Here is a 70,073-nt window from a genome sequence, read left to right on the forward strand (position 1 = left end):
TAATCATGCATTGTGGGCTATTAAAAATATGCAAATCACAAATAGGAAATAATCATAAATAGTAATTGGACATTTACGCTACCAAATTAAACGTACTGTATACTGCCAAAGAAAAAACATCACATAGGGTAGACTGGGGCACCTCTATATCTCAGTACTTATTCAACAGATATAAAAACTTTTTGGCTGATTATTGTCCTCTGATACTTAATTATAAAAACTAGTACCAAAAACATATCATAAATTTTTATTAGTTAAACATTTTTGCAGTTTTGTAAAAAAGTCAAATTCGCCGAAGGTGCCCCTACCCAGGGTAGCTTCGGCATTTGATGGGGCACATTCGGCACCACAGTCAAAGCCTGGTTATTATCATCGCTATCAGTCTGGTTGAAATTCAGATCCTTTAAAGGTTCCATTTTGTTTTAATGTGCGACTCAAACTTTGACTTTTAAGGCTATATTTTCTAACGGCGGACGTTGACGTCTCAAGGTCACACACACTATAAGTAATAGCTTTATTTGATCGCATTTTCGTCAATAAAAGCACGTTTCGTCTTATAATAACGGACCTAATTATACGATTATTTTTAAAGGCAAACACATTTAAAGGAGATAATATTGCACTGTATATGTATATGGCCGAATGAGCCCCATTTCAAAATGCCGAATCTACCCCGAATGTACTTTTTATTGTTTTATCATATTGTAAAAAAATTATATTTTTAAATATTTTTATAATAATACACATCGTAATTAACCACTTTTAAATAATATTGTCTTAAAATTTTAAAAGTTTTATACACAAAATACTTACAAAATGGAATGGAAATATTACAAAAACATCTGTAAAAATACACAAATCCGTGCATCTGAATAAGTTTATTAGCTAGAAATTTCAAACTTTGTGAAAATTATTTATTTCGATATTCGAAACTAGTGATGTACGGTGAGAGCTTCATATCGAAAACGCGATTGCCGAAGGTACCCCGATGCCGAAGGTGACCCAGTCTCCCCCACTGAGATACATATAGAGCTCTAAACAAAAAGTGCAGAAGGTGCCCCAGTCTCCCCTACATATTTTTCATTTGGACGTATATATGTATGTTATAGAAGTCTCTATGTTATCAAATTTTCTAAAAAACACGTGTTAAAAGTTAATTAATTTACGATGACTCATTTATGTATACGGTATTTTATAACTTACCTGCACAAAAAACCTTGGAACCATTTCAGTGCAAGCTAAAAGTGTAGATATATTAAATAAGATACCTACCCCAAATACGCGATCAACGCTAAGTATCTTATAATGTTTTTAAGCATATATTTATATAACATTCAAAGCATCTCAATTAAAATAAAAATAAAGATTAATCATGTATTCAGAGATCCTATTGAAGTAGTGTTAAGTTAAATTTATAAAAATACAAGTGAAAAAGCACTGGATACCCTCCACCATAGTTACACTGACAGGTACTTGAAATGAAAATATAGGAAAAATACCAAAAAGTGGGTCTATACCGACATTTATATAAACCGATTATGTAAACCATAATACAAATTTCAGATTTTTTAATGGATAATTATACTTTTATGGCTAATGAGGTGTATAAACTTTGATACGGCGAAAATGAGCCTCATCGTAATATTGGTTCTAGACCCCATGTTTCATTGGACCAAATTTCTTTCAAAAAAATTTGTTTCATCTAAACTTTGCCCATCTTATTATTTCTTCCAAACTTAGTCCAAGTTCGAAGATGGGGAATATCGGTCCTCTCCTTCTGGTACCTCCAACACAGGGGCTAGGCCTAAATACGGGTTATAGTTCATATATAGTTCTTTATGGAGCCTTATCTTTACTATTTTAATATAAAAAAGGGGGTATATAGGGACTACCCCAAAAAAGGGGGCGAATATTAATAATTTTTGGTGGGGAGACTACAAAATACCAAATTGCAACGCATTCGGTAGAAAAACGCGCTCATGAACCCCAAAATACCGAAAAATTGAGATACGCTTATATGGTGGCTATCCAACAAAATTGACCTATATTCATATTTTTTGTGGAGATATTTGATACCTATTAAGAACTCAAAATACTAAATTCGGTGGAAAAAATACGATCAAAACCCCCAAAATACTGAAAATTAGGAGGTATCGGGGCTACCAGAAAAAGTGGACCTATATTTATAATTTTTTGTGGAGACATTTAGTACCCAATAGGAACCCAATGTACCAAATTTCGGCGAATTTGGATTAAAAACGCGCTAAAGAAACGCCAAATACCGAAAATAGGGGGTGCCGTTATATGAGAGCTATGCCTAAAACTAATATACACTCCATACCATGGTGGAGGGTATACAAATGGGGTTATATGGGGACAACCCCAAACAGGGGCGATAATTAATATATATAAAATATTGCAGCGAATTCGGTTGAAAAACGCGCTCAAGAAACACAAATTACAAATTATAGGGTCGGAAATTCATATTTTGATGAGTTACAAACGGAATGACAAAATTAATATACATACTATGGTGGAGGGTATAAAAACGCTAGTGCTTGTGCTACAAAGCAAACATACATATAGAAAACAAATTAAAGTGTTGAAACAACAAACAAGTGAAAAAGCGTTAAGTTCGACCGGGCCAAACTTTGGATACCCTCCACCATAGATATACTGACAGGTAGGGGAGACTGGGGCACCTTCGGCATCGGGGCACCTTCGGCAATCGCGTTTTCAATATGAAGCTCTCACCGTACATCACTAGTTTCGATACATAGGTATCGAATATCGAAATAAATAACTGACACAAAGTTCGAAATTTCTAGCTAATAAGCTTATTTAGATACATAGGTTTTTGTATTTTTATAGATGTTTCTGTAATATTTCAATTCCAATTCGTAAGTATTTCGTGTATAAAACTTTTACAATTTTTAAGACAATATTATTAAAAAGTGGTTAACTACGATGTGTATTATTATAAAAATATTTAAAAATATAATGTTTTTACAAATCTGATCGAAAAAATGAAAAAAAATATAAAAAGTACATTCAGGGTACATTCGGCATTTTAAAGTGGGGCACATTCGGCCATATACAGATTGTGCAATATTATTTCCTTAAAATGTTTTTGAGTTTGTCTTTAAAACTAATCCTTTAATATAGCTCGAAATTGCATATATAAGGTCAAACGTGCTTGTATTGTCGAAAATGCGATAGAAACCCCATATTTCTGATGGTGTGTGCGACCTTGAGATGTAAACGTCCGCCGCTAGAAAATAAAGCCCTATAATTCAAACATTGTGTGGCGTATTAAAACCAAATAGAGCCTTTAGAGGATCAGAATTTCAACCAGACTGATAGCGATGACAATTACCCGGCTATGACTATGTTGCCGAATGTGCCCCATCAAATGCCGAAGCTACTTTTATTACAAAACTGTAAAATTTTTTAACTAATACTATTTTTATATATCTTTTTGGTACTATTTTTTATAATTAAGTGTCAGAGGACAATAATCAGCCATAAAGTTGTTATATATGTTGAATAAGTACTGAGATATAGAGCTCTAAAAAAAGTGCCGAAGGTGCCCCAGTCTCCCCTACTAGAAATGAAAATAAAGGGAACGTACCAAAAAGTGGACATGTACAGACATGTATAAAAACGGATTATGTAAACCATAATGTAAACCATTATACAAATTTCTGAAATTTTTAATTGATAATTCAAATTCGAAGATGGGGAATATCGGTCCACTCCTTCTGAAACCTCCACACAGGGGCTAGGTCTAAATGCGGCTATAGTTAATTATCGAACCTTACGTTCTAATTCTTTTATCTCGCTATCCTCCGCAGATGAAATGATTACAATAGTGTATTAGAACCAAACTCAAAACGCGGAACAAATAAGATAACTATTTTAATATAAAAAAGGAGGTTATATGGGGACTACCCCAAAAAGGGGGCGAATATTAATAATTTTTGGTAGAGAGATTTGTTACCATATACGACTACAAAACAACAAATTGTAGCAAATTCCGTTGAAAAACGCGTTCAAGAACCCCAAAGTACCGAAAATTTGGGGTACCCTTATATGGGGCTATCCGAAGAACTGGGCCTATATTCATATTTTTTTGTGGAGAAATTTGGTACCTATAAAGAACTTAAAATACTAAATTACAGCTAATTCGGCGGAAAAATACGATCAAAACCCCCCAAATTACTGAAAATTGGGAGGTACCGTTATATGGGGGCTACCAAAAAAAGTGGACCTATATTTATAATTTTTGTGGAGACATTTAGGACCCATTAAGAACCCAATGTAGCAAATTTCAGCGAGTTCGGTTGCAAAAACGCGCTCAAGAACCCCAAAATACCGAAAATTGGGGGGTATCCTTATATGGGGGCTACCCGAAAAAATGGACCTATATACATAATTTTTTGTAGAGAGATTTGGTACCTATTAAGAACTCAAAATACTAAATTACAGCCAATTCGGTGGAAAAATACGACCAAAACCCCCAAAATACTGAAAAATAGGTTATAAGGGGGCTACCAGAAAATATGGTCCTATACTTTGTGTGGAGACATTTAGTATCCAATAAGAACCCAATGTACCAAATTTCAGCTGAAAAACGCGCTCAAGAACCCCAAAATACCGAAATTTGGCGGGTACCCTTATATGGGAGCTATGCCTAAACGTAGACCGATATATCCCATCTTCCAACTTGACCTGCCTGCAGACAAAAGACAACCCTATGCAAAATTTCAGCATCCTATCTCAATTCCTTCAGAAGATAGCGTGATTACAACAGACGGACGGACGGACATGGCTAGATCGTCTTAGAATTTTACCCTGATCAAGAATATATATACTTTATAGGGTCGGACATGAATATTTCGATGAGTTACAAACGGAATGACAACATTAATATACCCTCCATACTATGGTGGAGGGTATAAAAAAACAACAATATTATTTTTGATATTTTTTCTGTTTTTGTTATTTATCATAATTATGTGCTGCACTTAATACAGTTGATACAACCACCAGGTGGGAAAAAAGTCTGATCAAGTTGTCGGAAATGTTTTCAGTTACACTAAAGGAAACAATGTATTAAAAATTGAACCAAATTTGGTACAAATATTTACCTTCTCAAAATTAAAAGTAAAATTTTTTATAGTTCAAAACTAAAAAAAGTTGTTATTTATTCAATGTATGTTACACCCAAATCATACGATTATGGTTCACACATAGAATAATTACAATCATGCGATAAATAGTTTCATAACTTCATATTACTTCATGTGGAGCAATGGAGGGGGAGGAAAATATGATTGCATTAGTTTTTACTATTTTTGGTTTTCTCCCAATTGCCTTGGTAATTGGTGATGGTGACAGAGCCATTTGTACTTAGACGTTGCATGGTAAACGAAAGTGAACTGAAGGCAATCCGCACCCTATTCTTTCTGAAGAGGGAATTATAGAGGAGATGTCAGTAATGTCAATCAGCATTCGTGATAGACTGAGCTCGATTGGTTGATAGACAAAATATCTAGTTTATAAAACCATAAACATGCGATTATGGATCGCAATCATTAATCAATGAGAATCCAAAATATAAAATTCCAGCTGATTATGTTGAAAACGTGCCCAAATGCTCCAAAACACCAAAACACTAAATTTGGGATGTAACGTTATGTTTCTATCCTATAATGATCATTTTAGGAAGATTTTCAGAAAAACATAACCAAAAGCTTGAATCCGGCAAATATTGCGGGTAACGTCGTATAGGGGTTACCCTAAAAAGTGATTTAAATTTTTCCTGAAAATATTGTTGTTTTAAATATATTTTCATACTTCTCAATTCAAATGTCACATATAAAGAATTGGAAAATTTTTGTTTGGGTTTCCCCATATTTGTTTCTCGTTTTGTACGTTAATTAGAACCAAAGAGAAAGAAATGCATATTGCATTATGTAGATTACAAAATTTACAGTCTTCTGCATAAATAAAACCTAGATAAGTTTTTACTTTTCATTCATAATTTTTACTGAAAAAGTTTGAACATTTTATAAATATTTTCATGCTGTCAAAATTAATTTATTTTCGATAAATTCTCTCAATTGTTAGGGATGGGACAAAATTCTTGGTTATTCAGAGAGTGATTCGAATTGAACAATGTGCAAAAGTATGGGGAACTAAGTAATTACTTCATAATTAAGGGTCGAACGACGAATGAGAGAGCGAACAACGCTCGTCTGTACATGGCATTAGGTGGAACATTTTCTAATCATTCATAAACCAAAATACCAATTTACATCTGATTAGGTAATGGGTATACCGTTATATGGGAGCGACACGAAGAAATGGACCAATATGGAATATTTTTAGTAGGAACATTCCCTACACAATTGTTATAAAAATTACAGCTTTTTATATCCTTCACCACATGCATTCAAAATTCATTAAGTCGATCGTGACATTTATATGGGGACTATGCTATGGTGTTGTGTGATAGTAGGTTGTTCATGCCTCAAAAAAAATATTGTTCCCAATTAGAGACATTTTGCTTTGAAAACTTAAATGGGATCTTTTGTTATTTCTATTTTATTCACCATGAATCCGATTACAAATTAATTTATTCTACACTGGCTTAAAAATTCATAAAAACGTAGGAGAGAAGTTGCATTGTATTTTGTACATATGTAATGGTGATAGATGGATACAGTTAGATTGATTGGCGCCCTTCGTATGCCTTGGCTTATCATTATTTTGCAGGGGAAGTTTTCTATTTAGGAATTGTTGAACTGAGTTCACCATACTCTCACCTCACTTTTGCATGTGTTTAGAAACATAATAAAAGAAACAGCACAAAGCTTTCGTCCGAATTTCTATCGGCCGAAAAATTTGTATATCCAGCATTGGAGTACTGTCACAAAAAGACCAAAGCTGGGTGTCATTTTTTTGCCGGCCGCTATATAGACATATGCGGCATTGTGAAAATACACACATAAACAATGTAATTTTCGAACACCAACACATATATGTTTATATCGCCACCGGTAAATTCCAATGCTGGATTCCAATAAATAGGCATTGTTACAGCTCAAACTGGTTTGTTGTGACAATGCAAATTTGGTGAGTTTCAGTTTCGTTTCGGGTTTTCAAGTCCTCGAAAATAAAAGTGATCCCTCCCCCCATACCAAGTGTTAAAGTGAAACAATATTTTCCAGACACACAACACTAATTGCTTACAAGCCACAGTGACATCAAAAAATAAGGTGACAAAGAGAAACACAAAACACAAAGGAATTTACAGTGCACTACAAGAATACAAACAGTGAAACACAAACACAAAATCATCATTTTATATCCTTGCCCAGAAAAAAGTGCCTAATTTAAAACATAACCTACATTAAACTAATTAAATCCTGAAATTAAAATAAATAATGAATTTTAAATTACTACAACAACAACTAATTTAAAACTAATACCTAAAATTTTTCTAATCAAAATTGAATTGAAATAAAAACAAATGCTGTGAAACTTATACCGAGAATTTCGCTAATTAAAGTGAAATACAAAAACAAATACTTTAAAACTTAAGCCTAAAATTATCTAACTAAAACTGAAATGAAATGTATAAATTTAAAAATTTTTTTTGTTGAAATTTTCTTCTCTCACGACATAAAGGGAGTATACGGCGATCAAACAGATTTTTGATATTTGCACTGTCCCATATACTCCAGTCGTACAGTAGACTACAACAATTCTGGCCTATTTTTGTCGCCACCACGGTTCAACCGGTTGAGAATAGACCTTTTTCTATATACTCCTTTTCTATATACTCCTTTGGAATTATTGTAAATAAACGCCATATTTTTTGTGCAAATAGATATGACTGAATACATAGATACATATTGCAGTTCAAAATTAGCACAAATTTTTGTTCAATTAACCGAGGAACCAATTATCCGATACCCGCTTAATTGAATAGTTTGTTCAATTACAGAAATCACGTATAATTGGAACTACAAATGAATAAAAAGAAATCCAGTGTAAAATACAAAATACGCTTTCTCGCAGTTTTTCCTTAACAAAAGACATATGTTTTCAATTAGTAGAGATGCCACCTAGTCTTTTTCAGAAATTATGTCAAATATGTATGTAAAAAAGTTCGTATTATTTTTCAATTATTACTTTGCAATTAACTCGTGAAAAGTAAAAGGAAATTTATTATTGAGACATGAATTTTGAACCAATTAAGCGGGAAAATCAATTAACAGGGTTTAATTATCCGAGGAAATTTACATGTATTTTCCTATGCAATATTTTTTTACCCCATCATGTGGTTCAATTAAGCGTGGAAACCAATTAACAGTAGGGTCAATTAAGCGAAAAATACTGTATATCTATACATATGTAACGCAGGTACGACGCCATATTGACCTGAGATATCCAATGGTTATTTGGCAACCGACTACATAACCTCGCGTCCGTCCAGGCAACCGACTACATAACCATGAAGTTCGTAACCTCAAAACGCACATGAGCTGGAATTTATAACCCTAAAATTTTAATATAATTTTTTAGAAAAAGTTTTTTGTCTGGTGGACAGACACATACATCTAACTTTAAAATTTTGAAATCATTTTTTGGAAAAAGGTTTTTTTTGTTGAAAAACTAGTCTGGTGGACAGACACGTGCCAATTTATAACCCCAACATTTTGAAACTATTTTTTTGGAAAAAGTTATTTTTTTGAACAAATCTAGTGGCCAGACACACTCACATGCAAATTTATAACCCTAAAATTTTGACTCAAGTTTGAGAAAAATTTTCGAAAAAACAACTAAATAAATACAATTTTTATTGAACATATTTATAACCCGGACATCGAACTGATGTCCTTCTTGCATAACCAATAATCATTATTTTTCAGCTTTTTTAAATTCCTTTGCATCTGTCAAAGCCTCCGTAGCTTAGAAGATCTCGAAATAATTTTTTCTGTGACCCAAAATAATTTCTAGCTTTTATTTCATTAAAATTTTAACTTCTTTACGAATTTAGTCCTTTCATTTTTGACATAAATCTAAAAATTTTTTTAAAAGACTCAAGCCTAAACGTTAAAATGGACAAAACTTTATGCGATAAATTCTCCAATTGCGTCAATGACCTTCAGGATTATATTTCTATATTTTCAATTACGAACCCGGATGACACCATACATACCCTGGAAACTACTCGGATGGAATTAAACTCCACATGGGACCAGGTCAAGAGGTCTTACGTAGATTCGACAAGATCAAATTAAGGAATATTTTAATGGAGGCAATGGACGCTTACAAAAAGGCACTGAGCGCAATAAATTAGCAGATCCAAACAGCACTGGATAACCAAACGTTGGAAAAAACAAACAGGGAGTCAGAGAGGTAACACCAGGGGAAGTAGATGGATTTTACGCCAGTATCTCGTCTGCCACCATGCGACACAGACATATTCAAAGGAGGTTACAGTGAATGGCCCACTTTTAGGGATTTATTTTCCCCCATTTACATAAGGAATTCAAAATTAGGCAAGGTTGAAAAATTATTCCATCTGACACAGAAAACTTCTGGAGAAGCAAGAGATATCATTAGTAACGTTCCACTCACCAACGATGGACTTCAATTGGCATGGAAAAATCTCATTCATCGCTATGAGAATAAAAGGATGCAAGTCAATGAATTAATCAAGACTCTTTTTAACATGTCAAATGTTTCAACTGACTCAAGTCAGACTATACAAAAGCTGCAGCGCATTGTGAACAGCAGCATTCAAACTTTGGAGACCCTTGACGTCGATGCTAAAGGATGGCATCCTACATTTGTTCTACTAAATTACCCAGAAATTTCCTGGAGGAGTTCGAGCATTCACTAACGGATTGCAAACTCCTTCCAAAATGGGAACAATTTGATGCGTTTTTGACAAATAAATTCAAAACAATGGAATCAGTCCGGAATATAAAGCCAACAAATTCTAAAATCAGCCAATCAAAACCAGATGGCAACAATAAAACGAGATTTTTTAACTCGTTTCAAACGAATGTTTCCAAAGATGGTCGCAAATCTGGAGGAAAAGAAACACCATACAATCAGAATCAAAAAAGCAGAATATCTAGTCCCCAACAATGTCCATTATGTAAAGCCAATCACTTCATAAGAGATTGCAACGAGTTTTTGAGAAGTAATGTGAATGAAAGAATACACTTGGTGAAAACTTCACACCTTTGCTACAACTGTTTGTCATCCAATCATGGAGTAAAGGATTGCAAAAGTCGCTTTGGTTGTCGAACTTCTACAATGAGGCACCACACTTTGTTACTCAAGGGAGGCACTACCTAGTAACAGAGCTGCCACTCTTACAAATCAAATACAGTCCACAACAAATGAAGAACCAACTACTGTCACTACCTTGAACCTTCAGGATACCCACGTTGACACTCAACAATCTGGAGACACTCTACTTTTTACAGCAATAGTACAAATTGAAGCTAAAGAACAACTCTACGATGCCAGAGCACTCATTGACTTTGGATCACAGTCAACATTTATTTCGGAAAAAATGAAGAACCTTTTGAAACTGTCAAATCGAAGTAACTTGATTCATGTAACGGGACTTAGTCAATTTGTATCTGATTCACAATGAGATCCATATACGACCCTAGTTTAAAATTGGAGGTATGGACTCCAGTTTTACGAACGAAATCTACCACCACAAAACTTAGATAAATCACAAATTAGAGACATTACATCAATGGAATTGGCTGACCCGAAATTCTACATCAGCCAACCCATTGACTTACTTATTGGAATGGACATAGTACCATTAATATTCACAATTGGAACAACAATGAAAACATTTGGATCAATTTTAACACAACAAACCAAATTTGGATGGATCGTTGGATGACCCATATCACAAATTAGAGACATTACATCAATGGAATTGGCTGACCCGAAATTCTACACCAGCCAACCCATTGACTTACTTATTGGAATGGACATAGTACCATTAATATTCACAATTGGAACAACAATGAAAATATTTGGATCAATTTTAACACAACAAACCAAATTTGGATGGATCGTCGGAGGACCCATACCAGAAAATACTATTGAGAAAGTACTTCCACGTTTTTGGGAGGTGGGAGGGACCCCTAAAAAAGTTTTACGGTCAGAGGAAGACCAAACGAAATTTTACTGAACAACTATACGGAATAAGTATGGAAGATATGTGGTGACTCTCACATTCAAAAAATGCGAGGAATTAGGAATTAGGAAATTCCATCGCCTTGGCTCAATTCTACCGAATGGAGAAAAAACTTATGAAAACACCCGAGATAAAAGAACAATATCATAAATCGATACTCGAATACTTAGAACTTGGACACATGCGAAAAATTCAGAAAAATTAAATTAAGAACAGGCCAAACTATTATCTGCCACATCATGCTGTAATAAAACCAGATCGACTCACTACGAAGTGTGAGTGATGTTCAACGCTTCTTGTCCGTCAGCAAACAAAACAAGCCTCAATGACACATTATTTCCAGGAAACATTTTACAACAAGATCTGGTATTACAAATATTAAAGTGGAGATTTTTTAAATACGTTTTTAACGCGGACATCACAAAGATGTATCGGCAGATACTTTTGGATCCGAACCAAACCAAATTTCAAAGAATTCTCTTCAGACAGTCACATGATGACCCTATCGATGACTATGAACTACTTACAGTTACATTTGGAATTAACTGCGCGCCATATTTAGCATTGAGGACCTTTCTAAAACTGGCAGAGGACATAAAGGATGTGTATCCAAGACCCGCAAATATAATTTTAAATAATCTGTATGTGGATGATGTATTAGCAGATGGTCACACGGATGAAAAATCCATCAAAGCTCTTAAGGAATTAACTGCCGCTTTAGCCTCGGCTGGATTTCAACTCATGAAGTGGGCATCAAACGACCACAAGACTATCGGAAATATTCCACAAGAAAAATTACTACCGCTTAATTGGTTAGACATTTTGGAATATGCATCCACAAAGACATTGGGAATTAGATGGAATATTTCTGGCGATTTTGTCTCGTTCATACCACCGGCAATGGAAATTCACAATACCTCAACAAAACGGGAAGTCCTATCAACAATCCCCAAATTATTTGACCCTTGCGGTTGGCTGGCGCCAGTCGTGGTTGTAGCCAAGTTAATAATGCAACAAATCTGGCTAGATAAAATAGACTGGGATGACCTGTTGAAGCCAATGACCCAAATGAACGGGAATAATTCTGTGAAAAACTGCAAAGAAATCGAATATCTGAAGGTTGCAATGGATAAGATTCACTGTAGATGTTTCCGTGGAAATATATGAATTTTGCGATGCTTAAGAAAACGCATACGGAGCTACATTATATATTCAAATCGAAAAGACCCATCCCAAAAATAGTCAAATTGTTCTCCGACTGACTAGTCGGTGTTCACTAGGAAGAAGAACTTTGTATTCGCATTTTGTTGTTTCTTTCAGATATGGCCGCCTACTTACCGAACCAGGACAAGTGATTGGCAGAACGCAGGCCCAGCCAAGCCCGTAGGCAGCCCAACCAACCCCATTCCACCGATCGACGACCACGGAGGAGGTCCAACGCAACTGCCTCGCGCAACATTCTTGCGATTATGCCAAGAGACCACACCCCCTTCCAACGATATGAAACGCCGGGGTTATTGTCGCAACTGTCTCGCGCGGAGCCACCTGACGCCTGACTGCCCATCATCAACTAGTTACCGTAGATGTCAGAATCGGCACCACTCTCTGCTGCACGGGGCATCTTAACTCGAAGAGAGGCCGCTAAACATCGAGGTTGCCACCGAACCCGCCTTCGCCTGGGACCTGGTGTTTGCGCCAACAGCAATTGTGCGTCTACGGGTTGACGGGATCTTGGGGTTCAATATTGTAAGAGCCATCATCAGTCACTCTGCGACGATGTCCAAGGTCTCCTACGCCGCTTTCCGTCGCATGGGCCTGCAGGCACGGACGTACAAAGGGGAGCGCTTCGCCAGCTTCACTGTACTGCCCTGACGACCCACTAGTACCTGGTCCCTCAAGGTCAACGCTCTTATCATCGACAACCTCCGCAGAAGAATATATTCAGATCCGATTTTGGAGGATCCGACAGTAAACTATACCAACGGTGAGCTGGCTGATACCGACCTGAGGGCCAACACACAGATTGACGTTGAGCTGGGCCGACACTTACTCGGCAATACGGAAGGAGGGGTGTTCAGACACAGGCTTTGCCGACGTTTTGGCATACCACACTAAGCTGGGATACGTGTTCGCTGGACCCATAAAAAACATGCCCCGGACTTAAGTATAATATTTTTTAATTTTATCCTAATTACACTTGTTACGCGGGGTCCAGAAACGTTTAGAAACATAATAAAAGAAACAGCACAAAGCTGTCGTCCGAATTTCTATCGGCGGAAAAATGTTTATATCCAGCATTGGAGTACTGTCACAAAAAGACCAAAGCTGGGGATCATTTTTTTTTTTTTTGGGGCGGCTATATAAACATGTGCGGCATTGTGAAAATACACACATAAACAATGTAATTTTCGCACATCAACACACATATGTTTATATCGCCACCGGTAAGTTCCAAAGCTGGATTCCAGTAAATAGGCATTGTTACAGCTCAAACTGGTTTGCTGTGAAAATGCAAATTTGGTGAGTTTCAGTTTCGTTTCGTTTTTTCAAGTGCTCGCAAATAAAAGTGATCCCTCCCCCGTACCAAGTGTAGCAAATGTTAAAGTGATAATCACTAAAATTTGACAATCTTTTCCAGACACAGAACACAAATTGCTTACAAGCCACAGTGACATCAAAACATAAGGTGACAACGAGAAACACAAAACACAAAGGAATTTACAGTGCACTACAAGAATACAAACAGAGAAACACAAACACTACATTTAAATCCTCGTGTACCCATATCTGGCGATACATTTTTTGTATGTCGCCGTTAAACACAAACTGATAGAATCACCAAATAAGACCTTAATAATGCCTTGCTATAACTCCGGTCCGGAATGTAAAATATCATTCAAGGAGAACCCTCTCATTGATTAAAGACTATTAAAGACCACTCGAACTTTGGTTGTCGTACTTTCAGGGCGGATTACCGCATAATGTGGCAAAAAGAAGCTCGATTGCCTGGAGTTTTCATTCCAAACTTGAGTCATGTCTCCTAGTTGAATGTGAGATTGGCCGAGCCCAATATCGTCCAGAACACCTCTCTGGTTTAGGCATGGGAGATAGTCGCTGCCGATGATCATGTCTATGGGCACATGTCGTTTGAAATACGGATCGACCAATTTCAAATGTATTTTATAGAGTGGTTTAATTCAAGGGGCAATACAAAAAAATGTGTTGTTCCGCGATGAAAATAACTCGCTTTGTTTATTGGATATATTTTCCTTTGTCGATGCTGCAGCTACGTCATCGAAATTCTTTTCCTAGTTTTTCGTAAAAATATGAACATGTCATTTGTGGTATTAGTTTAGGATTTTTGAAACATGTCATAAATAATATTTAAGTTTCAGAACTAATATGTAATCAATCCTAGAATCTATTTGTGTGTGTATGTATACGCATAAGGGATGATAACACTCCATGCTGCTGAAGACGCATAGCTAATAAAGGATATCCTCAGCGGGTGAGTAAATAGAGATCACTACAATGCGGTTTTATGTGTGTGTGAGCTGATAATGAAGAATTAATAGCAGCCCACACACAAAGATATTGGTGCGCTCATTTGGTAATGTAAACAAATGAACACACTTGTCATAGGGACAATAGTTATCTCTTATGTGCATAATATTAGGATATGTTATATTAGGATAGGTAGTTCTTAAGGAAAAACCAGAGACGAGTTGTTTTGATTCTCCTGCTCCACTAGTAGAGGTACTTTCCATAGAAAATGTAATTATTTGATCACAAAAACAAAAATGAATCTCAATTCAGGTAGACAGACTTAATTTATTGGTCGTTTTTCCGTTCCCGGCAATTAAATATTCTCAATATGTGGCAACCCTGTATTACTTTGTTCATCCAAAACACACAAGAAGACCAAATTATAACGAGACTCAATCAGCCACATGTAAATATATTTCAAAGATACCGCTTGAGTTCGCAAAGCAAAAACCAAAAGTATTCCTCCTTGAATTTTGTTGTTGTTGTCTTCCGCAATTACACTGTTGTTGTGTGTTGTCTTTCACAATTACACTGTTGTTGTTGGTATTTATTAATATGGGCTCGCACAATGTTCTTTGCTCGCGAAGAGAACAGCGACACTTCCTAATTACTTCGGTAAAACCATTAACATACAATATTTACTGTTTACTTTTCGCGACATCCATTTGTGTGGTTGACTGCCCATTTGCCGTTGAGGTTTATATACGAACGCTGGGGGTTGTGCATACCAGTGTACATTTGCCAAAGGTGGTTACTGAAACGATGATTCTTTAAGGGAAAGTCCGTTAAATTTGGAAAATTATTAGTTGGGAACGTATTTTTGTGTTTTTTTTTTCGTTCCGGAATATATCTAAGTTTGTATTTGATATATTAATTCCTAACCAAGAAGGTACATTTTCTTCGCTGCTACCTTCTTCCATAATAAGAAATTTATATGGATGTTCATTCTTTCGTGGAGATTATTGCTGGTGGTTTTGTTGATATGATCAATCGTTGCCTTCTTCCAGCATGGGTTGATTTTGTACTTTTAGGTATTTGATGGATTTTTGCCTTTCCTTGGGACAAAAAATGGACAAAATTGTTGCTCCGTCTGTAGAAAATCAACAGCCATATAGATATGGAGAAACTTTTGAAAGAGGTTTCCCCTATTAGGTTTTAGGCAAATGAGTTTTTTTACATTAGTAAATGTAGAAGTTATAAGTAGCTTAATTAAACCCAAGTAAATTGTCGAAATTTTCACTTTTTCTCTGGACTGTTTAGGAATAGTCAGAAATAAGTAGGATTTTATGTACTATTAAAAACTACATATTGCATTTTTTTAATCAAATGATATCTACATTACATACAGCTATATTTCGTTTTTGAATTTCACATAATTCATAAAGGGACCATCCCTGGTGATGAGTATTGGAATTTAATATGATGGTATATATATTCTACAAGGAATGAACGGGCGATTCAAAAGAAGATTTATTTTTTGAGAATTAAACCACATATAAGCTACTTACCCATGTCTGCATTTATGACTTGACATATTTCATTACAATAGAAATTAATGAAGACAATGAATAAAGGAGTCTACTTTTATAAGAAATAATGTTTTTATTAATATATACATATTTGTTGTTAAGCAGAATCAACATGGAGTATACATATATGTCCTTGCCATTACTTTATATTCTAACCACTTTTACATTTCAGAGTGAGCAAAAATGTATGGGCAATACGTAGCAAGGCATATACATAAACTTTGGTAAAAAGTCTCATCTGTGATCATTTGTCCCCTCTACATATATGCATATATACTTCTTTGTACGTATCACAGTAACAACTGAAGGAAGAATAATTATTTATTTCAGAAGTTGGTGCGCTCTTTGATTTGCTACAGCTATTCTTGCCTCATTGGATTCCGCCTAAAAAGAAACATATTATCACCGATCATATATATATATATATATATATACAATATGTAATTATTTTTACCTTTCTATTAATTCTGTCAATTTGACGGTTTTGGTTTTCTAATTCTGATCCCATATCGAGTGCCATATTTCGAAGATTTCCAATCATTGTGTTGACTTGACCCATATTCTCCTCCATTTCATCCTCTCTCGCATCATTAGTTATCCTGTGTTTTGATGAAAAAGTTTGGTTAAGTTTAATAAAAACTACAATAAAAATCATTCAAATAATTTGTAGTTTTATGCTAATACATAATATAATAAATGGATCATACCACAAAAAAAAAAAAAAAAAACTTTATGGAAAGTAGTAAAGTTGGACAGGGCCGACTATATGAGATTTTTCTCCACTTTGAGTATATTGTACAACTGTATCCCAACACTTTCATGTCAATATTCCATCGAAGGAATATTGAGATGAAATTGAACGAAGTTAAATGTGTGATCTTTATCTATAAGTGAATGTAAATGGCTCCCCAAATTCACTATATATCTTTGTATTTCCACGAAATCTGACATAGCGTACTGACTTGAGTCTAGAATGATATGTGTAATTTTTTTTGAAAATCAGTTCAGATTTAGATATAGCTCACATATATATTTTCACCCGATTTAAATGGTGTACCATAGCGTACTGAATTAAGTCTAGAATGATCTGTGTTAAGTTTCGTGAAAATCGGTTCAGATCAGATAAAGCTCCCATATATTTTCGCCTGATTTAATTTTAATTTTGCACGAAATTTGACAAAGCGTACTGAATCTAATCTAGAATGATGTGTGTAAATTTTCCTGAAAATTATCCGATTTTAAGGCCTAAAGTTTGTATAACATAACATGTCAAGTTTTGCTGAAATCAGTTCGGATTTAGATATAGCTCCCATATATATTTTCTTGCGATTTTAAATAAATGGTGCACCAAAGACGTTATACCGATTGACACAAAATTTGGCACAACGTACTTCATAGTAGGAATCCGTCTAGATATAGCTCCAATATAGTTTCGTCCAATTTTAAGTAGGACCGAAAATGTGTCCATTAGGAACAAAATGTGTTGAAATTAATCATGTTTCGTTGAAATCGGTTCATATTTGGATATAGGTTCCTTTTCTATTTTCATCCGATTTTAAGTGAATGGTGCAACTCTTCATTTTTTTCAGAATAGAATGACGTAATCGCGTGTAGATGTACTTCTACACGAAAGACATGTTTATGGATTGATCTAAGTCGGTTGACAATTAGATAAAGATCAACTATTTTAGTTCATTCAATTTAATGTTAATGGCCCTTCTGTTAGGATGCATCTTTTAAATATACCCATAGTGGTGAAGCGTATCATATAATCGGCCCTATCCGACTTTACTACTTTCTTTAGGTTGTTTATATATTTTTGACGCTATAAAATCTAGCATCTTATGTTATGCTTAAGACGCTTAATTGTGAAATAATATTGTTTATACAAGGACTGTAATATTATTTTAGCAACCAAACAGAAAGGCGTGTTTGTCGTGTAAAAACATGCTTAGGTGTAAAGGGTAGCAACTTTGATATAATTACAAAAAAATGGAATTTTCTGGACAAGTATCGCTTGTAGACCTTTAGAAAGTGATTTTATCGTCATTTTAAAGAATCCAAAGCAGAGATAGTTGCTATGAAGAACAAAATCGAATCAATATATTCACGTATTAAAGATTTTAAGTATTTGAACTTTGAGTATGCAAATGGATCTCCGAAACGAAGAAACGAATTATCACCATGAGCGACAGCCTAAACACATCAATTGTGGTTCAGCCACGCCACAACCCTAATAAATCTTCAAGATGAAAAATCCATCTTGCCCTTTCGGCGTCTTTTTTACCGTTGCTACGCAGCGAAAATGTTAACGTAATTGAAAATAGCTGTTGTTGCTGAAAATGAAATTAAGATTTATAAGTCGTTTAAAATTGTTCTAAAATGTTAATAAATCCTTTTGGGCCAAAACCAAACTAGTAAAAGAATTCGTTTACAGAGTAAAAATTAATATTGTCAGGCCTGTTAGTATTCCATTTTTACAAAACTAAAAACTTCCTTACATTCTCACCCTAATAATTTTATTGAGTGTAGCAATAAACCACAGAAACGTATGTTCTCTTACTAACAAAATGTACGAAGTCTAATTCGAAATTACAACGTATTGTTACGAATATAACTTTAGATTTAAGTTAATTTAGATGAATTCCGTTAATTTAAGAATTTGAATTGTAACGTAAATTTCTACTACGCAGTTTATTCGAATAACTTCACAACAACAACTACTGTATAGATTTTTCTACATCCTTCCATTTCCTCTTTCGTTTTCTATTTTGTTATTGACGTACAATTCTTGTTAAACGTCATCATTGATGATCGCTTAATTCCTCTTTCTTTGTTACCCCCTCGCCTGTATATGTGTTGTTGTTATTGTTCACCCAATGTAAGTTTGTATGTGTTTGTTGCATTGGTAGATTGTTCATAATCTAGGTGTTACCAGATCATCTAGAAACTTCTGTAGCGACAGGCAAGGCTCATATAAATAGAGGAAATGGCAAGGCAGTTAGTCAGTTGTGAATAAGATCGCGAATTGAAACCGTCAAGTAAAGTAAAGTGCAAAGTAAAGTTGTGTCAATAAAATCATTGTAATAATCGTAATCAGTAAGAACCCGCGTTTTATTTAGTACGAACTGTATTGGGAAATAAAACAACGTCTATACGGGATTAAGTAAAATCCAAGAACGTAACAGTATATTTAGTGATAGCTTTGACATCGAAATTGGTTTTATAGCATTCACAGAAACGTGATTGAAGAATACAACCCTGAACACAGAAATTCTCCGTCCTACATTTTATATATTTCGAAAATATCGCTACAATAAGAAAGGTGGTGGCGTTCCCATTGCTGATTCGAGTAAATTTCTCGCAAATTTCGTAACACTTAATGCCTGCGATGAAATTGAATTTGTAGCAGTGTGCATAAGTTAAAGTACCTCTAAATACTTTACTACTTGCTCTTATATTCCTCCTGCATCTGATGCAGTATTATACGAAATGGCTAATACCGACCATTGTGTGGTTTTAGGTGATTTCAATCTATCTTATACAGTAGTGGACATTCGTTTGAACGCATACACAGAAAAAACATTTTAATGAATATTTTCATAATTTCATTCATAGATTATTTTTTCCATATTGTACATGTACCAAGCTTTGAATACAAGTAAAAATTCTTAAAATGTATTGCTCCCAAGAAAAAACACAGCAACCATTCCTTGTTCGGCTGTGTTTTGTTTTGGTATTGTCCTCCCCCCTCACCACACTTGCTGTATGTTAGTTTTGCAACGTCTCGCCTATCTCTAGATTGTGGTTAGTTTTGTATTCCATTGTTTCCTTATTTCACTCACTGCTACCGAACGCTGCATTGGTGTTATAAAATTCACATATGCATTTTCCTAATTATGTTTGTATATATGCAAAATACAATATGCCAATCAAGTGTTGATTTGTTAAACAAGTGCGTTGAGCAACAAGCCGAGTGTTTACATTTGTAATAATTGGTTCCACTGACGTAAAAAAAGAACACGTAAGTAAATAAATAAAAAGAACAAGACGAGAAAAGAAAGACATAACAAGAAATGAAAGAGTTAGAGTTTCTCTCTCTCCCTGTGTCATTCAAAAAACGCGCCAACACCAAACGCTCAAAAAAGGTTTTTTTTCTTTCTCAATCTCCTTGAAAAGAAACCAGTATTTAAAGTTTTATGGATTGCGTTCATAAAATGCAGGAATCTCGACATTGGCAACACTTTCTGAACACTATTCATTTAATATACAAATTATTTTTTTCTGTGTATGATGTTTTTGAGATTTTGCCATGAAAACACATTATTATATCTTTTTTTTAAACAAAATAATGAATTTCAGTAGTGTTGGCGGTTTATTTGGGATACCATTTGTATTTTGTTTTTGCAAAATAGTCAGGCTGAATCCCAGTTTGTTGTTTTTATAAAAAAACAACTATTTATTAGTGGGGAATGTATGACATTGTTTGCCGAGGGGTAAGGCAGGGAAGACTATAGTTTCGGATCACGCCACTGATCCTCATCAGTTCCCTTAGTTTTTTGTTGGGATATTCTCCCCAGAAGCTATTGCTTCTATACAAAAAACCTTTCATACCCAAATGTCTCTTGTAACAAAGCGAAGTACTTAGCTGACCAACGACATAAACTGCATGAGAATTTCGTTGGAGCCTCACTTCGAGGTTAACAAGGCATTTACAAACAATACCACACCTTTCCCACTGTTGTGTGTTGTCACATCGCGACAAATGCACACAACGACTTTGTTGGTGTTGCTAGTATACAGCAACAAACCAAACAGTTCAACCGTGCCTGCGTCTACAACTTCAGTAGTGTTGGCGGTTTATTTGGGATACCATTTGTATTTTGTTTTTGCAAAATAGTCAGGCTGAATCCCAGTTTGTTGTTTTTATAAAAAAACAACTATTTATTAGTGGGGAATGTATGGCATTGTTTGCCGAGGGGTAAGGCAGGGAAGACTATAGTTTCGGATCACGCCACTGATCCTCATCAGTTCCCTTAGTTTTTTGTTGGGATATTCTCCCCAGAAGCTATTGCTTCTATACAAAAAACCTTTCATACCCAAATGTCTCTTGTAACAAAGCGAAGTACTTAGCTGACCAACGACATAAACTGCATGAGAATTTCGTTGGAGCCTCACTTCGAGGTTAACAAGGCATTTACAAACAATACCACACCTTTCCCACTGTTGTGTGTTGTCACATCGCGACAAATGCACACAACGACTTTGTTGGTGTTGCTAGTATACAGCAACAAACCAAACAGTTCAACCGTGCCTGCGTCTACAACTTCAGTAGTGTTGGCGGTTTATTTGGGATACCATTTGTATTTTGTTTTTGCAAAATAGTCAGGCTGAATCCCAGTTTGTTGTTTTTATAAAAAAACAACTATTTATTAGTGGGGAATGTATGGCATTGTTTGCCGAGGGGTAAGGCAGGGAAGACTATAGTTTCGGATCACGCCACTGATCCTCATCAGTTCCCTTAGTTTTTTGTTGGGATATTCTCCCCAGAAGCTATTGCTTCTATACCAAATGTCTCTTGTAACAAAGCGAAGCACTACTGAAGTTGTAGACGCAGGCACGGTTGAACTGTTTGGTTTGTTGCTGTATACTAGCAACACCAACAAAGTCGTTGTGTGCATTTGTCGCGATGTGACAACACACAACAGTGGGAAAGGTGTGGTATTGTTTGTAAGTACTTCGCTTTGTTACAAGAGACATTTGGGTATGAAAGGTTTTTTGTATAGAAGCAATAGCTTCTGGGGAGAATATCCCAACAAAAAACTAAGGGAACTGATGAGGATCAGTGGCGTGATCCGAAACTATAGTCTTCCCTGCCTTACCCCTCGGCAAACAATGCCATACATTCCCCACTAATAAATAGTTGTTTTTTTATAAAAACAACAAACTGGGATTCAGCCTGACTATTTTGCAAAAACAAAATACAAATGGTATCCCAAATAAACCGCCAACACTACTGAAGTTGTAGACGCAGGCACGGTTGAACTGTTTGGTTTGTTGCTGTATAGTAGCAACACCAACAAAGTCGTTGTGTGCATTTGTCGCGATGTGACAACACACAACAGTGGGAAAGGTGTGGTATTGTTTGTAAATGCCTTGTTAACCTCGAAGTGAGGCTCCAACGAAATTCTCATGCAGTTTATGTCGTTGGTCAGCTAAGTACTTCGCTTTGTTACAAGAGACATTTGGGTATGAAAGGTTTTTTGTATAGAAGCAATAGCTTCTGGGGAGAATATCCCAACAAAAAACTAAGGGAACTGATGAGGATCAGTGGCGTGATCCGAAACTATAGTCTTCCCTGCCTTACCCCTCGGCAAACAATGCCATACATTCCCCACTAATAAATAGTTGTTTTTTTATAAAAACAACAAACTGGGATTCAGCCTGACTATTTTGCAAAAACAAAATACAAATGGTATCCCAAATAAACCGCCAACACTACTGAAGTTGTAGACGCAGGCACGGTTGAACTGTTTGGTTTGTTGCTGTATACTAGCAACACCAACAAAGTCGTTGTGTGCATTTGTCGCGATGTGACAACACACAACAGTGGGAAAGGTGTGGTATTGTTTGTAAATGCTTTGTTAACCTCGAAGTGAGGCTCCAACGAAATTCTCATGCAGTTTATGTCGTTGGTCAGCTAAGTACTTCGCTTTGTTACAAGAGACATTTGGGTATGAAAGGTTTTTTGTATAGAAGCAATAGCTTCTGGGGAGAATATCCCAACAAAAAACTAAGGGAACTGATGAGGATCAGTGGCGTGATCCGAAACTATAGTCTTCCCTGCCTTACCCCTCGGCAAACAATGCCATACATTCCCCACTAATAAATAGTTGTTTTTTTATAAAAACAACAAACTGGGATTCAGCCTGACTATTTTGCAAAAACAAAATAATGAATTTATTTAAGGTATCGAATATTAAATACAAACCAAAAATGTTTGTTATTTGAATTTGTACGGCCTTAGATCATTAAGCTCGACTCGAAAGAGTATAAATAATCCCTTAAAAACATACCAAAAACATTTCTCATACACATTATGAAATAAGTAAAATAAGATATATTTTGCCTTTTTTTGCCAGGACATTTGTTTGAGCGCAGTTCATTTTGAAATAAAAATATGGCGTAATAAAACAAACTTAGACTTGAGAATGGATAAAAATATTAGTAAGCCGCTTGTCAGGGAGTAATTCAAAAAAGAAAAATAAAAAAGTAATAAAATATTCACATTTTTGACGTAAATGGGTTCGGTTAAGCTTTTATATGGTACGGAGATAAATATCATCAATTCTATGAGGAAATGTGGATATTATAATACAAAAATTAATAAATCATTCAGAGCTTGTGATTAGGTTAAGGTTCTAAAAAACCATCAACAAAGGACAATTCCAATTATACTTTAAGAGATAAAGGACGAATTCGAAAGAAACCAGCTAATCGATATTTCAACAAGGAAGGATTTTTTTAGGTATCTGTTACAATACGTACCATTTCACGGTAGTTAAAGTTTACTTTTTAAATAAGTTAATATACCGAGCTACGTTTAACGAACGATTACAAGTGAAATTAGTGGCTTGGACAAATAAATTGTAAATGATCATATTTTCTGACGAGAATATGTTGTTTTTGTATGGACCAAACTATGTAGTTGTAACATACACGAAAATGTAAAAAAAACATGTGCAAGGTTCCACGTTGTTATGTGTCTACTAAAATGGATTCTGAAATGTATAATGAATTACTAGCAGTCGTTTTAATAATAGATTTTGATTAAAAAGAGGACAAGGATATAATTTTTCACCAGGATAACGCTTCCATCCAGCCTCGAAGCCAACAAAAACTTGGTTTTCTGACAAAAATTTAAATATTTTACCACGGACGGCTTGCATTCCAGACTGTAATCCTATTGAAAACGCATATGAGATTCCTGTGGCAAAGCTTGTTTTCTTTTGTAAATTACCTTAAATATGCTGTGAAAGAATGCTGGTTAGATAGTAGCATAAATACTGTCCAAAATTTAGAATACTCTATGTCAAACCGTATTCTATCTGTTACCTAAAATAGCGGTGGACATGCTAAAAATTAATTTAATAATAACAATATTTTGAAGTTTGTTTTTAACATCATTGTGTATTTTAAAACGAGCTGCGTATAAAATACAATTCCTTATTTTTAGTTATTTCAAAAAAGTGAAAAATGTTTTGGGTTTGTATTTGATATTCGATACCTTAAATAAATTCACCATTTTAAAATGGTTCGGATCTTGATTTTTTTGTTGGAAACCGCCCTTAAAATTTGTGTTATCCATTCAATTGCAATGAAAAACTCCAGATCTAGGTTTACTCTTCTATCTCGTGACGCATATAGCTCCTATTTAGAAAAGGTGAAAATTGGACTCAAATCCAATCCGAAATACATTTATGATTATGTTAACATAAAACGAAAATGTTCAACAAAACCGATGTTACTTAAAGTTGAGGGATTAAAATTTAGGAAAAACCAAAAGATTGCTCATTGCTTTGCAACATTCCTTCCTTCTACGTATTCCAATAAACCATCCAATTTAAACTCATAATATACTTCATTTATTGACACTACTGACCCAACCTTACTTTGATACTACTCAATAGTTTACGACGTATAAAGACAACATACAGTCCTGGTCCTGACGGCATACCTAGTAATATCCTAGAATCATGTTCAAATTCCTTATTCATTCCATTAACCACTTTGGAAAAAATCATTTGTATCAAACTATAGAGGAATAGCTAAATAAAGTAGGGGAGACTGGGGCACCTTCGTACTTATTTAAACGTACTTATTCAAACAGTACTTATTCAAACTTTATGGCTGACTATTGTCCTCTGGCACATAATTATAAAAATTAGTACCAAAAGGATATAAAAAATTAGTATTAATTAAATTTTTTTACAATTTTGTAAAAAAAAGTCCAATTTGCCGAATGTGCCCCAACCCGGGGTAGCTTCGTCATTTGATGGGACACATTCGGCACAATAGTCATAGCCTGGTAATTATCATCGCTATCAGTCTGGTTGAAATTCAGATCCTCTAAAGGCTCAATTTGGTTTTAATACGCGACCCAATGTTTGAATTTTAGGGCTATGTTTTCTAGCAGCGGACGTTGAAATCTCAAGGTCGCACACACCCTTAAAAATATTGTTTCGTCTTATACATATTCCGTCTTATATATATAATTTCGAACCATATTAAAGGATTATTTTTAAAAACAGATTCAAAAACATTTTTAGGAAATAATATTGCACTATCTGTATATGCCCGAATGTGCCCCACTTTAAAATGCCGAATCTACCCCGAATGTAATTGTTATAGTTTTTTTCATTTTTTTCTACCAGTCTTGAAAAACATTATATTTTTAAATATTTCTGTAATAATAATTAACCACTTTTTAATAATATTGTCTTAAAATGTGAAAAGTTTTATACACGAAATACTTAGGAAATGGAATGGAAATATTACAAAAACATCTGGAAAAATACAAAAAAAACGTGCATCTAAATAAGTTTATTAGCTAGAAATTTCAATCTTTGTGACAGTTATTTATTTCGATATTCGATACCCATGTATCGAAACTAGTGATGTACGGTGAGAGCTTCCTATTTATGAGTGATCTGCCATATTCAATTAAATTTTCTTCTCACATAGATCTAAATGTTTGTCAACTTAACTTCAAGATGATTTAGACTCCTTCTCATTGGTGTTCCTGTAATAACATGGAACTAAATTAAAAAAATGTAAACATAGTACAGTTCACGAACGAACTCGTTCAAATGAACGATTCGGTGGTGGTTCCTTAATTGTCTTGGGAGCATTTTATAGCCACGGAGAGCTTTATTTGACATTTCCTAGTTGTCAGATGAATTCAATGGAGCACGTTCAAGTCTTGGAAGACAAATTATTGCCATTTTGGGAAAGCAGCACCAATGAAGGACTCGGTTTTCAGCAGGACAACGCGCCAGTTCATAAAGGTCGACGTATTCAAGTATGGTTAAAATAAAAAAAAATATTAAAATTTCCGACCAGAATCCGATTGAGAATATGTGTGGAATCTTGACTCGTCGTGTGTATGCGGAAAACCGCCAATTCCAAACTGTTTCTAACCTAAGTTACTTCTTTGAGGTTAAAAACAATGAATGGCGGTCAATCGATGAAAATTTCCGAAAAAAATTGATAGGCAGTATGATTGATAGAATTTTTTAACATATTTAAAAAAAATGGGGCTCTACCCATTACTGATTAAAATTATTGTATTTAAGTTTAAAAAAATAAATTTATACAACTTTGTAAAAGTGCGTCTATAGTTATGCAACACCAGTAATTTTGAAAGTGCAGAATTCGGCGAAACAATAAGGAACAAATTAATTATTTTTATTGAATAATATGTGTTTTTGGTCGTTTTATTGTGAACTATAACTTAATGGATCCATTTTATTTGTCAACTAACATACCAATTGAATTAAAGGTGTTTCTATAGTGATGACACGCAGTGTATTACACTTATAGCCTGTTTATGTATTTCGAAAGAAAGGTTTCTTTTGCTTTCAATGCGAATGACAATCAATTTTGGTTCATATAAAAACTTTTTACAGGCAAAAGAAGTGAAACGATAAACAATTCGAAAGAAAACGTAAACGTATATTTTTTCTTTACAAATTGGGTTTATGTATGACGAAAAAGCTGGCATCATGGAAACGAGAACGTCAAATTCACTCACTTGCTTTATAGCTTTCGAATGAATTGCAAAATCGCAAACTATGTACCCAAATTTGAAGCACAACACAATCTCTATACAAAATAAAAATTTTTGGAACAGGTTTTATAGGTATCGCTAGGATTTTTCATTCATATTTTTAGAAAATAAAATTGTACTGAAAATTTTCATTTGACAATTTTGTTTTGTTCAAATATGTTATTGTATTTGTGTAGTTTGTTCTTATTTCCCATTTGACCCTCATTTATTGAACGATAGCTTTCGAAATACATGAACGCTTTTTTAAACGAAAGTGAGTAAGTTACTTTCGCATTGATTTTCGTTCGAAATAGAAAAACAGGCTGTTAATGTTCTTTTAATAATGTATTATTCTAATAGCTTACTTTAACAGCCTGTTTTTGTAAAATTCGAAACAAAACAATTCGAACGAATTACTATCAACCCTTTATTGATTCAAAACAAAAATAAATGACATATTTTTCAAAACCAAGGAGTTTGGTCGTAAGTCACTCGAATTCGTTCGTTTAGACTTTTACAAAAACAGGCTGTAAAGCAGTTCATGATAAACAAAACATAAACATAACACACAAAATTCTTACCTTCCGATGTATCCCGCTTGTGCCATCATTCCATTTCTATCATCCATTACCCGTTGTGGCTGATTATTTACGACTTTTCCATCATCGTTTCCCTTCCATGTTCCGTCGTCCTCCTTGAATGACTGGCTTCTGTAAAGATAAGTGGGATGAAAATAAAATTAACAAAGTTCAAAATAATTACAATCGAACTTATCTATAACAGTGCAATAGAAACTATGCAGTTTCTTAAATAAATATTGTTCTAACGTAATTGTTGTTGGATTCCAAAACATTTAATGGTTTTTTGTGTTTTTACATGCAGCACTCTTGCATATACTGGAATGTGGAATAATGAAGTTACCTGGATCTCAAGGAAGAAATTTTCATCACAGCCTGTCACGGCTTTCCATGAAATATCCAAATAGCGGTTCTCCAAGACTACACATCTGATGTGTATACATATGACACCAATACAACACCGATAGTCCACCACTTCTGGTACCTCCCACACAAAATGGTCAAAATTGTGCAAAAAATTAATTAACTTTGTACAACCTATTATCTTAACCAATCCTAGGTCAAATAGGAAGATGGGACCCATTAGACCAATCCTTTTGGTACCTCACGGCTTTCCATGAAATATCCAAATAGCGGTTCTCCAAAACTACACATCTGATGTGTATACATATGACACCAATACAACACCGATAGTCCACTACTTCTGGTACCTCCCACACAAAATGGTCAAAATTGTGCAAAAAATTAATTAACTTTGTACAACCTATTATCTTAACCAATCCTAGGTCAAATATGAAGATGGGACCCATTGGACCAATCCTTTTGGTACCTCCCCTACAAAAGGTCAAAATGTTCAACATTTATAAATCCAATAGTATGCGAATGAAATGTCTGATTCGAACCTAGTTTGAAGGTGGGACCTATTCATCCACTAATTCAGGTACCTGTCCTCAAAGTGTGAACATTTTTAATATTTATAAATCCAATATCATGCGAATGGATCAATTAATATATCAAGTCCGAAGTAGGGACACATTTGCTCTCTCCTCCGGTAGCTCCAGATATATACCTATAGCGGAACCAATGTTGATTATATCGTGTAGGATTTACCGAACATTTGTAGTTATCATAATATGTGGTGCTATGTCTAATTGAAGGCTTATATAGGTCTATTTCAAGTTCAGCAGGTCAAGTTCAAAGATGGGCTATATCGGTCCACGTTTAGGCATAGCCCCCATATAAGGGCAATTGTACCCGAGCTGGTTGACATCCAATGTATATGGTCCGAATGGAATTGTTCATACGAACATCGTACTGCTGATCCCCAACGCAGTAAAAAGAATAAGAAGGTACTTAACATAAAAAAGAAATTTGATCATGAGAGCTATGTTAGATGTATGAATATTCTGGGGGACTGAAAAGGCACAATTAAGGTTGTACCAAGCTCCTTTAATCAAAAGTCAGCTTAGCTCTTTTGAAAAGTTTTACCATCTATTTCAAATGACGGGCAGTGAAGCTAGAGAAATCAGTCCTCACATTCCCTAACTGCTGAAGGTTTTGTGATTGCCTAAGACAGCAATACGAAAATAAGAGAATATTGGTAAATACGCTGTTAAAAAATGTATTCAATTTGACTCATTACGGGCAAGAATCGGCTAGTAGCTAAAAAAAATTACAACAAGAATACAGAATCGTTTTTGTATGCATAGTATGCATCTATTGAACTGTAAGCATTCTAATGAGTATTGTTTTTGCGTCAATGTCACTTTTGAGCATTGATATTTTATTTTTATGTTTCATTTTATATTCAATACATTCTGGAATCAGAAATTAAAACTTTCGTGTTTTATTTTTATACCCTTTTTCGAAACGCAATTTCGGCTCCTTTACATTTTGGTCCATTCGAACCATTGTTGCCAAAACTTGATTGAGAAAAAGTGCTAGATTTTGTTGAAAAATATGCTAAAAAGTGCTAAAAATTTTAGAAAAGTGCCAGAAAATAGTGCTAAAAATGAATATAAAGAAATTTGATTATATTTTATATTTGGTGGGGATGTTATGAGTGTTTGTGTTACAACAGCTTGTAACGTCACGAAATATTGGTCCTGGACGCTCATTTTAGTGTACGGATCGTCATGTTTTTATACCCTACAAGAGTTTGTAACGCCGCGAAATATTGGTCCTAGACCCACCTTTAATTATACCGATCGTCATATTTCGACTAGCTGTCCCTCCGCCTGTCCATTATAATTTGTAAACACCATACAGGCCACAGTTATGGACCAATCTTCACGAAATTTTGCATGTAGGATGGGTTCGGCCCAATGAATACCCCTATTGTTTTTGATCGGTCGGTTTAAAAAAAATGAAAAAAATTGTATTGTATGACGTATATATTTACTCCTGAATGACATAGAGCCGATGAGTTGATAGTATATCCAAGAAGAGTGGTTGGCCTTTAAATTGATACCAATTAAATATTTTCAGCTGCTTACATATTCAGATATTATTTAGTAAACCATTACCACACTAGAGGGCGGAAATATAGCGCTGATCGCTTTGAAATGTTCCATGAGGTCCCAGTTATGGCCAAGGACAATGCCTATAATTTTCGGTGACGACCCGATAATAATTTTGGGATGAAGTGGACCGAAAACTAAACTTTTTCGGATTTTTTCGAACATTACACACAACCCAGGTTGAAGAGAATATAGACAAGTAATTAGAAGGACTGTATTGAATATTAGTAATATTCGGAAAATATGTCAGTGTAAGGAAGAGGTGCTGTATACCTCTAATCGAGCAAGAGGGTGCAACTATCACGAAATGTTGCCTAGGCTCGGAATAAAAATCCGCAGAATGTTAGAGTTCCGTGGTAGGTGTGTAGGTCGGCCCCGTCCGACTATACTGCTCCGCTCACTGTTTTTTTTTTTTTTTTTTGATGCCGCCTTTGTATCCCGAGCACCAATAACACAACAAATACGGGAAATAAAATTAAAATAAAATTCTATATCGATTAAGGCATACCCGGCTTTATATTGTACCTGCCAATATGGGGATTTTTACACGTTTTTCGATTAAATTGGATGTAATTTTGTATTTTGGGTTCTCATAACGGTATCACCGCACTAAAACTTTTTAATATTGACCCAAGTTTATATTTTGAGAATTTTAGACAAGTTTTTCAGCCGAATTGGCTGTAATTTGGTACTTTGTATTCTCATTGGCTGCCAAATCTTACTACCAAAACTATCAATATTGATCTCTTTTTTATTATAGCCCCACTATTTAATGTTTTGAGAATTTCAGTATATGTTTACCACGTATTTTCGGTATGTTCAGGGTTCTATCATAACATGAGTTTTCTCCTAGGAGGCCCCATTAATTTTAGACATTTTGATTTTCATCCTCATGGTGGAGGATATAAAAAGTTCGGACGGGCCAAACTTAAAATCATGTTTACTTGTTATGTTCTGATATTGTAGTATAATTATAACCCAGGAGGTGGATAACTCGCAGAATTTTTCACCGACATGGTAGTTGTGGTAGTTTCATATCATCATATGGATAGCCCCGTCCGACTATATTGCTCCAATCACTGGAAAAAACATTGGAAAATCAAATCCACTATATAAAACATACAGAAACGTCAATGTGAAGTCGAAAAACTACAATTTTTTGAAGTGATACTAAAAAATTTGAAAAAATCTTGGAACAAATTAAAAATGCTAAAAAAAGTGCTAGGTGCTAGAGCGATTTTTTTGGTGCTAAACGAGTTTAAAAAGTGCTAAATCTAGCACTAAAAGTGCTAAATTGGCAACACTGATTCGAACCGAACGCGAGCTTTTTGGGGATTGGATGCTTTTTTGGGAGGAAATTAATTTTTCGCAGCGATCAAGTTTTGTCGTCGGTTTTTTTTAATGCAAAAACTTTAGGTTTCAATCAGTTTGAAATAGTTTAATAGAAACAAATAGTTTTTTTTCTTGACCAACAGTTATTTTGAATATTTTCTCGTGTTTGTGCGATTTATAGAAAATTTGTGATCATGCCTTCCACTCCTCTAAACACTTACATTAGACTTTCGGATATTATATTTGAAAATGTGTTATAAGCTTTGGGCTTCGAAGGAAGATGTATATATCTTTATCTTAGGAGTAGCTTTATGTAAAATTTTTATTAAGAAAAAACAATTGAATTTGTTATGCTATGTTACTTTATTCTAGGTATAAGTTTCTCGAGTAGTATAAGTTATGCTATTTTTTGTAACTTAGATGGCCAATTTGGCTTTGTTTCTTTGCTTAATAAATTAAATTGAAGAAGTTACAAGTTCCAAATTAAGCAAAAATGGGCAAACGTGGAAAAATTTTTTTGGAAATGTATTTTCTTTTTCGAATCGTCTGAGGATTGACATGTACATGAATTGTCTAGCAATGATAAAACGTGCCTTTCTCAAACTTCAGCAAGAAGGCCGGAGAATTATTCTCGCTTCCGGTAATTGGCGGAGTTGCCACGTGATGGCAAATTGGTCGGCTGCAAATTGGTCTTCAAAGTTAAACATAAATATTTTGTTTTGGGATATTCTCCCCAGAAGCTATTGCTTCTATACAAAAAACCTTTTCATACCCAAATGTCTCTTGTAAAAAAGCGAAGTACTTAGCTGACCAACGACATAAACTTCATTAGAATTTTCGCCGGTGCCTCACTTCGAGGTTAACAAGGCATTTACAAACAATTCCATACCTTTACCACTGTTATGTGTTGTCACATCGCGACACATGCACACAACGACTTTGTTGGTGTTGCTAGTATACAACAACAAACCAAACAGTTTGACTGTGCCTGCGTCTACAACTTCAGTAGTGTTGGCGGTTTATTTGGGATACCATTTGTATTTTGTTTTTGCAAAATAGTCAGACTGAATCCCAGTTTGTTGTTTTTATAAAAAACAACTATTTTTTAGTGGGGAATGTATGACATTGTTTGCCGAGGGGTAAGGCAGGGAAGACTATAGTTTCGGATCACCGATGTATATCTTTAACAATACACGTTCATATATTGCAGTTGCTGTTTCAATATTATCTCGGAAAAATTCTTGTCGCAATGACAATGATTATCTAAAAGGGACTAAAGACAATATCAAACTCGTTGGATCTATGAGCGATTTAGAAGTGGATAAACTCATATCTAACAGGCAGAGTACAAATGGTAAAATTACAGAACCCTATTTCTAAAAAAATGTCAATATCCTCTGGTGTTCCTCAGGGGAGCCATCTTGGTCCAGTATTATTCCCCCTATTTATAAATGATTTACCAAATGTAATACGTCATTCTAATGTATTAATGTACGCAGATGACGTGAAAATATTTTACTCTCTCAATAATCCGATGGATCAACTAAAATTCCAATCCGACCTTCGTTGTTTTTATGAATGGCGTGAAATTAACTTATTGGAACTAAATATTTTAAAATGTAAACATGGGTCCTTTTTTAGATTGAAAAAAATTGATTCACATTACTATCTTAATGAACGCAGGGTGGAATCTGTTGTCTCTATTAATGATCTAGGTATCCTTTTGGATCATAGATTAAACTTTAGAGAACACATTGCTTTAATGACTAATTTTTAGATCATCAAGTTACAAAGAATTTTTAGATCATCAAGTTACTAAACAGCTATACATTTCCTTAGTTCGTCCCAATTTAGAATACGGTTCAATAATGTGGAACACAGCATATACTATTCATTCAAATTCAATCGAGTCAGAACATAAACAATTTATGTTATTCTGTTTAAGATATCGTTGTTGGGACGCTCAGTCATTGTCATCATACGAATATAGATTAAGTCTGATTAAACTACCCAGCTTAAAGAGCAGACGCTCCATTCTTAATGTGAAATTTCTTTTAAATATTATTCAAGGAAAAATTGTTTCGGAATTCATTTTACAAAGAGTTTGTTTCAATGTTCCTATTAGACCAACTCGCAATTACGAACTACTTCGAGTTGCTTATTATACTGCAAACTACTCTAATAATGATCCTTTACGCCGACTTTTAATGGAATTCAATAAAATGTATCACGTCATTGATCTATCTGAAAATCCTGATTCAATTAAGAGAAAACTAACTTAATACGTAAACCCTTGAATTTTGTATATATATATATATATATTTCTAGTATTAATTTAGTCTGTAAGGATTTTGTATCTATAGACTTAAGATAATAATAAAAAAAGAATTGAAAGGCTTTGCTGATACTGATTGGCCAGGCGACATCAATGATCGCAAATCTACAAGTGGGTTCATTTTCAAGCTTGGTGATGCTGTCATCAGCTATGCCAGTCGAAAGCAAGCAAATGTAACTTTGTCATCTACCGATACAGTTTGTGGTTCTTGCTGAAGCATCTCAGGAACTCCTAATGAAAGAATTTGACATCAACATATCCAGTCCGGTCATTTCTGAAGACAACCAGAGTTGCCTTCAGATCCTTCAAGATGAGAAAATAAGCTCTAGCAGATAGATGTAAAGTATTACTTTGTCCGCGACTTGTATAGATCGAATAGCGTATAATATAATTGTTATCCAACAGAGTCTATGTTAGCAGACATTCTAACTAAGCCTTTACAGAAGGTTAACATATGTAAATTTTGAAAACTTGAATTATGTAATTTAGATTAGTTCGTTATTTTATTTTAAATTTGTTTTAAATAATATTTGTAATATTGAGAAGAGGTGTTAATTTTTAGTTAATTTATCACATTAACGTTGTAATTAACAACCCTGTACTATGCAAATGTCAACAACTTTGAATTTTGTGTCATTATGTATGACACACCATTTTGTGCACATATACATTTCTCTTTCGTTATTACGTCTAATAAACCGATATCAACAACAGATCATTGGTGTAAAAATTTTGAAGAGTAGAATGTAAAGATCAAGAAGAAAAGTCTCGTGAGATTTGCTGTCGCTTTCTTAAATTTCTCTAGTTTGGTGAAATTCAAGAAAAATGTGCTGTTCATTAAAATAGTAGTGATCGATGTGAATGTAAATAAGACAAATAAAAAACCCAAAAATAAGCAACGTAAGTGTTTTATTAACATAACTTTACTTAACACTGGAACGCCGAAGGCAGTCATTTTGACCGCTTTCCAATTTCAAGTACAAAAGTAACTGTGCATTTAATGATTCTTTTTTTTTTAAATAAGGTGACTTTCTGTACCTCATAGAATTACGTTTATTATAAAAAATTCACCAAATTTTAAAAAAGTGTCAATAAATGCACAGTTGCTTTTGTACTTGAAATTGGAAAGCGGCCAAAAAGACTGCCTTCGGCGTTCTAGTGTTAATAGTATTAATTTTTAGTGGAGGGCCAATCCTAGTGATTAATGCTATAATGGATAGAACTGTGTATGTGAATATCCTAAAGAACATTTTGCTTTCATGCCAGTTAGGAAAAGCCCATCTAATTGACATTTCAACAGGATAATGATCCTAAGGACTAATTTGAATCCCAAAGAACTGAGGTATTGTCCCGGCCTGCACAGTCACGGAATCTTAATCCGATAGAAAATTTGTTGGCAGATGTAAAACGATATGTGGCCAATGTCAAACCAACAACATAAGCCCAACTAAAAGATGTAGTTCAAGTAGCATGAACCCAGATACAAAAAAAAAACATGTAAGGACTCTATCGATGCCATTACGAGGCTGTAATTAAAAATAAGGGATTTATAGCGAAATACGTGTATCATACAAAGACTTTTATTAAAATTGTTTGTGTTATTTTGAACATACCAAATTTGTCTATTTTCTTTTATTATTTTTTCTAGAACAAAAGTGTTTAAAATAATAAAGAGACATAAAACTATTTATTTGGGCAGTTTAATTAGAAAAGATTAAGTTTTCTAAACAATATAGTGTTTACACCTCAATTGCACTACTATTGTAATGAACACAGCTGTATATATAATGTAAATATTATAGAGAGAAGAATAGGAATACATGGAACCTTTTCGTTAAAATACTCTAATATATATTATACCCATATATAATTCTTAATAATTAAGTACCAAGTATGATTATATCATTACTTAATTTTAAATAATATTAGTTAATTACTTTAAACACTGAATACATTACTAAATCAATTAAACATTACACTGTACCTTTGGTTTTTCTGGGTCACTTCGCAAATTTGTTTTATAACGGTCATCTAAACTTGGGACAAATAATGTAGTTCTATAAAAATATTTGGAGTTCGAACTCATTACATTTGCGTACCAACGCTTCTTGGCACTGAAATTTCTACTTCTCAGAAATTAATCAAAATTAAATCTAACCATTTTCTCCTATTTCCTCCAACGATTCTTCTATTTTTCTGCTCAAACCATCGTGTTTCACAATATCAATGTCGTCGTTCGAAAGATTTATTTGCTTCTCGAAATATTCTACATACATTCTACTACAGAATGAGCAAATTTCCAAAATTGTAAAAACTATTCCTCGAATATCTCGAATCTTCGAACTGCACCTAAACTTAATTTTAAAATGTGAAAATAACAATGAATGTATACCGCAGAAGTGAATTTGGATCTAATAATGGTCTGCACTCCATTAGAATTGCCTGACATTTTAGACGCGCCGTCATATTCTTGACCTCTCAAAATGTTTGATCCACGCCCAAACTGATTACTGTGATTATTATGGTGGAAAATTCTTATCCTGTTAATCCTTCTAATTCCACGTAGAAAAGGGAACATTCTTTGCTTTAATATCTTATCCATATATAGTTTCATCCCCTAAAACCGAAAAGAATGCACCACTTTTCACGTCTTTAAAAATATATGCTCCATTCCAGAAAAATCCGTAATTTCATTCGCTAACACCGAAAATAATACAGCACTTTCACTTCTTCAATAATGGACTTATGGATGTATTCTCCAATTATTTCTATTAACTCGTTCTGTATTCTAGGACGCAGCTATGTTGAATTTTTGGAAGTGCTCTCCAAATTTTTTCTAACGTGCTGTTGTTTTCTTTTTTTCGAAACAGCGCTCTCAAATATCCTTCATATGGATTATCTACGTCTAACGACAGTATTCTGGAAAGTTAACTTCACCTCAAGGCAATGTCCTTCCTTCAATGACCACTTTAACTTCATACTTTTGTTTGTATATCGGAAGCTTTTTCGTCCTTAAAATTTTCTATACGCTTTGGAACATCTTTCATTCTCTATATAAAGCCCTAAGTCCTCATCATCGCGTTTTTGTGGTATTAATTTTTTACGTGGGCGTTAAAACATTCAATAGCATCTTTCCACTTTTTACAAGGGTGCGACAAAAGTAATTTTAGGACTTGATGGTTGCCCTATCCGCACCATCCTTCATTTGAAATTAAGATGCAGACTTTAATAAAAGCATATTTAGTTAATTCTGAATATGCTTTCCACAAAAAACCGATCGAAACATTTTATTCGAAATGCTTTCTTTTTTATTTTTAATTGTGGCTCGAAATCATAGGTAACGTGTGGAGTCCACGTACATATTTAAGTCGTCCACAATGGACGTTATCCCATGACATTTTGAAAAGTAATTAATCGAATAATGTAGTCTGAGATCTTTTCATTTTGTTTTTATTTTAGGTAACAAAAATTTAGAAAACTAAAGCCACTCACGTTGTAACTAGTATTCGACACACTTGATACACCAGAAATGTCAGAGGTGACATTACAATCACAATATTTTAATAACTACCCTGCAGTAATGAATTTATCGACTACAACAAAAATACATCGACTACCTGTCAATCTACTCGTAATGATTGTGATCGGCGAATTTAATAAGGCGATGGCTCCGCCTTCGAACAACCATTCGTCGATAATTTTATCAGTAACATTTCAAGGGAGATTTCGTCGTAAAATACGTTATTAATTTTTTAAATTCAAATTTTAATGTAATGGATGTACAGTAAAAGTTGTCTTATTTCTAAATAAAAGTAAAAAACTTTGTTCTGTGTTGTTTTGTTGTTTTATTATAAAAGTAAAAAACATAAAAAGTAGAATTAAAAAACTAAATACTACGATTTAATTCAGATTGTTGTATAGTGGGAAATGCACTAGGTTTGAGAAACTAAAAATTACCACTAGGCATTAATATAACGGACGATGTAGTCGATGAAAATTCATCGTCGATTTAGTCGACGATTTCCGTCTTTTCAATTAACGACGGAGACCGCAATATTTATGATAAAGCATTTTGTTTTTGCAAAATATTTAGGCTGAATCCCAGTTTGTTGTTTTTATAAAAAACAACTGTTTATTAGTGGGGAATGTATGGCATAGGGATACGTAGTCGAGCGCAAATGTTGACTTTTAGACTTTTCGATTATTGCATCTGACCACATAGTAGATTTTTACACTTTTCGATTTTCGCCTTTGACTAAAAAGTCGACTTTTCGATCTTTCGATTTTGTGAAAACTGTTCAAAATCGATTTTCGATTTTTACTGACTTCTGCAAGATCGACTAAAAAATTTATTTTTTTTTATGAATTCTGTGAACAGATAAAGTAAAGTTCCGGAAAGTGAAATTTTTGAGCAATTTGAGCTTTGTGAAAAAAAACCTAATATTTATGAAGAAAATCGAAAGTCGATCTTGATTTTCTCTTAAATCAAAAGTCGACTTCGACTTTAGACTTTTCGATTAGTCGAAAGTCGATTTACTTATCCCTAGTATGGCATTGCTCGAGAGGGGTAAGGCAGGGAAGACTATAGTTTAATATAAACCACCAACAATACTGAAGTTGTAGATGCAGGCACGGTTAAACTGTTTGGTTTGTTGCTGTATACTAGCAACACCAACAATGCCGTGGTGTGCATTCGTCGCGATGATGGAAATATATATAGAGACTTTGGTGCACCATTTAAGTTAAATTGGATGAAAATATATATGGGAGCTATATCTAAAACTGAACCGATTTTCACGAAACATAGCATACATCATTCTGCACTTATTTCAGTACGCTATGCCAAATTTCGTGCAAATCGAAAGATAGATAGGGACTTTGGTGAACCATTTACATAAAATCGGACGTAGCTATATATGGGAGCTATATCTAAATCTGAACCGTTTTTCACGAAACTTAGCATACATCATTCTAGGCTTAATTCAGTACGCTATGCCATATATATATATATATATATATATATATATATGGGAGCTATATCTAAATCTGAATCGATTTTTCCCAATTTCAATAGGGTTCGTCCTTGGGCCAAATGAATGAGCTGTGCCAAATTTCATCCAATTCGAATAATAAATGCGACCTGTACTTTGTTTACAATTTAACATGAACAGACATACGGACGGATGGACATGCATAAATCGACTTAGAAAGTGATTCTATGCATATTCTCAAAAGGAACAATGTGTCTATCTCGTTTCCTTTTGCCTGTTACAAACATATGCACAAAGACATAATACCCTGTACCACAGTGTGGTGAAGGGTATAAAAATACATATGGTATCTCAAATAAACCGCCAACACTACTGAATTTATGATAAAGCTCTCAAATTTTGCACATACAGTAGTACGCATGGTATAATTATTACAAGGTAGGACACAGCTACCAGCTGATTACAATTTGTTCTCAAGGTGGCTTGTTCCATCAAATCCAAATACATATTTTGTGTATGTGTGTGTATTGTTTTGAATACAATGTCAAATAAATTCAAAGTAAATTGAAATGTATTCAAGTTTAATTGAAATGAAAAAAAGTTTTTAACGCGTTCGTCTGGAAGTAATTACTTTGTTATGGATGAATCAAACATTTTTTTGTTATTCACCTCAAGCTTCTAACATATATACGTACATGATAGTACGTACATATGTTAGAAATATATTTAGATAAAAACATATTTTGGACTGGTTGCAGACATATATTTTTTTGGATGCAAACATATTATGTTTGGATCCCTATACATCTTCCAACTGAGACCAACCACAATATAGGTGCGACCCACCCGATACACCAGAATTGTCAGAGGTGACATTACAATCACAATATTTTAATAACTACCCTGCAGTAGTGAATTTATCGACTACAACAAAAATACATCGACTGCCTGTCAATATACTCGTAATGATTGTGATCGGCGAATTTAATATATAATAATTTTATCAGTAACATTTCAAGGGAGATTTCGTCGAAAAATACATTATTAATTTTTAAATTCAAATTTTAATGTAATGGATGTACAGTAAAAGTTGTCTTATTTCTAAACAAAAGTAAAAACACAAAAATTAGAATTAAAAAATCAAATACTACGATTTAATTCAGGTTGTTATATAGTGGGAAATGCACTAGGTTTGAGGAACTAAAAATTACCACTAGGCATTAATATAACGGGCGATGTAGTCGATGAAAATTCATCGTCGATTTAGTCGACGCCGGCCACTAATGGTGAAACTGCAGGGTGCACATATGTTCACAGAACCCACATGAATAATGGAAAACTCCATTAATGTTGTTATGATATATATATATATATCGACGCCTCCGAAGAATAGTATGCTAAGTCTGAAAAGAGAGTGTTTCAGTAGAAGCTCTCTAAGCTCTCTTCCGTGCAATGCTAAGTACATTTTTGCTTATAACTTTAGTTTGGACTGGTCGATGATTTCCACAATTTCAGAGAATTTAAATTAAGGACCATAGTATCTAAAAACGTAAAGAACTTTAAAACATGCTAAGTCGACTTAGCATACTATTGTTCGGAGGCGTCGACGCCTCCGTCGATATATATATATACATATATATACCCATTTCCGTCAGTTTAATTAACGACGGAGACCGCAATATTTATGATAAAGCATTTTGTTTTTGCAAAATATTTAGGCTGAATCCCAGTTTGTTGTTTTTATAAAAAAACAACTGTTTATTAGTGGGGAATGTATGGCATTGTTCGCAGAGGGGTAAGGCAGGGAAGACTATAGTTTAATATAAACCGCCAACAATACTGAAGTTGTAGACGCAGACACGGTCAAACTGTTTGGTTTGTTGCTGTATACTAGCAACACCAACAAAGTCGTTGTGTGCATTGTTTGCAAATGCCTTGTTAACCTTGAAGTGAGGCACCAGCGAAAGTCTCATGCAGTTTATTTCGATGGTCAGCTAAATACTTCGCTTTGTTACCAGATACAGTTGGGTATGAAAGGTTTTTTGTAAAGAAGCAATAAGTAGCTTCTGGGGAGAATATCCCAACAAAAAACTAAGGGAATTTATGCAGTTTATTTCGTTGGTCAGCTAAATACTTCGCTTTGTTACAAGATACATAAAAATAATTGATTTGATTTGATCTTTATCAATAAATGAACCGACTAACATCAATCCATATACATGCTTTTCTGCAACCTATGCTTAATTTCAAATTTGAGTAAATCGATTTATAGCACACTTGATACACACTATTCGATAATATCAATCAGACACACGTTCGAAATATATATGGAAGCTATGTCTGAATCTGCACCCATTACAAAAAAGCGCAATAATTCTAGTCTGAATTGAATACGTTGAGCAAAATTTCGTGTCAATTGGCGGAGTTTGGTGCACCACGAAACTTAGCACAGATCAGACTGAATTTAGTACGTTATGCCAAATTTCTTGCAAATCGAACTTTATATAGGGACTTTGGCACACCATTTACCTTAAATCGGAACAAACTATATATGGAAGCTATTTCTATATCTTAACCGATTTTCACAAAACTTAACAACATCATTCTATACTGAATTCAGTACGCTATACAAATTTCGTGCAAATCGAAAGAAATGTAGAGGCTTTGGTACACTATTTACACAAAATCGGACGAGAATATATATGTGAGCTATATCCAAATCCGAACCCATATAGCGACTTTGGTGCACTATTTACCTTAAATCGGACGAAAATATATATGGGAGCTATATATAAATCTGAACCGATTTTCGAAATTTAGCACATATTATTCTAAGCTCAATTCAGTACGATATGCCAAATTTCGTGCAAATTGAAAGATATATAGGGACTTTGGTGCACCATTTACCTTAAATCGGACGAAAATATATATGGGAGCTATATCTAAATCTGAAGCGATTTTCACGAAACTTGGCACACATCATTCTAGGCTTATTTCAGTACGCTATGCCAAATTTTGTGCAAATCGATAGATATGTAGGGACTTTGGTGAATCATTTACATAAAATTGGACGAAAATGTATATGGGAGCTATATATAAATCTGAACCGATTTTCACGAAACTTAGCACGCATTATTCTAGACTCAATTCAGTACGATATGCCAAATTTCGTGCAAATCAAAAGATAGTTAGGGACTTTGGTACACAATTTACCTTAAATAGGACGAAAATATATATGGGAGCTATATGGGATGGACATGCACAAATCGACTTATAAAGTGATTCTATGCATATTCTCAAAAGGAACTATGTGTCTATCTCGTTTCCTTTTGCCTGTTACAAACATATGCACAAAGACATAATACCCTGCACCACAGTGTGGTGAATGTTATATATGTTAGAAATATGTTTGGATAAAAACATATTTTGGACTGGTTGCAAACATATATTTTTTTGGATGCAAATTTATTATGTTTGGATCCCTATACATCTTCCAACTGAGACCAACCACAATATAGGTGCGACCCACGCGAAGCCTTTAAACAATTACATAGCGATGGCCTAGGCCGTCATTTGTGTCCGACTACACCAACATTGTATGCGAAGGCCGGATGGCACCGACTCTACCAACATTGATGATATTAATATTAGAAGGATATTAGGATTTATAATGAGATGGGTGAAACTAAAATTTAAATTGTTTTATTCTCAAAACATACTTATTATACAAAATACTGCATAAATTAAGTAAATCATAAAACATATTAAAAATTCATAAAAATTGTTTTGGCAAAATAGTCAGGCTAAATCCCAGTTTGTTGTTTTTATAAAAAGTGACAAAGCGCAGTACTTATCTAACCAACGAAATAAACTGCATGAGCATTTTTCTAGGTCCTCACTTCGAGGTTAAAAGGCCATACTTTTCCCACTGTCGCGTGTCGTCAAATAGCGACGAATGCACACAACGATGTTGTTGGTGTTGCTAGCCCAGCTAAGAATTTTTCGGAGGGCTCTGATATCATTGCCAGTGGAAGCGTGCTTGAGTTGGATTAATGTGTTAAAAAGTGTTTACAAATAAAATGTGATTTCAAATTCTGTAGAAGGTGTGACAATAAAAATTATCTATTATAGGTAAGACAAATAAATATCCATTCATATTTCAATATCTTTTTCTATTTTTTAAATATTTTCTTTTTAACATAGATATGGGGTTTGCTGCCAGAACATTTCTTCAATTCGGACAACGGTGAAAAACTATAAGAAAAACAGAATTGGAATATGTCTGTACATTTATTATTACGCATTTATTGTAGTAAGAAACACTACTGAAGTTGTATACTAGCAACACCAACAAAGTCGTTGTGTGCATTCTTCGCGCTGTGACAACACAAAACAGTGGGAAAGGTATGGTATTGTTTGTAAATGCCTTGTTAACCTCGAAGTGAGGCACCAGCGAAATTCTCATGCAGTTTATTTCGTTGTTAGCTAAGTACTTCGCTTTGTTACAAGAGACATTTGGGTATGAAAGTTTTTTTTTTGTATAGAAGCAATAAATAGCTTCTGGGGAGAATATCTTAACAAAAAAATAAGGTAACTGATGAGGATCAGTGGCATGATCCGAAGCTATAGTCATCCCTGCCTTACCCCTCGGCGAAGAATGCCATAAATTCCCCACTTATAAATAGTTGTTTTTTATAAAAACAACAAACTGGGATTCAGCCTGACTATTTTTCAAAAACAAAATACAAATGGTAACCCAAATAAACCGCCAACACTTGTGTTTTTTTGTAAAAATGTCTACAAAGAAAAAATAAAATAAATTGTAAGATTTTAAGAAATAAAAAACAATTATTTTTCCTAGATTTTCTTTTCAGAAAATCTTAATTTTTTAATTGGAATTCGTTTCGATTTCTGTCAGAAAGTCGAAAATTCCTTTCGGATTCCGACAAATTTCTGTCGGAAAATCTTAATTTCCCTCATAATTTCCCAATAATTTTTATCCGAATTCGATTAGAAATTGAAATTCGTTAGGCTTTATTGGTCAGGTAATTGTTATAAAAGTAAAACAGTTTTTTCCCCATATTTTTTTCAAACATTTTAAAAAACTGATTTATTAATCTCTTAACAAAATAAAACTGTAATTTCGTTCATTATATTCTTAAAATTGATTGCACTTATTTTTAACTTACTTTAGTTATTTGTCATTTTGCCTATTATTTACTTAAATTAAAAAAAGGGACACCACATTATTTATATAATAAAAAAAAATAATAATAATAAATTAATCACAGTTAAAAATTAGGTATATCACAGAACTGGTTTTAGCTAATTGCAATAGAATACTGAAGCTTCGTATTGTCTTTGTCTTCATTTGTGTTTATTATTCTGGCAATTCTTTGTTGTATCCGCAGGCTTTCTAATATGTATCGTTTGTTTTCATTCTTAGATTTGTCTAATATTTTGATGGTCTTAAAGTCAGCTGTGTGGCCAGTCTCTTTTATGTGCTGTGAGAGTGCAGTTTTTTCTGTTCCTTTATTTCATTTACTCTCACGCTTAGCATAGTTTTGTTGTAAGCACATACACTTTATCGCATTTTTAATTTTCGTTACCTTTGAATGTTATTTCGCAAGGTTTTTGTCTCTGTCAAGTTCGATGTATGAGGTGCACAGACAAAATTATTTTTTTGAATGTAGTTTTTTGGGTTGTTCTGTTTTCTGTTATTGTATTCATATATTATGTCGTCTATCTATCTGGGAAGATAACTATTTTTCTTCAGTATTCCTTCGTATTTTCGATATTTTTTGTTTATGTATTGTTCGTCTGTTATGTATTTTATTTTGTTTAAAAGGCTTCTCCCAGTATTTACTTTCATATTCAGTGGTTGCGTTGAGTGCTAATTTATAATTTATGAACCAGTATTTATTCAATATTAGGTTATATTCCTTAAATTTATTGCTCTTTAGTTTGTTAATGTTGGATAAGTGTGCCTGTTTAGATTTTCTTTTGATGTTGTAATATTTATTCCATTGCTCGTTTTTAAATGTTTTAATTTCTGTTTCGTCCAATGTACCCTGCATTATTTTGTTTTGTTCGTGTTTTTGTATATGTGTTTCTCTTATTTCCATTTTGAGTAGTTTGGCTTTACAATTGTTTGTTACTTCCCTGTAGGACTTTCATTAACTAGTTTACAAAATGTTTAGTTATAAAGTAATTATTGTTCAACTGATTATAAATTAGCAAGAAAGTCATCTAAGACTCAACCACTTTGAAACCAAAAATATGCTCGTACCATCAAAAAATAACACACGCATTCAACAACAACGAATGCAAAGAGGAAGGAAAAATCATTCTATTTGAAAAATTAGTTTAAAGTTAGTTTAAAACTGGTTCATTTCCCTGCTTCTTGTTGTGTATGAGAACAGTTATGTTAATTGTTTGAGAGAGTGTTTTGGTGATATCTCATATCTTCTGCATGATTGTAAAAAATTGTATCTCTCCATTTGCGTAGATGGTTTCTCTATAACTTTGCTATACAGAATTTTTGGGTTAATTGACCCTACGGTTAATTGGTTGCCACGCTTAATTGAACCACATGGTGGGGCAAAAAATATTTCATAGGAAAATACATGCAAATTTTCTCTGATTATTAAACCCTGTTAATTGGTTTTCTCGCTTAATTGGTTCAAAATTCATGTCACCAAAAAATAATTTCCTTTCACTTTTCACCGGCTAATTGCATAATAATAATTGAAAAATAATCAGCCATTTTTTTACATACATATTTGACATAATTTGTGAAAAAGACTAGGTGGCATCTCTACTAATTCAAAACATATGTTTATTGATAAGGAAAAACTGCGAGAAAGCGTAATTTGTATTTGACATTGGATTTACTGTAATTGAACAACCTATTCAATTAACCGGGTTCGGATAATTGGTTCCTCGGTTAATTGATCAAAAATCTGTGCAAATTTCGTTATGCAATTAACCGAAAAATACTGTACTGCTTTAGTAATTTGGTTGTTTCTTTGTTGTATTTATTAATAATATGTATGAAGAAATTAATCATTTTTATTTTGTTGTTGGTGTTGTTATTTTCAAATTCTTCTTATTTTTGTTGTTGACCAATGTTTTATTCTTATTAATCCTTTATGTTTTTTGTTGGGCCTTTTTTACATCGACCTCAAAACAAACTTTTTAAATACAAATATTCTTAGACTTTTAAATGCATATCACGATCGAAAAAGACCACAATTTACCATATTTGGATATGCTAATTATCAAGACTGACAATAAATTATGAACAGAATGGTCCTCCAAAGAGACATCATCAGGATGAATCATAAATTACCAGTCGACGCAACCATGGAATATGAAAGTAAATACTGCGAGAAGCCTATTTAACAAAATAAAATACATAACAGACGTGGTCGTACACCGCTCATAAGTTGTGTGTACCCACTTCTAATGATAAGGAAAATATAAATTGATAAGTTTTAACACCAAAGTATGCTTCGATAGTACTCTTCAAACCTGTTCGTCCTTGAAATGCGCGAAGAGCCCTTTCCGACATTGGCTATAGCTTTTCGGCTACTTGAACAGTGATCGACTGTAAACGTATGATCGGGTCCGACGAATCCAAATTCAATCTTTTCAATCTGACTATAAGCATTATTGGTAATGAAAACTAATTCAAAAGCCCAATGTGAAGCACGGTTGAGAAATCGGCATGTCGGCATGGTATGGGTTGGCTTAAACTTGTGGGTCCTGGACCGATGTAACAAAAATTGACAATATAACAATGAAATAAGTCTATTGAGAGCATTGTAGAGTCATACCAACCTGTTTTGGTGGATATGAAGGCCTATCCTGTAGAATAAGTAATTATGTACAGGACGGTGATCAGAGATACAGGTCCAAATTAGTGAAAGAACAACTTTGTGAGCAAAATTTTCGATTAACGCAGTAGCCAGCACGAAGTCCCGACCTCAATACAAAGGATAATTTGGGGCCAATAGTAAAGAGTGAGGTGGGACAGTATCAATCAGCCCCTAATAATTTAGACGAACTTTAGCAGTAGATCTGATACGATTGGAAGAATGTTTCAAACGAAATTTTACAAAAATTGGTTGAAAATATGCCAAATTGCATAAATGACACATTAAAAATATAACACTACGGTATAAGTAATAAAAATACTCATATTCTGCAATTTTTTTCAAAAGTGGGTACATTGGAGTTGATTTAGTTTCCTCTTAAAGAGTAAAATTTTTAACTTTAGGTTGTGTTCAAAAAGAACATATTGATTTAATCATATTATCATTTAATCATATTGTTATTATCATTTAGTCATATTATTTCATATTATCATATTATCATATTATACAACTCGAATGGTTTCACAATACATGGGTTACGGGCTGAGGAATAATACTGATTATGCATATTTAGCTAATCTTATAGTAATTCAAAAATTGTATAAATATTCAATACAAAATAAAGATTGTTTGTAGATTACAAGAAATTGTAAAACTACAAAGATTTCGTAATTTATTAATAACAAATTAATCAATTTTTGGTGACCCCAAAAAACAACAAAAAATTTCAAAAACCCCCTTTTGAGCTTTGGAGCAACAGGAGGAAATTGCTAACTAATCATCATACAACAACTGCTGCTACGCGCTAATACATCAACAAAAAACAATGGCAAACGTCCAAGGGCTTATTTCTCAGCAGGAAGAAAGAGCCAGTAATTTCGAAAAATTCGTCTCCACTATAAAGAAGGCCCCTCTTGAAAGAAGAACGGAAGAGTTCTACAAGGGCAAACTTGATTAACTAAGGCTTTTATGGCAGAGTTTCGAGAAGGCAGAAAACAGAATTCGCGATGATCCATCTTTGTCAGAGGATGATCCGTATATTGCTCGGAATCTATATAGAACGATTGGAGAGAAGTTCAGCTAAACAATGGAATATATAGACATGGAAATGAAGAAACTGATGTCTGCCAAAAAATACTATAAAGAAGCTATGGAATCAAATAACGGAGCTCTACGATGAAAAATTGCAGCAAATTGAAGATCATCGAATATTGGATTGAGTCAAGAAAACTACGATATGCTGGAAGATTCGGTACAAGACAACTTAATAAAATTGGCAGTCGTGAATGACAAATGCAGTGAAACCGTGACGATTGCACCTCAACTGGGGAGTGACATTATAGCACACAGTTCACTCCCACTACCAAAGGTAACAATTCCTCAATTCAATGGGGATTGTTTGAAGTGGCGTCAGTTCTATGAAATTTTCTTGGAGATGGTAGACAAACAGTATCTTCCAAGTGTTCAAAAAATGTGGTATCTCAAAACCAATTTATCTGGCGAGGCTGGCAAACTAATCAGCCATCTATCCTTGAAAGAGGATAATTACAAAACGGCATGGATGTTGCTGCAAGAACGTTATAACAATAAACGGGTTCTCGTTTCCACTCTAGTAGAACGGATTCTGAGTCAACCAAATGGAACCTCATCAACGGCTTCCATCAAGGTTCTGCATGACACTACAAAGGAATGCATGCTAGCCCTCAACAATCTTCAAATCGACACTACGTCTTGGGATGCTCTATTGTGTAATGTTCAAATCCAGTTCAAAACCACTTACTGATGTCTTTCGTTTCGTTATGTGTGATAAAGGATAAATAGTTTGAACAAGGATGGAAGGTGAGGTAGAATAGGAAAACAAATACAACTAACCACGAACAAAATAGATATAAGGGAGCCATTCAAACACCAGCTTCAGTCGGGTGGGGGGTTCGGATCTACTTTGAGCTGGTGACCATTCCATCGGCACATAAACAAAAATTTTATTCCAGACTCCCGAATTATATACAAACAAAAAAATCAATACCAAATATTAACTAAAAGCTATGGAAAAGACTAAAATCATCATAAAAAGGAGTGAATTCCTAGGTGTTCGGAAACCCTAGCCTCATTACCCTTCCCAACCATGGTTTTAGTGGCAGTATTTTTACTACTTTACCACTACTTCCATACCTACTTCATTCTTACGTCACCACGTAAGCAAATTGATCAAATTAGAATTTCATTATGTCAACAAAATGTATACTTGCAAAATAATTCAAACATCAATATACGAATATTGGTCGATATTGTAATGGATAAAGATTAATCATAACATTGGGTAAAGTAATTATGGATACTTAAGCGATTCGATTAGAAAATAAAAGTATTATTAAACTTATGTATTATGCGGAAAAGGGTGTGCTAACGGACGGACATACCAGGACATAAAGTATCGGACGGACATACTAGGACATAAAGTATTCAAATTCAATTTAAGGATTTCAACAGATAAATGTTTTAAAATCAAATAAATATGAAAATAAACGAAAAAATATGCAAAATTTAAAATGCAAGGATGTTTTAGAACTTACGAGGTTCTTTCGACTTACTGAAGTGTATGTATTTAGGTTGTCCTTTTTTCTCAATATTGCTGATGATGTCACCGAGGCCTCAGGATCATTATCGTTGTATTGGAGATATAAAGGATGTCATTCTTGTATGTTTGTTGTGTGTGTGTGGAAGGATTGAGGATCCCTCTGGGTTTTAGGCTAAAGTGAGGGGAAAGATTCAATAGTTATAATTTTGCATTCTACAAATCTTTCATACGATACTATTATGTTTAGTTTTTTGTTCTGGTTCTGGTGTAGTTGTTTGTGTTGTCTTTTTTTATTTGGGTGACATCAATATTAAAAGGCTGTGTTTGTTAATTGAGATTGATTATCATCATTTATAGGGGAGTTTTGTGTGGTTTTATGTAAAGTGCTTTTTGTGTGCTTCATATATTATTTTGCTTGTTGGTTGATCATTTTTGTGTATACCCATTCATATTACGTTTTTAAAAATCAATTTTTCATGTATATTTTTTTTTTTTGGTCGACGGTGGGAGGGATCGAACCTGCGACCCTGCGTCTGGCTATGATTTCTACGTCAGCCGTTTGCCCACTAGGCTATCGCAGCTCTTGATGTCGGATTGCTTCTCGGATTATATTAGGCGTTCCGGTATGTGTCTAGGCTTTTGATTTCTGGAAGAGGGGAATAGAGGCGAAACAGCAGTCCCAACACAGCTGTCTCGTTGCTGATTGGTAGCTTAGAATGAGGGGACACAATAAGAAGAAAACCACGTAGATAATCCGTCTTCCAAGTTCTGGCGGTTACACTGCGGGTTATGTGAATATGAGCACTTTTTATATTAAACTCAATTTAAGTGTTTTTTTGGATAACCTCGGTTAATCTCAATATTTCAGATTTCGTTTTGAGCAGCAAATTAATAAATACCTCATTTACGGGTAATTGTAATAATTCCCGCAAATGAGGATTTTGAATTCGGATTTTTTTTCTGGATTGATTTTTGTGTGTACCCATTCATATTACGTTTTTAAAAATCAATTTTTCATGTATATTTTTTTTTTGGTCGACGGTGGGAGGGATCGAACCTGCGACCCTGCGCCTGGCTATGATTTCTACGTCGGCCGTTTGCCCACTAGGCTATCGCAGCTCTTGATGTCGGATTGCTTCTCGGATTATATTAGGCGTTCCGGTATGTGTCTAGGCTTTTGATTTCTGGAAGAGGGGAATAGAGGCGAAACAGCAGTCCCAACACAGCTGTCTCGTTGCTGATTGGTAGCTTAGAATGAGGGGTCACAATAAGAAGAAAACCACGTAGATAATCCGTCTTCCAAGTTCTGGCGGTTACACTGCGGGTTATGTGAATATGAGCACTTTTTATATTAAACTCAATTTAAGTGTTTTTTTGGATAACCTCGGTTAATCTCAATATTTCAGATTTCGTTTTGAGCAGCAAATTAATAAATACCTCATTTACGGGTAATTGTAATAATACCCGCAAATGAGGATTTTGAATTCGGATTTTTTGTTCTGGATTGATTGTAATTCTGTAACAAATTTTATCACCATCACTTATAGATTTTTATTTAAATTTGGAAAAAAAATCGTACCCAATTTTATTATCTTTTTTAAGAAAAGGTATAAAAAATATATGGGTTTATAAAAATGATTTTAAAATTTTATTTAGTAAAGATTTATTTTTTATTTCTTTTTTTAATTGTTCACAAAGTCTGTTCTGTTCAGCAGCCAAGTTTAAAAGGAAAAGAAAGAGTTTGGTTTGTCGATCACTAATGAAACTCCAATGCATTAGTTTGTCGTTTGTGCTGTGAGAGTTTTGAACGAAACTACAATTGAGAACAATGGAACTTATTTCTGATTGGCTACTCAATTCAGCAATTGTTCTCAAAAGGAATGCAGTTGAACTCTTTTTGGCGAAACGTTATTTTTTGGGGAAAATTTTAGTTTGGGAAATTTTTACGGTTTTTTTCTTCTTTCTGATAATTCACAAAAATTACAATGAGAAGATGTAAATATTATTATCAAATATGATAATACTATAATTTTCATGAAAAAAGTAATAATGAACGAAAAATGCGTTGCCGTGTGCGGGGTTTGAACTCGGACGCTTGGGTTGGTAGTCGGGGACACTTGCTCTAGGCCACAGCCAGGTCTCGATCGCGTCTGCTTATTTGGCAAGTACATTGGTGCCTTTCGGAATGCAGGGGACACGATTTCCAATTTTGTGGAATAATTCCAAATTTAAATTGGAATAAGTTTGTAATTTTTCTAAAAATAGATTAGAGCTTTAATTGGGAACAGTCCATTCCCAGCAAACATTGTGACGTTAGGATGGTTATAGTTTCGAATTGAACAGCGTCCACCATAATTGATTCAATTGATGTCAAAGAAATTGGATCACGCGCTGTACATACGATTTATGCAATCAGTGACGAATCCAAAGGAAGTTCCTACTATAAAAGAGCTGTTTGCATTTCTGGAACTACAATTTGAGTCAATGGAATCGATTGGAAAAGCGGCATATACTCACAAGGGTTCAATCAAAATTGTTTCGTTCGTAACATCAGTGGAGCATCACAGGAGTTGTAAACCATGCAAGAACGACAGAAGGTGAGCGATTGAAATGGATACAGTAACATAATTTGGGTGTAAATTGTTTCAAGTCGGACCATGTAGCAAAAACTAGTTTTTCTGGCAACTGCAAAATATGTAGTAATAAGCACAGTACATTGCTACATTTGCCAAAAAAAGTCTCAACCGTCACCGAAGGTCTCAAATCAAATGCCACCAACAAAAAGCGATATCGCACCTGTCAACATCACTGCAGTTTCTTCGGCATCAGCAGAAGATCAGAAAAATGTAATCCTAACAACGGCTAGATTTATCATCAACGCAGCTAACGGTATGTCAGGCGAATTTAGAGCGGTGTTAGACTCGGGTTCGAAAGTGAACATTGTGGCGGAAAGACTCATACAAAAATTGTCACTTAGAACAGCGGATGCATCGTTATCTATTTCCGGAGTCGGAAGGATTCAAAAGAAGGCTTACCATCGGGTAAACATACAAATGTTATCAATCAATTCTGATTTTTTCACAAATTTGGATCATGATTTGGATATACAAAACTGGCAAATTCCCAAAATATTAGATTAGCAGACCCTAATTTTAACGTTCAAGGAAAAATTGGCATTTTACTCGGAGCGGAGTTTTACTTCAGTTTAATGCAACCAGGCACAATAAAACTAAATGGTCATCAACCCATACTCCAAAATACTGCGCTTGGCTGGATTGTAGGTGGTTTAATTCAACAATCGTCTACGGACGACACATCAACAGCGCTAACATGCCCAATTTTTAGTGAAACATCACTGAAAAAAGCTATTGAAAAATTATGGAAACTTGAGGAAGTGGAATCAACTGAAAAGATGATGTCTCCATTGGAAAACCTTTGCGAATCTCACTTCAATCAACATGTTAAGACGGATCGGAATGATCGTTTCATCGTCAGTCTTCCATTTCAAGAATCTTCAACAGCATTGGGGAAATCACATGCAATGGCTTATAACCGATTTATGAGCCTTGAACGCCGACTTCTACAGAAGGAAGATATCCGATGCCAGTACATTAAATTTATGCGAGAATATGAACAATTAGGACACATACAATAGATTGACGTGGGTACCGTATCAAATCCTAAATATTTTATTCCGCAGCATTGTGTTCTTAAGCCCGATAGTACAACAACAAAACGTAGGGTTGTATTTGACGCATCAGCGAAAACTTCATCAGGTCAATCGTTAAATAATCTAATGATCCAATCGTGCAAAGTGAACTGTTCGACGGAGAGAAGCCGACGAAGGTTGAAATTCATACATTTGTGGATGCTTCAGGGAAGGCATGTGGAGCGGTGATATATCTCAGGGCTATGTTGCAAGACGGAAGGCAGATAGTAAGGCTTCTATGTTCAAAGACGAAAATAGCACCAATTAAGGAGGTCACCATGCCAAGGCTAGAACTGTGTGCAGCTGAATTAGGAGCAAAACTGACTACGAAGGTCAAGGCAGAACTAGGTTATGAAGATGTAAAGACTATTTATTGGTCAGACTCAGAGATTACCTTATACTGGATCAACTCGGAACCATCAACACTGAAAACGTTTGTTGCCAACAAGGTGAAATACATCCAAGACATGACACTAAGCATTCAATGGCGGCATGTTGGGACAAAAGATAATCCGGCAGACTTTATATCCAGAGGTATGAAGGCAGATCGACTGTCAGTATGTATGATGTGGTTCTATGAGCCCACCTTCTTTCACGGAAATGAGTCCCTTTGGCCAAAGCCTTTCTTCAAAAATGGATCAAATCAAATAGATCTTGAGTTGAGGGTGAAGTCTACAGTATCTGCAGTAGCTTTACACAGTGGGTTGCAAGATATAATCTATGGAATTAACCACAAAAATTCATTCAGCCGATTACAGCGAGTTGTGGGTTATGTCTTACGGTTTACCGAGAGGGTGAATCGACAAAGGTATGGAGGTTCGACAGAAGTGTTGACCCCGGCAGAATTAGATCATGCTATGCAACTGATAGTAAAAACGATTCAGATATCAGATTTCGCGAAGGAAGTGCAGCAGTTGAAGAAACATGGTGCATTGGACAAATCCAGTTCAATACACAGTTTAACTCCGTTTTTGGACGACAAGGGGATATTAAGGGTTGGTGGAAGGTTGGAACAATCGACCTTAGCATATGACGCTAAGCAACCAATGTTGCTACCATACAACGATAGGAAGAACAAGCATTGTGGATCACAATTACTACTGGCATCATCGAGAGAGAGGTTTTGGATCATAAAAGGAAAGGCGATGGCACGGAATATTGTACAAAATTGTATGAGGTGTACCCATGCAAAACCAATGTTATATAATCAAATCATGGGAAATCTCCCATCTAGCAGAGTCACTCCAGCAAGGCCATTTATAGTATCCGGCGTCGACTATTGCGGACCAGTGTGGGTTCATTACAAAATTAGAGGCAAACGACCACACAAGGTCTATGTTGCCGTATTTTGATGTTTTGCTACAAAGGCGGTTCATTTGGAAATAGTGACAGGTTGGACAACAGAAGCATTTATCGGTGCGTTGAAAATATTTATTGCGACAATGCGACTTATTTTGGGGGGAGCTAAAAACCAGCTCTACGAATTTAATCATGCGGTTTTTGGAGAGAATAGCAAAATGCTAATAAAGGAGACATGTTCAAGGAAATGTATCGATTACCAATTTATTCCCCCAAGAGCTCCACATTTCGGCGGTCTCTGGGAAGCCGCAGTGAAGTCAGTTAAACAATTGCTACTGCTGACCACCGCTACCGCAACATTGACTCACGAAGAGTTGGAGACCGTAGTCACCGGAATTGAGGCGTAGTCACCGAAATTGAGGTGATACTGAATTCCAGACCACTAACTCCTATATCAAATGACCCGAATGATCTAACAGCATTAACACCTGGTCATTTTCTTGTTGGTGAACCCCTCACAGCACAAGTCGATCCATCAACCAAGCAATCTACTACATCGTTGACAAGTAGGTGGAAGATAGTGTCTCAAATCAAGCACGAGTTTTGGAAAAGCTGGTCAACGGAGTACTTAAACACTTTGCAGGAAAGAAGGAAATGTAGTACACCATCTCCAAACATTCAGCCGGGTCAATTGGTCATCATTAAGGAAGACAACACTCCTGTAATGCAGTGGCCACTAGGCAGAATAACCCGAACATACAAGGGCAACGATGGACACGTCGTTCAGCAGAATGGAGGCCGATAACTTATGGACGACTTTTCCACTGGAATAAAAACACTTCAGGATGTGTGCAGGAGTTCAATTGAAAACAAAACTTGTGCAGTTGTATCAGATAGCCTTATTCAAGTCCACAACCAGCTAAATGCTGCTACAATGAAAATATTTCCACGGCACAGCAGGCGGGGTGCTCTAAACATAGTTGGAAACTTGGCGCACTCGTTATTTGGTGTTTTGGACTCTGAATATGCTGATCAAATGGCTGCAACGATAGAAAAGGCAAATGAGGACAAACAACACATGCTGGAACTGCTGAAAAGCCATAAGCAGGCAAAGTTGAGCAAGCATGATCGGTCACATTTATGCGAGATCAATTTTTTATTAAATAAATCATCGAAAGCTTACAGCGTAAAGTCAACAACTTATTACGAAGGTTGGAGGCAAATGGTCCAGAAGGGTCAATGTATATTTACCCTAGCAAACGCAACGGAATTGTCATTCGTGTGTGGTACACAAATGACTCACCTGGAAGTACAAGGAACTGGGGCCCTCGAGATAGGGTCAAATTGCATATTGAAAGATAACACCATTACGATATATGGTTATTACGAGAACCAGACCGTTGGGCATACGTCGTACGTAAGACTTAAGCCGCTAAACGCAATCATATCAACCAGCAAGCTTGCCGTGTTAAACACAACCTTCGACAACATATATGAGACACGTACTCCTGAACACATCACTATACGCCAGCAGCTGAAGTCCATAGATATTGGACACCTGCCACAACTAATGAAGACAACAGCCGTTCATCATCACGTCACTAGTTATTTGGCTCTTTGCGTAGGAATTGGAGTAGCTATCTATGTCACAACAGCAATCCAGTACCAACCCCTCGCCAATCACTGCCGTAATCATATTTCATCAACGCTGCAGTTTCTTGAACTTGTCTCGTGCAACGTGGGGAAGAATGTTCAAAAAGAACATATTGATTTAATCATATTATGATTTAATCATATTGTTATTATCATTTAGTCATATTATTGTTATTTAATCACATTATTATTGTCAGCAAATAACTGACCTAAACTTAACCCTTTGAGCCCCGAATTTTTTCCGTAATCATAGAACAATTTTCTGTTCACAGATTTAATGCAACTATCCTAGATAGGATACGGAAAAATTTTGACATCGCTACATCCGTGCGTTCTGGAGATACAGTACATTCCAATATCAAGAAAACCAAATGCAAAATCGACGAAAAAATAATTTTAAATTATTCTCTATATTCTGTTTTACAAGAATCAAAAATAATTCTGACGTCAGAGTTCGTATATATCAAATACGAAGCGATTTAAATAAGTTGGACTGTATACACAAATTAGTACTGTACACATGTTTGCCCTCTCCTTATTAAAAAGCTCATAACTTTACCAAAAATTTGATTTTTTAGATTTTTCTTGTGATATGTGTCGTCCATAATCAGGCCTTGACGTATGCAATCCAAAGAATATATGGGAAATTACAAAAATCTTTTAAATTCCTTGAAGCTGAGGTTTGCAAGGTTATAACTCGCGAAATATGAACATATTGCATATAATTTAAATTCAATTCTATAAAATGAAGTTTTCTTATCAAAATCTTGAAATTTTGGTAATAAATAATAAGTTGCGTGGAAGCTGTGGAGGTGGTAATGTAAAAAAATGGGTAAAAATGTGTTGAAGCCAACGAGTTTTTTTGTGTTCGTTCCCGATTTGTGGCTAAACTACACAATGCACGCACATGTGATCAGTGACTAAGTTGCAGAATACCCCATGGACAATATGGTTCTAATGTATGATTTTTCGATATAATCACTGCATCCACCCAAAATGGATGCTGACATTTTGAAGCCGGATTTTCGGTGTTTTTTGAATTTTTCTTATAATTAGGATGCGCATCCAGATAATAGAATAAACTAATTATAGGATCGTAGAACATGTGATTCTGCTTCGTTTAGTGTATATCTCATGAATGTGCTCACTGTAGCTTCTTTGCAATTGGGTTCCAAAGACGAAAATTTGGTGCGTAAATTTTTATAAAAAACATATTTTTTGAGTCTTAAATTAAGAAAGTCCATTCAAATTCCGTGGAACCCCGCGTGATTTTAGTTTTTTTACGTGGCGGATCTAATGAGCCCATCCATGTTGAATTCCGTCCAATAAAACGGCGGATATAGGTACCTTGAATGTGGGAAAAACTGCAAAAACTTATTTTGACAAATTCGCGTAAATAATCGCGGTTTTCTTCGAATTAATTTTACATTCATTTATGCTTGTATTGTCAAATTCGCGAATCTGTGTGGAAATAGGTCAAAAATACATCGATACGTGAATAATATGCATATTTTATCCAAAATTGATTGTGGAGGCACATCCGCGGTTCTTAACCGATCCTTTTAAAATAGGTGTCCTTTTGCGTATTTTCATAGGAGATTACTAAAATCGGATGCGCATAAAAATCGTATGCACGTTGCGTGATTTTTAGCCATTTTTAGGGTTTTTGCATAGTAAAGTGCATCGAGTGGCACACTTTGACCGCTAAATTAAACATCGAAAAATTAATAATTATTGAAAGACATTGATTCGGTTTATACGAAAATCGCATGCGCATCAACTGATTTCAACTAATTCGCGAATTGCAAGCTTTTCAATATTGATAATTTTTATGTATTGTAAGTGCAATATATTTAGCCATTAATGACGTCGAAACTCTTATCAGATGAATCTGCCGATATTTAACAATCATCTAAAAGAATTTGCAAAAGAAAGCGTCGTATATTTTAGAAGATTAAGGCAAAACCGTGTCCTCTTAAACATACTAAAAAATCGAAAATTCCAAAAAACATTTGTTTTAATTCAAAAATTAATTTATTTTATTTTCCGATATCTTCATGTTTCTATTTGTTTTTCGCGACTATTAAACCGTATTTCAGTGTGATTTGACTAGTATGCAAAGATAACAATGGTGTTTAAGCATTTGTGAAGAAATTCGCGAATTACAACGAATAGGAATTCATTTAATTTATATTTGAAATACAAGATTTAAAACCGCTATAACTTTTGTGCGCAGCATCCGAATTTGTGAACGCGAACATATTTCGAATCAGCATATTTTTCTTAACCTATGTACCAAAAATCAGGAATGTGCTCGCAAAAAAATTTTTCAAATTTTTTTTAATGGAATTTTAAAAGAATTTTGTAATTTCCCATATATCTACTAGGAATATATTAAATATTAGCTCTATAACATTGTGTTGCCTGTGGGCAACATTGGGCCACATAGGGTTAATTATTGTTTTGTGTATGCAGGCCAGTAACCCAAATAAAGAAACAACTCGAATGGTTTCACAATGCATGGGTTGAAGATTAATGCTGATTATACATATTTAGTTAATTTTATAGTAATTCAAAAATTGTATAAATATTCAATACAAAATAAAGATTCTTTGTAGATTACAAGAAATTGTAAAACTACAAAGATTACGTGATTTAAGTGTCGCGTAGATCAATATTAATAACAAATTAATCAAATTGTTTTGTTAGGTACAAAATAAAACAACGTAAAATACAACCACATTTTTGAATTAGCTTTTATACTTTAATTATTATGACGTTAAGTGTCCAAAGTACAAACATGTACTCACTTCTGCTTGTCACTGTACCTAATTTTTAACTGTGATTTAATTATTTATATTTAATTTTTATTATATAAATGTTGTGGAGTCCCGTTTTAATTTAAGTAAATAATAGACAAAATCACAAATAACAGAGTAAGTTGTGTTTGCGGGTTATTTAGGATATTTGTATTTTGTTTTTGCAAAATAGTCAGGCTGAATCCCAGTTGTTGTTTTCATAAAAAAAACTATAGTAATTGATAGTACTGTGGTATACCCATTTGTTTTTAGGGCTTAAGTCTAGTTTAGGGGCTCCACCCGGATCGCTTTGAAATTTTTGCCGTAAGTAGTCCTCGTTGTGCTGATTACAGTGATATATATATTTTATTTGGGGGAAATGCATACTTCCCGAGATATGGGCCTTGAAAGTTTGGAATATACCTTGGTTAAAACGGCCGTTTTACTAATGCCACCAAAGCAATATGGGTATCATTTTAAAGGGTTTGAATAGTGCTTTAAAAATAAATATAGTATATCATTGTAAATTATATAATATTAACTAAAATTGAAAGAAAAAACATTTGGATTGCGTAGCCATGTATGCGCCTGTCCATAGGTGAAAGTCTTAAGCCCCGGCCGAAGGCCGGCTACTTAGAAAACTTTGAATTTGATTTGAAAATTGCTTTTAAAAAAGGATTTGGATTGCGTAGCCATGTATGCGTCTGTCCATAGGTGAAAGTCTTAAGCCCCGGCCGAAGGCCGGCTACTTTAAAAAACCTAAATTTGGTTTGGAAATTGCTCTTAAAAAAGGATTTGGATTGCGTAGCCATGTATGCGTCTGTCCATAGTTGAAAGTCTTAAGCCCCGGCCGAAGGCCGGCTACTTAAAAAACCTTAAATTTGATTTGAAAATTGCTCTTAAAAAAGGATTTGTATTGCGTAGCCATGTGTGCGCCTGTCCATAGGTGATAGTCTTAAGCCCCGGCCGAAGGCCGGCTACTTAAAAAACTTAAATTTGATTTGAAAATTGCTCTTAAAAAAGGATTTGGATTGCGTAGCCATGTATGCGCCTGTCCATAGGCGAAAGTCTTAAGCCCCGGCCGAAGGCCGGCTACTTAAAAAACCTTGAATTTGATTTGAAAATTGCTCTTAAAAAAGGATTTGGATTGCGTAGCCATGTATGCGTCTGTCCATAGGTGAAAGTCTTAAGCCCCGGCCGAAGGCCGGCTACTTAAAAAAACCTAAATTTGGTTTAGAAATTGCTCTTAAAAAAGGATTTGGATTGCGTAGCCATGTATGCGTCTGTCCATAGTTGAAAGTCTTAAGCCCCGGCCGAAGGCCGGCTACTTAAAAAACCTTAAATTTGATTTGAAAATTGCTCTTAAAAAAGGATTTGTATTGCGTAGCCATGTGTGCGCCTGTCCATAGGTGAAAGTCTTAAGCCCCGGCCGAAGGCCGGCTACTTAAAAAAACCTAAATTTGATTTGGAAATTGCTCTTAAAAAAGAATTTGGATTGCGTAGCCATGTATGCGCCTGTCCATAGGTGAAAGTCTTAAGCCCCGGCCGAAGGCCGGCTACTTAAATAACCTTAAATTTGATTTAAAAATTGCTCTTAAAAAAGGATTTGGATTGCGTAGCCATGTATGCGCATTCGTTGTAAGCTTTAAAATGATACCCATATTGCCTTTGTGGCATTACTAAAACGGCCGTTTTAATCAAGATATTCTCCGAACTTTCAAGGCCCATATATCGGGAAGTATGCATTTCCCCCACATAAAATATATATCACTGTAATCAGCTCAACGAGGACTACTTACGGTAAAAATTTCAAAGCGATCCGATTGGAGCCCCTAAACTAGACTTGTTCCGTTTTTAGATTGCCAAATTTTTATTTTTTATCCGATTAAATTGAAATTTTACACTTAACATGCTACATGTGTTGGCTTTCCATGTATCAATTTGAAAATAATATTATTCTAACAATGTGTTCCCTTGCAATTGATATCTTGCATAATTTATTGTTTTTAGTGAATGTGAATTAGCTCGAGATTTATGTCTGTTAAGATTTTTAACGGATATGTTGAGTGGAACTTTAATTATACCCTTCTCCACACTGTGGTACAGGGTATTATGTCTTTGTGTATATGTTTGTAACAGGCAAATAAAACGAGAAAAAGTGGATCTATATTTATAATTTTTTTGTGGAGAGATTTAGTACCCAATAAGAACCCAATGTACCAAATTTCAGTGAACTCGGTTGAAAAACACGCTCAAGAACCCCAAAATACCGAAAATTGGGGGAAACCTTTATATGCGAGCTATGCCTAAACGTGGACCGATATATCCCATCTTCGAACGTGACCTGCCTGGAGACCAACATTTCAGCACACTATCTCAATTCCTTCAGAAGATAGCGTAATTACAACAGACGGACATGCCTAGATCGTCTTAGAATTTTACCCTGATCAAGAATATATATATAATTTGTAGGGTCGGAAATGAATATTTCGATGATTTACAAACGGAATGACAAAAATTAATATACCCTCCATACTATGGTGGAGGGTATAATAAGTGCATTTTTATTTTTTTCATAGATTAATAAATTAGCTCTTGAAAATGTTAGAAAAAGCCAACGAAACGAGCAAAATATGAAACAAAACTCGTTTTATTTTCCTAACAATTACCTGACAAAAAAGCCCAACAAGAAACATAACAAACTGGGATTCAGCATGACTATTTTGTAAAAACAAAATACAAATAGTATCTCAAACAACCCGCCAACACTACTGAAATTCATAAAAATAAATCAATAAATTAAATATTTTCTTTGTTATTATAGGATATTGTTATCTTAATTGTTTTGGCGTAATCCTTTTCAGTTGATCACACATATCGGACAGATTCTGAAATGAAGACAGAAAATAAAGAAACAACACACAACACTTACAATATCCACATTCAAAGCACTTGCTATACTTTTTAATTTAATTTTTTTTTAATATTGTTATTTCAGATTTTATTACGAAAACTTGCACTTTCGAAAACGCCTTAGAAAATAAAATTTTGCTTCAAAAGAATTGAAAAAACAAAAGGGCAACAAAAATACACTAGCTGCAAAACCATATGAGGAAACTATAAGCACATTTACATACAACAGAAAATTCAGAAACAACGTGAACAACGTTAAACAAACATTTATTTGTTACACATATTAATATTTTTACTAAAATTACTTTTGCGAATCTGTTATTAACATTCATTTCACTGGATATTTCATTGTATGCTCGTAAACAAACAATGCATCGACAATAAAACGGAAGCCTGACTGCTTTTGAACTGCGTAGCACATACGTGACAGCAACATTTTGAAATAGTATGTAATGTAAATACTGTGTACTGTTACATTATGGAACAGGATGCAATGATCGAATGCAAAACAATTAACATGTTGGAAGTAAGCCGATATTAAAAATAAAAAAAAAAAAATTATTAAACAGGACATCTTGAGTTACAATTTGCGTTTAGGTTAGGTGGAAAAGAACGGTGGATTATACCACCACATGTCCAACAAAAAGAAGGACATACACATAAGCCAATTGGGGCCTGTTGTGCACTGTAGGAATGAAATTAGGGAAATTTAGATTAAGCATTTTGGCATTCCTTCAGTCTTCTCCATTCACACCCCTCATATCGGCTAGTCCCAAGAATTTTTTTCGAAGGCCTGTAAATGCCGAGCAGTGGCACAGGAAATGTTTGTTCCCCCTATGATTCCAGGAATTTGTGAGAATTCCTTCATTCTTCTCCATTCACACCCCCACAGATCGGGTAGTCCGTGAATAGTTTCATATTCCAAGAATTGTTATCGAAGGCTTTCACTGTCTTCCTCACTGTCTACCCTCGGTCAACTGCTTCCTTCTTTTTGTCTAGCGTTAGGGCTTGCATAGTTTTGTCTTCATTTGGTTCACTCTATAAAATTTTTGTAATCTTGCCTGTCCCCTCATTATCTATCCCAAAGAGGTTTGTGGGCCTCATTCGCCCATGCTCGCATTACTACTTACAAACGGAATGACAAAAATTAATATACCCTCCATACTATGGTGGAGGGTATAATAAGTGCATTTTTATTTTTTTCATAGATTAATAAATTAGCTCTTGAAAATGTTAGAAAAAGCCAACGAAACGAGCAAAATATGAAACAAAACTCGTTTTATTTTCCTAACAATTACCTGACAAAAAAGCCCAACAAGAAACATAACAAACTGGGATTCAGCATGACTATTTTGTGAAAACAAAATACAAATAGTATCTCAAACAACCCGCCAACACTAAAAATATATCAATAAATTAAACATTTTCTTTTTTATTATAGGATATTGGTATCTTAATTGTTTTGGCGTAATACTTTTCAGTTGATCACTCATATCGGACAGCTTCTGAAATAAAGACAGAAAGTAAAGAGTGAACACACAACACTTACAATATCCACATACACAGCACTTATTATACTTTATAATTTAATTTTTTTGATATTGTTATTTCATATTTTATTACGAAAACTTGCACTTTCGAAAACGCCTTAGAAAATAAAATTTTACTTCAAAAGAATTGAAAAAACAAAAGGGCAACAAAAATACACTAAATCCACATCATATACAGTGCGCATGTAAATGCGCTATATGACTGCGCTTCCAAAATGTATCAAAGCCATTTTTGTATACAATACAATGCAAAGTTACCAAACATTGCAACTATGAACTTTGCAAATATTTACAATATATAATGAATGTTATGCAATGTATCACTAACAAAACAGCTATTTTATTAAATAAACAAACATGTATGCATAGCGCGGCAGATCGCCCAAAAAATGCTGTCAACCTTAACTGTCAACTGCTTCCTTCTTTTTTGTTTAGCGTTAGGACTTGCATAGTTTTGTCTTCATTTGGTTCACTCTATAAAATTCCCCTCATTATCCCAAAGAGGTTTGTGCTGAAGTGTTTGACATTACTCACATCTATTGTGTGTAGTACAGTGTCAGTTCTAGCTAATTGGTTGGCTATCTCGTTGCCTATACTCCTGTATGACTACCGATAGTTCGTACAAGTCCTTGCTGTGAGAAATTGTTAATGGTATTTATACATTCTAGTACATTCTTCGATTTAACTTTCACTTTCGAAAACGTCTTAGAAAATGAAATTTTACTTCAAAAGTTTAATAGTACACCTATTATTTGGTATTTTTGGGGTTTTGGCGAATTCACTCTAAATTCACTTCTCAAATTCTTATGGTTTGCCAAAGACCCGGCCGGACATAACGTTGCTTTTTATTGTTGATCATTCATCCGTCCATCCGACAAGATTAGTGATTATATCTCTCCTATGATTAATTGAAGTCCATATGAAGCAAAATGAAGTCGGAGTATAATACATAATTCGACGTTGTGAGTTTGAGTGCAAAAGAGCCGGAAAGTTGGTTGAAGATTAGTCAGCGTAGGGACTAGAAACTATAACATAACATTTCTGTCTTAATATAAACTCAATACTAGTTGTCCCAGATTTCCAAAAAAAAAAATCTCCAGTGGCTTCTCGTCCATCCAATTCTTAAAATATTCTGTTAACGTATTCTTTTCAGGCAAAAATTTTTCCCGGCTGGACATAACGTTGTTTTTTCTTGTTCTTCATTCATCCGTCCATCTGACAAGATTAGCGATTATATACCTCCTATGACGAATTGAAGTCCATATGTCATAAAATGAAGTCCAATTTAATACATAATTCGACGTTGTGATTTTGAGTGCAAAAGAGCTGAAAAGTTGGTTAAAGATTATTCAGCGTAGGAACTAGAAACTATAACATAATATTTCTGTCGTAATATAAACTCTATACTAGTTGTCCCAGATTTCCAAAAAAATATCCAGTTGCTTCTCGTCCACCCAATTCTTAAAAAAAATTCTTGGCGTATTCTTTTCAGGCAAAATTTTTGCTCTAATGGGTCCAGAACCCATATCAAATGTCAATTCTTGTATCTCAACTGATTTTGTTTTTGAAAACAATTTCTGTCAATAGTTGTTATATCAAGCATAGCTCTTATATTTGCAACAAGCGACACAATACCATTCACCTTAGGACTCAGGTTGACTCCTGTTCCTATATCGCCATGATCGTAATATTTTAATGCCTTAAAAGAATCCATGATCGTAATATTTTAATGCCTTAAAAGAATCCAAATAACCACTTTTCGGTTATTTCTTTTGATAACCGCAGCGCAAAATTTGTAGAGAGTCAATGATCTAACCCGTTCATACATCATCATTTTCACCTTTAATAAAAATAGGAAATGAAATTAATAGAGTAACTTCGGGTAATGTGGCCCACCATTTTCTTTATTTGATATTGTGGGCGTACCAAGGGTAAAAACTGAAAACAAATTGTTTTGACAACATAGTATATTTGTTGGCTAAATATATTCCAGGTCAAGAATTATATATATTTGTATATAAAAATAGTTTGTATAAAAAAACCCTAAGCTGCAAATAAAACTAACTTGGCTGGTAATGTAGACCAGTATGTGTGGGTAATGAGCATCTGTAAGTGGTTTGGTTGTGATAAATTTCAATTTATTACACTCTTGGGTGACAATAAATGGAAAAATATATGGGTTCATGTTTTGGAATAGCCCCCATTTAAGAGTACCGCCCCATTTGCGGTATTTTGAAGGCCCTTGCTTCATTATCCAACCGAAGCACCTGTTTTTTATGCACATCGAGTTTTCAGTGGATAGAATACCTCCTCGCATATTAAATGCACCCACGTTTCGAACTCGTCCTCATGAAAAGGTCCCATTTTTTTATAGTGGTCCACATTACCCGACATTAAATTTTTTTATTTAGAAATAATTATCGGCTTCAAAAATTAATAAAAATTAAAAATCGCCGATTGTAATTACAGCTAAACGTATATTTTTGTTAAAGAAAACAAGAAAAATCACATAACTTCTTTATATTCGAGAAAAACAAAGTGTTTGACTACTGTGCAAAAACGTTCGACTACTGTGCTAAAAAATGTTCAAAAAACACTTTTACAATCAGAGCTACATTTTCTACCACTACATTTTCAACATTGCAATTATTTATTAAAAACCAATTTTAATGTTTGTTTTCACTAATAAGGAAAATATTTATCAAGGCGGCATTGACATATTTCAAGCATTTTCTTAGATATGGGGGGTGGTCCACATTTGACGCATGGTCCATGTTTAAGTTAGTAAAACATATTGATTTTATACTTGTGGGCGTTTTATTTATTGTGTTTGAAAACGCATTGAATTCCATATTCGTTCAATCTGCCTACTCCCTAATATTACAACATTGAAATGTCAATGAACAGGTAATCTGTCATCTCTCTATTTTCCACTCAACTATTTTCCTTAATAAAGCAACTGCTTTTATTTTAATTTAAATCTAAAACGTTCGTGTTTTAATTCTTTATTTGCACGCAATTTCGGCGTCAACATTTTGATCCGTTCGAGCCGGATATTAACTAGCATCGTTGCAACATTTTGGTCCTTCGAGCCGGATTCGAGCTTTTGGAAGCGAATTTCTAATTGGAATTTTTCGTTTGCATTTTTCAACAGAAAAACAACAACACAACATCATAACCATCCCCTTACCTCATCATCCCTACACATAATCATCATCAATATCATCTTCATCAACAAAAACAAGTAGTTCAGTGCAGTGCTTTTTTATTTTCTTTGTGAGCTCGCGATAAAAAAATAACAAACATAATAACTAAAACAAAACATAAACAACAAATTCGACGGCCTATTTGCAACAACAAATGCAACGGCCGCTTTACAACGTTTGTCTCTCCGTCTGTCGTATATTAGTCGCAGACGGACTAATCGCGATCAGTGAAAAAAGAAAAAAAAATTGTTAAAAATTTTCGTATTTAATTTGTGGTTTTATTCTAAAAAGTGAGTCGTTAATATTTAATAATTTTTCTATTAAAAGTTTTTAAAAAAACAATTGGTGTTTTAAGTGAAATTATTAAATTATTTTTAAAATAAAGAATATCAAGAAAAAAAATAACCAAACACCTAACAAAATTTTTTAGTTATTTTTTCTTACCTACATACGCTGGTTAACGTACGTACGTTGGTTGTCGCCATACACAATTATAATTACATAGTTACGTTGGTTGACATACGTACGCTAGCCACCACTAGCCTATCGTTTAACCATACACACACGCTATACACATACATACCATTAGTTAGGCAACCGTCGCTCGCCTTGTTGAGTTGTTTTCTTTCGTTTCTTCTTTGTTACGTGTATGCTACACACATCGGGTCGGTCGAGTGTGGTTAGTTAACACGTTTGGTACAGTTGAAGTTGAAGTTGACATTTTTTTTATTGAATTAGTAGTGTGTATGACTATTTGAAATATAGTTGTGTATTATAATAACGCAATACACCCTACAGTCCGCATTGCTAGATATTCATATAATTAATATTTTTTAGTATTATATATATTGAATTTAGTTGAAAATAATATAATTTTGATATTATTTACATTACTATATTTATAAGACATTTATTTTGATTTAATTTTTCAAATTGAGTGGAAAATTTATAAATTTTTTAAACCTTTTTTCGAAGTTTTGCCGATTTTTTTGGTTAATTTTTCTTGAAAATTAAACTTTTCGTGTAGTTTCTTTGCTACAATTTTGATATTATCGTACGATTTTTTGCATTTGTTAAAAATTACTTGCTCTTTGTTGGTCTTTGGACAATTTTTTGTGGTTTTTAAATATATTCTTTGCAAAATTTTGGAATTTTTTTCTTGAAATTTGTTGTCAATTGGACAATTTTGGCTTGTTTTTTGAACAATTTTTATCGGTTTTCAAATATTATTTCGGATATTAGGATCGTTTTAGCAAATTTGAGCTATATTTCATTGAAAATTGTGGTAAAATCGTCGGAATTTTGAAAACTTGTTGGACATTTTTTGGAATTTTATCCAAATATTGGATTTCGTTCGATTTTTTAATTTTTATTTCGATTTTTGGCATATTTTCCCTTCAATTTTCGTTCTTAATTGAGAAAATCATCACATTTTGGAATTTTTCATAATATTTTTGATCGTTCAGCGTTTTTTGGCATTTAATACTCCAAGATGTTTACTCCTTTGGATAGTTTTATCAGAGTTTCGGACTCTTTTGTTAAATTCGTGGAATATATCCGGGCAATGAATCTCGAAGATATTAATATTTTTGCTCTGGAAGTCCGTAGCGTCGAACTAGAAAAAGTTTGGAAAGAAACAGAGGATAAGTTTAGAACGTGTATTCTCTATTTGGAAACGTCTGAAGAGACGACCAAAGAAATTCTCGTGTATGAAAAATATATGGAATGTTTATCAAACTTGAATTGTAAGCTGTCAGAATTAAAGGGCGAACAACAATTGATGAACTCCTCTCGTAGTAGTTCAGTAGCTTCTCTAACGCAGCATCACTGTGATATTCCTAGGGAAGCGCAGCCATCAGATGTAGCGGTAGGAAATCGAGGTCTTCTCCCCACACTCGTTCGGAAGTGGTTAATTCAGATACTAGCTCTCCAATATTGCGTATTGAAGATCCTAGTACTCCCCAGACCTTCACAATTCCCCAAAATTTAGACAGTGTACATAGTCTAACATTACCTCCATGTGATACCGATATTTTCGAAGGAGATTTTCAGTCATGGCCTACGTTTAGAGACCTTTTCAGCACGGTTTATATAAATAATACGCGTTTGAGCGATATTGAGCGTCTTTGCCATTTAGTGCGCAAAACCAGGGGCCAAGCTCGGGAAATTGTATCGAAATTTCCTTTAACGCATCGTAGTTTCGGTCCAGCGTGGAATGCGTTTAAAGACACGTATGATAATCCGCGTTTACTTATCCACAATCAGATAAAATCACTTTTCGCTCTGCCGGTACTTCAAAATGAATCCACTTCGGGTCTTAAAATTATCCAAAGAGGAATTAATAATTGTTTGTCAGCGATGTCTACACAAAAAATTGGGACCCATTTTTAGAGTTCTTATGTCTTCAACGGCTCACGCACTCAAACCTTGTGGGACCAAAGCGTTAGGGACAAAGCAGCTATTTCACTATTAGATAGCTATTTCAGATTTAGATAGCTTCCTAACAGAGAGAATTTGAACTCTAATGTGCCTGCATGATATGAGAGGAAGTGAGTAGGCATCCAAATCGAATGTAAAACGGGTCCACACGCATTTGACTAAATCGGATACGTCAAATACTTTCAAATCGCCACAAAAAAAGGAGTGTATTCTCTGTCCATCAACTTTTTGAATGCCCTCGTTTTAGAAATATGTCGATTTCTACCAGGTTTTCAATCGTTAAGCGCCGTCGCCTTTGTGTCAATTGTTTGCGAAAGGGGCACGAAGTTAAAAAATGTCTCAGTAAGCATCGGTGTTCTCAATGTAGCAGAACACATCATACTTTGTTACATCGCAACGACTCCTCACACAACAAAACGCCTTCGGTTCCAATAGACCCTCTAGTAATTCGGTCAATCCAACTCCTTCATCTACGTCGTCTTCTTGTACTCTTCGACAAGTTTTCCATGCAACACAAAATAAATCGGTCCTTTTAGGAACAGCGATGGTAAATCTACTTCATTACGGAATCTCGTACCCAGCTAGGGCCCTAATAGACCCCGCTTCAGAGTCGTCGTTTTTGTCTGAGCGGCTTCAAAATCGTCTGAAACTCCCTGTCCCGTCAACTAATGTTAGCATTTCGGGCGTAAATTGTGCAATTTCGGCAAATTCACGCAAAGTTTGTTCGATAAAGATCGGAAGTCCCTGTGATCCCTCGGTCTTACTATCCACCAACGCATTAGTGTTGCCAATGATATCGGGAAGTTTACCATCATTCTCTGTCTCCTCAGATAATTATTTATTAAAAACCAATTTTAATGTTTGTTTTCACTAATAAGGAAAATATTTATCAAGGCGGCATTGACATATTTCAAGCATTTTCTTAGATATGGGGGGTGGTCCACATTTGACGCATGGTCCATGTTTAAGTTAGAAAAACATATTGATTTTATACTTGTGGGCGTTTTATTTATTGTGTTTGAAAACGCATTGAATTCCATATTCGTTCAATCTGCCTACTCCCTAATATTACAACATTGAAATGTCAATGAACAGGTAATATGTCATCTCTCTATTTTACACTCAACTATTTTCCTTAATAA

General features: G+C 34.5%; 3 protein-coding genes across 3 annotated transcripts; 2 read left to right on the top strand and 1 right to left on the bottom strand.

Moving 5' to 3' along the window:
- Positions 1–16,636: 16,636 nt before the first annotated feature.
- Positions 16,637–46,648, bottom strand: LOC133335207 (synaptosomal-associated protein 25-like). Its single transcript, XM_061543509.1, has 4 exons — positions 46,443–46,648; positions 27,736–27,864; positions 16,781–16,925; positions 16,637–16,710 (listed from the first exon to the last, which is right to left on the bottom strand). Exons 1-4 carry the CDS (start codon positions 46,646–46,648, stop codon positions 16,648–16,650), a joined length of 543 nt encoding a protein of 180 aa, XP_061399493.1. The 3' UTR covers positions 16,637–16,647.
- A 1,375-nt stretch (positions 46,649–48,023) lies between these two features.
- Positions 48,024–48,569, top strand: LOC133335208 (uncharacterized). Its single transcript, XM_061543510.1, has one exon. It carries the CDS (start codon positions 48,024–48,026, stop codon positions 48,567–48,569), a length of 546 nt encoding a protein of 181 aa, XP_061399494.1.
- Positions 48,570–53,351: 4,782 nt separating this feature from the next.
- Positions 53,352–54,779, top strand: LOC133335209 (uncharacterized). Its single transcript, XM_061543511.1, has 2 exons — positions 53,352–54,079; positions 54,650–54,779. Exons 1-2 carry the CDS (start codon positions 53,352–53,354, stop codon positions 54,777–54,779), a joined length of 858 nt encoding a protein of 285 aa, XP_061399495.1.
- Positions 54,780–70,073: the final 15,294 nt, after the last annotated feature.

This window comes from Musca vetustissima, unplaced genomic scaffold (genome assembly GCF_032173495.1).
Source record: "Musca vetustissima isolate MV318-11 ecotype Yass unplaced genomic scaffold, APGP_CSIRO_Mvet_v1 utg4083, whole genome shotgun sequence".
Taxonomy (NCBI): Eukaryota; Metazoa; Arthropoda; class Insecta; order Diptera; family Muscidae; genus Musca; species Musca vetustissima.

Excerpts from the sequence above, each read along its gene's own strand:
- LOC133335207 (XM_061543509.1), bottom strand. The coding sequence starts at position 46,648 with ATGCCGACATGCCGATTTCTCAACCGTGCTTCACATTGGGCTTTTGAA. Across the intron at positions 27,865-46,442 it reads CGCATTTCAAGGACGAACAG|AAGCCAGTCATTCAAGGAGG; the intron begins GTTTGAAGAGTA and ends TTATCTTTACAG. Across the intron at positions 16,926-27,735 it reads CAAGCGGGATACATCGGAAG|GATAACTAATGATGCGAGAG; the intron begins GTAAGAATTTTG and ends ATCAAAACACAG.
- LOC133335209 (XM_061543511.1), top strand. The coding sequence starts at position 53,352 with ATGCCAAGGCTAGAACTGTGTGCAGCTGAATTAGGAGCAAAACTGACT. Across the intron at positions 54,080-54,649 it reads ATATTAAGGGTTGGTGGAAG|AGCTCCACATTTCGGCGGTC; the intron begins GTTGGAACAATC and ends TATTCCCCCAAG.
- LOC133335208 (XM_061543510.1), top strand. The coding sequence starts at position 48,024 with ATGCTGGAAGATTCGGTACAAGACAACTTAATAAAATTGGCAGTCGTG.